General features: G+C 43.6%; 2 protein-coding genes and 1 pseudogene across 2 annotated transcripts; all 3 read right to left on the reverse strand.

Moving 5' to 3' along the window:
- Positions 1-34663: 34663 nt before the first annotated feature.
- Positions 34664-39303, reverse strand: LOC147434133 (uncharacterized). The gene is made up of 2 exons (XM_086490725.1): positions 36347-39303; positions 34664-36157 (listed from the first exon to the last, which is right to left on the reverse strand). Exons 1-2 carry the CDS (start codon positions 36550-36552, stop codon positions 36037-36039), a joined length of 327 nt encoding a protein of 108 aa, XP_086346851.1. The 5' UTR covers positions 36553-39303; the 3' UTR covers positions 34664-36036.
- Positions 39304-39488: 185 nt separating this feature from the next.
- Positions 39489-41043, reverse strand: LOC147434134 (uncharacterized; annotated as a pseudogene).
- A 212-nt stretch (positions 41044-41255) lies between these two features.
- On the reverse strand, positions 41256-56736 carry LOC147434135 (uncharacterized). The gene is made up of 4 exons (XM_086489578.1): positions 56723-56736; positions 55762-56029; positions 55567-55668; positions 41256-41543 (listed from the first exon to the last, which is right to left on the reverse strand). The coding sequence occupies exons 1-4, from the start codon at positions 56734-56736 to the stop codon at positions 41256-41258; spliced, it is 672 nt and encodes a 223-aa protein (XP_086345704.1).
- Between the last annotated feature and the right edge of the window lie 15353 nt (positions 56737-72089).

Raw genomic sequence — 72089 nt, forward strand, 5'->3', positions numbered from 1 at the left:
GTACCCAGTTTGCCAAAGAGGAAGTCATCCAAAGCTAAGCGGCGAAAGGTTGCCTACCGATTTGCACGACGCATGCGAGTGCTACCAATCCACTTCGACAATCCGGAAGAAGAAGTGGTAAGAAGATTCCCATGTCCTAGAGAAGAGTGGTTCGGCTACTGCTCTCGCTGTTTTGGAAAGAGAGTGGAGGATCTTCCTCCTCTCCCTGTACAACTTATCCTGAAGAAGCTCTCTACCACGGGAGAAACCCAGTGGGCTGGGGACGAGTTGCAACTGAATGGAGTAGAATTCATGCAACACGCCGACTACGGAAATTACCTGCAATTTTTGTTAGCCAAGAGGCTGGGAGTGGTCAGACGCGTCGCCATCACCCCATACGTGCTGAGCAACGAAGGAAAGGTAGAGCCCATGAAAGGCGACGACCTCTTGTGGATGTGCCGACTCATCAACACTGGCACGATAAGAGTATAAGTAAGTATTTCATCCTCTGTGCATGATGGAAAACGGGCCAACGGCATTCCCGTTCAGATTCTTGCAGCATCTGCATGTGAATATCTATGTAGATAGGAAAGTCTTCTACCAACAGAAGATCGTACACCTATTCGGTGCGGCGGTACTAGGAGAAATCCTCAATTCCCCGAACCCTATCATTCTCCCCATATTAGATTACCATCATTCCTTTAATGTTTCTATCTTTATCTTGTTTTAACCTATCCACCCACCCCTGTAACAAGCTGCTATGAGCCGCTACTGTTAATGTAATGTTAAAAAAAAAAGAAAAAAAGAAAAAAGAGGTTTGTAATTTCCTGAGTCACTACCATGGCAAGTGTTTCTTTCCCCACGTTCAGTGGAAAGAAGGGAGAGGATCTCACCACCGACTTTTTGGATGCTTTTGACATTGCTTGTATCGTCTCCAACAAAGATGACGACGCTTCACGACTTAGAATTTTTCCTCTACTGATGAAAGTAGAGGCCAAGTCCTGGTATAATGCATTGCCCCATGCCACCAAGAATGCATGGGATGTGTTAATATCTGCTTTTGTAAAGAGGTTTGGTGGAGGCAAAACCTCGGAGAGGCTATGGCAGTTACTGACAGAATTAAAGCAGGGAGGCCTGCTAGAGTATGCCATCTACGAGTCTAAATTTGTGGACTTATGGGAGAGATGGGTTGCCTCGCTGGAGGAAGGTGAAGGAGCGCCTAGTTTCCTAAAGAAGGACCGTTTCATTGCTGGTCTATGGTCGCCGCTTAGAGAGAAGGTGAAGGGAAGGTTTCCTGCAACATATGAGTTGGCAGTCGAAGTAGCCCGCCTTAAAGACAAGAAGCTACGCATGCAAGCAAGAGTAAACGAGTCAGAGGAAACAAGCTCGGCCCAACCAACCCCAGTGACTGCAACAACCAATCATAGAGTCCAACCATAGGAGGCATCAGAAGAGCAAGACCTGCTGAGTCGCATCACCACCCAACTAGAGAGTTTATCTGTGCATCTGGTGCAGCAAGGGCATACACCTGGAAGGAACCCAGAACAAGGAAGAGGACAACGAAGGCAGAACCCAGAGTACCATTGTTACAACTACGGGGAAGATGGCCGTGGAATGTACTACTGCCCACACCCGAGGAGGCAGAATTTCAATAGAGGGGGGAGACAGAATCAGATCTCTCCACCAAGAACACCACCGCCACTCAGGCAACCAATCCCACCTATTCAAATCCCACCACCAGCGGTGCAACCACAGCTGGCCACACCAATTGGACGCCAGTCACCAATGCAACCACCACCACAATCACCACTTACGTTCATCCTACGCCCACCACCAATTGGTACCCGCACACCAAGTATCATTGGTCTTGCAGAAGAGGTCAAGATGAGTGTAACAAAAGAAGGATTAAGTAAGAAGACTATTCAAAGAACTGAAGCAGTGGAACAAGATGTTAAAGAATCAAAAGATGCTACCCAAGTGGGGGAGGTAAGTCAAGAAAATTGTGTTACAAATGTGAGTACATCTTTAACCTTGGATGAAATAGGCACCAAAGAGATCAATCGACAGCATAGGGCAGTAAGCGTAAGAAGGTGTAAAGTGTTGATTAGGCCTCGTCAGAGTAAGAGGAATGCAAAGGGCATGAAAGATACAAGAGAAGAGGAAAACCACCCTGTTAGCAAGGCTTTGCAGAAGATGGACAACATATCAAGCAAAGGGGAGGGCTTTGAAAACGGAAGCCTGTGCACCAGCATGGACCCAGGACAGTGTAGCAAGCTAAAGGAATCTTGCATCAAGGCAGTTTCACTTAAGGACCATAACGAAGAGGTAAGTATGACTGAAGTTTTGGAGTTGGCTATTGCTCCAGAGGCTTGGCAGCCGAGCAAGACTTTATTGTGTAGTGTTATAGACTTAGAGATGGGTAATTCCTCTAGTCTACTAAAGGGTGTTATAAACTTGGAGATGGGTAATGCCTCCAGTTTATGTGAGGATGTTCAGAGTAAGTTTGATGATCAATATGCTGCCAACCTTTTAAGGATGTTCCAAACTCCTCCACAACACAGCATTGTGTTTGCATGGGATGCATCAGACCTATGGCTATGGCTAGCCGCTATAACATATAGAGAGAAGATCAGCATGGAGATAAGAGCAAAGGAGCCATGGATAGACAAAAGCCTGATAGAATGCAAGAATGAAGACCTCATTCGCAATTTGGTACATTTTTTTACAAATAGTGCATCCTCTCTTTGCAGAAAGGTAAGTGGATTACGCTTGTATTTAATCCGCAAGGTAGGTGGCTTGCTATTAGCATCAGTAAAGGAAGCTGACATGTTTAAGCACACCCAAAAGAAGCATGATATGCTTGCAGTTTTTTCTAGTCATGGCAGTAAGCAGGATTCTGAAGACAACTTGAGCTCACCACACCAACAAGGCGGCCATATATGGTGGATTCTTGGTACACTCTTGGGAATCATAATTTTCAGTTCTGTCTTTGCAGGAGCCAAGATGCTCATTTCCCCTCTCGCTAATGGTGGTTACAAATTTGATCCAATTTGGCATTCAAATTTTATTGTTCGGACACTGCAAACAATGATCCTATTTTTCACTTGGGATCCAGGAGGACATTGGCACAAAGTTCTGGAAGCCATGGGCTTCCCCTTTAATCAACCGACACTATTCCAAGGAACAAGTTATCACTCAGACCTGTTACAGATTCATGAATATCACAGAAATCTCACCAATGGCCAAATGGAATGGCTAGTTCAAAAGGCAACTCGATATCGGATCCTATAGCTAAGCGGAAGAAGAAACAGAGCTAGAGACATGAATGCCTCTAGCCAAAAGGGGAGGGCTAATGATGGGGGCTTTTCACAAGCCAAGCTCCCATACCCCTCTTCTCTCGTCCCCACCCCATGGAAACCTCTTCTTAGGGAGGGAGTGATAAAAGGCATTGGAAAAGTAAGAAAAAAAATAAAGTATGATTATGTAAATATATAAGATTCAAGGTAAAATAGGCCACCTCATGCCTGCGGGGTAGCCCATCCCCACCTTGCCACCTTTTTCTTCACTGATGCCCCGCCGTGTGTCCCTTTTCCTCTCCTCCACTCAAAAGCTCAACCCCCTCTCTCTTCCCCTTGTCCTTTCTCCTTTATCTCTCCCCTCAAGCTACCCCACCTCTCACCAATAATACATTCTAACTCACCAATAATGCACCCTAACTCACATGCCACTTATCCTGTCTTCCAAAACAGTATACCCCACCCCCCTTTTCTCTCTCCTATCATATCCCATGACCCAAATATCCTCCTCTCTCTCTAAAATTGGAAATCTCTCTTGTCTTGTAGCCAAATGGCCTCCCCCACACTCACACACACTTAGTTTCACTGAAAAAGGTGCCCACAGACCCATCCCCACCCAGTGGTTACCTGATTTTTCTTGTGTTCACACACATCTACACACAGATTCACCTCTGAACACACTCCTCTCTCTCCCCTCTTGTAATTAATTTATTCTCCATATCACCTCTCACTTTTTTTCATCAACCCATCTCTCTCTTAGTCTCTCTCTCATGAGACTGCTGTTCTGGCACATATACACACAGCCAGACAAGTGGGGCCCACAATCACATGGCCTATGTAGATAATGATTTCTTCATTTCTAAATTCTAGAATTTCTCCCCCCTCCTCCCCTATATAAAGAGGGGTCACCATCACACTAAAGACACACACACAACATCACCAAAGAACACACTATGCACTGTGTGTGCCTAGTGCACACACACACACCCACACCATCACCATCACCGCAATCACCATGCTTGTCTTGAGCATGACCTCTACACCCTTGGCTATGGAAAATGAAGGGCAACTAAAGGAAGGATGATGGCCATAATCCTCGTGCGAGTCTTCTCCATCAACTCCCACCTATCCGCCATGTGCTCTACCACTCTCTCCCTTCTCATTCCCCTACCCTATGCTCCCCATTTCATCGCTTAATTCTCTAAATAAAGCTTGAGGTTTTCTGAGTATGTTTTCTTGCAATGTTTTTTCCATGTGAGGTGTGCGGAATCGCCACCTAGTCTTGTGTTTTGGAGTGAGCTTGTGTATATGTGAAGGGTGTGCGGATTCGCCATCCTTTTGTGATGCCTAAGTACTAAGCCGCTATACCCCCTCCCTCACACACTCTCTCTCTCTCTCACTTGATCTCATTCCCTTTCCTTTTCATCATTACTCCCAAGCATCCATCTCTCTTGGATGAAAACTTTGTTATGGTGGTGTGTTGTTTGCGTCCTAGCCGCTGAAGCTAGGTGGTGCCCCTTGTTTGCTTCACCATGACAGGCTCGAGGCGCGCCATTCAGACCCCGATGTTTTAGGGGCCGTCGGGGGTTCGGGGGTCGCTTTGCTCCCGTCAATGTATACTTGGGAGATGATGAAGCTTGTGAGATTGTCGGCAAAGGTACAGTTTCTGTCAAAATTGCTAACGGAAATGAATGGAAGCTTAAAGATGTTAGGCATGTTCCTTCTCTTCGCAAAAATTTGATCTCTACAGGACAATTGGACGATGAAGGTCACAACATTGCATTCGGAAACAAACGGTGGAAGATCTCAAAGGGATCTTTGGTGGTTGCCAAGGGTGAAAAAGTCGGTACACTTTACTTGTATACTGTTAGCACGCAACCTTCAGCTTGTGCAGCAACTACAGAAGTTGAGAGTGCGGTGTGGCACTACCGACTTGGGCATATGAGTGCCAAAGGAATGCAAATCCTTCAAACAAAGAAGCTTCTACCAGTTTTGAAAGAAGTGGACTTAGAGTTCTGTGAAGATTGTGTTTATGGTAAACAAAAGAGGGTAAAATTTCAAAAATCAGGAAATGAAAGAAAAAATAAAAAACTTGAGTTGGTTCATTCTGATGTTTGGGGTCCTACAAGTACACTATCACTTGGTGGCTCATTGTACCATGTAACATTCATAGACGATGCGACTAGAAAACCATGGGTTTATGTCATGAAGAATAAATCCGATGTATTTTTCATATTTCAAAGGTGGAAAGCCTTTGTGGAGAATGAAACCGGTACCAAGGTTAAATGCCTCAGATCCGACAATGGAGGCGAATATTGCAGCCAAGCTTTTGAAAGCTTTTGTGCTAGCAATGGCATTCGGAGGCAAAGGACAACCCCAAGGAAACCTCAACAAAATGGGATTTCGGAAAGGATGAACAGGACAATCATGGAACGAGCACGAAGCATGCGGCTACATGTAGGCCTACCGCTTGAGCTTTGGGCGGAAGTTGTAAGTACGTCTGTGTACTTAATCAATCTGTCACCCTCAACGGCATTGGATGGAGGAGTTCCAGAAGAGGCATGGACAGGTAAACCGGTGAATTATGCATTTCTCAAAGTGTTTGGGTGTGAGGCTTTCATGCACATAGATAGAAGCCTAAGATCAAAGCTAGATGCAAAATCCAAAAGTTTTCTTCATTGGCTATGGAGAAGGAGACTTTGGGTATCGCCTATAGAATCCTGAAGATGGTAAAATCTTAAGGAGTAGGGATTTAATTTTTAACGAACAAAATATGTACAAAGATTACTTGGAAAGAAAACAAACAAAAGAAACGGGTGATGAGTACATGGAGCTTGAGGACGGTGAAGACTCAAGGACTGCAAACGGTGACAATGTGCAACAACGTCAACCAAATGAGGAGCCTCAACCTATTCCCCGAAGATCTACAAGAGCAAGTAGACCTCCAGAAAGGTTTCTTCCTTCCTTCAACCATCTCTTGATCTCAGATTCTGGAGAGCCGGAATCATACGAAGAAGCTATGCAACATCAATCCAAAGAAGAATGGACGAAGAGCATGCAAGTAGAGATGGACTCACTACATCGCAACCAAACATGGGAGTTGGTTGAGTTGCCTAAAGGTAAGCGGGAACTTCAAAACAAATGGGTGTACAAGCTAAAAGAAGAAGAAGGTGGGAAGAAAAGGTACAGGTCTAGGCTTGTGGTAAAGGTTTTTCTCAAAAGAAAGGTATTGACTTCAATGAAATATTTTCTCCTGTTGTAAAAATGAACTCAATTAGGCTTGTCTTAAGCCTTGTGGCTGCTCATGATCTAAATCTCGAGCAAATGGATGTAAATACGGCATTCCCTCACGGTGACTTAGAGGAGTATGGAGCCTGATTTACCCTTGTAATTTTCTGTGGTAAAAGCGTACATTTGTAAGGCCCCCATTATGATGAGAAGCCATCGTGCGTGAAGGAAAATCACTCACCGGAAACCAAAATTTTGACGGACAAGAATCAGGGGCAACTTTAAAGGCCTCGGGGGCGGAGGCCCCCGAGACTTTTTTTTTCGCCGGAATATTATGGCCGGAAGGCGGAGGAAAAGTGGTCAAAAACAACCGGTCGATTGGCCGGTGGCCGGTAGTCAATGGCCGATGGCCGGTGGTCGGAAGTCAATGGTCGATGGCCGGTGGTCGGAAGTCAATGGCCGGTGGCCGGTGGCCGAATTCAAAAGCGGACTTGTCTTCTGAAGGGCGGCCACACATGGGCGGATTGGAGGGTCCGATTTGGACTTATTCGCACAAGGGCGGCTATACATGGCTGTCTCTCATAAGAGAGGGCAGCCCTTTTGGCCTATAAAAGGAGGCCATTTCTACACACATTTGATATAGTGTGAAGTTGATGCAACAAGGTGAGTGTGAGGTGGTGAGAGTGAAGCAAGGCGGGAGCTCCATTAAGGGTATAATCTCTTTGTAAACTACTTCTTGTTTTGAAGTACTAAAGCCATTGAGTGGCTGCTTTCCCGTGGACGTAGTCACATTGGGTGAACCACGTATATCGTGTGTACTCTCTCTCTCTCTCTCTCTCTCTCTCTCTCTCTCTCTACTCTATAATCTCGTGTATATAAATCTGTCTCTCTCCATTAAGTAATCTACTCAATTATCTATTTAGCTACATCTTATTTCCTAACAGAGAATGCAGTGACAAATGCCTTTTCTTGTTTTTCGCGGCCTTGTTGGGAGGGCCTGGAAAAGTTGAGAAGCGAAGGGGATTATGTTGAAGCAAGCCGGCTATGCAAGCTTTCGGCCGGGCTTTGCGGCTTGGCAGTCTGACAAAGAGGCAGTACATGGATGCATGGGGAAAGAAGGCCCAAGAGGGAGGTTCTTTTGTACCCTTTTGAGGGGTTATTTTGTAAGCTTGAGGGGCCATAAGGCCAATGACCGCCACGTGGCAGGCGAGGATTAACCCACATGCACAAGAAGACCTCCGGAGCTTGGGGTATTTGGGACAGGGCGTGAGCCCATTTGGAGGTGTGTAAAGGGAAGCGAGCTCCCCTTGGAGCTCCGTGAGCTATGGCAAATGGCGATGGTGGCCCATGGGGCGCTGTGTGGAGCAGGTGTCACGCGGCCCTGCAGGGCACAGCCAGCGGTTTTGTTGAGCACGGGCCGGCGCCAGACATTCGTGCCCGTGTGAGAAGGCAAGAGGAGGTGGTGTTGCTCTCCCGCAGAGTGCTGACGTGGCAGTCGGCCGTTAAGGGTTTGATCCCGCGCATGTTGGCGCCCAATTTTTGAAGGCAAGGGAGGAAGGCATTAGCGACGTTGCTAATGCCTCCACGATGCATGGAAAGGAGAGTTCCTGCGACAGTGCAATGAGCCAGAGAGAAGGCTCGAAGGGAGTCGGAAGATCAAGTGCTAAGGGGACAGTAAGCAAAGAGAAAGGAGGAGGGAGAGCTCGAGGGCAGCCAGGTGGACCAAGCAAAAAGCAAAAGGCCATTTCAAGGTTGGCCAAGCAAATGCAAGGGCCACTTCAAGGCCAAGGCCAAAGAGAGAAGGCCGTCCGAGCAAAGAGCAGAATCAAAATGCAAAAGTGGAAGCCAGACCCAAGGGAAGCAGGAGAGAGAAATAGAGGAAGAGGAAGCAGGTGTGAGCTGGACAGATGAGTCAAAAGGAGCAGTGTAAAAGGTAGCGCCAAAAGGGTAAAAATAAAGGAGAAAAAAATAAAAAATAAAAAAGCCTAGGGGCAATAGCGACATCGCTATTGCACCCCCCCAAGTGCAAAAGAGAGAAGGATATAGCAGATGAAGCAAGACGGTGCCCCCTTCCCAAAAATACGAAGTTAGGGTACCAGATGGACCAATGAGAGGGAAATTTCCCAAATTGAAGACACCCCCCCCCCCCCCGGCCATAAAAGTCAAAAATTAATCAAATTAGGGGCTTTTTTCTTGGCTTTTGTGCCGTTTTGAAGCATGCAAAGTGAAGCTCTCCGACAAAGGAGTGTGTCTTTCAACGCCCTTTGTATTTTCCTGTGAAAATGGCCATGGTGATGGTAGTGTGAACATGTGTACATGTTTGGTGAAGTGTAATCGAGCCACTGTTGCCTCGCCTCGTTGTTGTTTCCCCTTCTCTTTCTCCTGCTCTGGTGTTTTCCCTTGGTGTCGAGTATGTGGATGTGTGTGCCCCCCCGGACCGACGATATTTTGTGTGAGAGAGCGAGATTGAGCGGCTGTGTGCGTGTGTAAGGATGGAGACAGACCGAGGCAGCAGATGTGCGTCATGTGGTGGGTTTGTGGAGTGTGTGAGCAGTGGAAGTTGGGCAGTCGGCGGTCTGCTAGTGTGAGTTGTGTTTTTTGAAGGTGTTTTTCGAGAGGACAAGGTTGTTGTGGATACCCTGAGCTATAAAGAGGCCCTTGTGTTTGTGTCGGGCGTGTTCCCCCATTCCCCCTCTCCAACATGTCGTTTGTCGTAAGAACACGTTTGTTGATTCTTCACAAAAACTCGTCCTTTTTCTGAAGGATTTTGTTCACTTTGAAACTACCTCCTTGAGGAAAAAAGAATTTTTGAAGGAAAACTTGCCTTCCTCGAAGAAGTGAAAAGGAAGGGTGAAACTACTTTCTTCAAGTTTGAAGCTTTCTCTTTCCTAGGGTGGGTTCAACCCTCCTTCATGCAAGGGTTAAGCGGGCCTTTCTACGCGCGCAGACAACGACGCTGTGAGCAGGATGGAAACACACAGAACGCCTCTATAATGACCCGACACACACTCTTGGGATGATATACACACACACTATGGGGCACCACTCATCTTACACAACCCACCTGGCCGAGACAGGGAACACACCTATGGAGCGAGAGGAGAGAGACTACCCATTTATCCCACTCCACACAGAGAGAGACACACGCACACCCAAAAAAATGCAGCTCAAAAGAGATGAATTTTTGATACTTAGATACAATTGAGCTTGGTCCAACACCAATGGGGCAAATAGCTCACACAATATGGGTAAAATATGCCAGATACAATCACCAATTGGAGCAGAAGCTTCGCTCATACGAGAAATTTACACAGCCAAAACAGCAGAAAAACAGTGAGGAATTTGGAAAAATGGACAGCGCCATCACGTTCGGAATGGTCCAAAACCCCAGTTTACAATGTCAAAGTGCTCAAATCCGACCTCGAATGAGCAGTTTACGACCAAAACAGGCTCCAAAAATAGCAAAAACACAGTTGCAGCTGTTCCTCCTCTTCTCTCCATGTTTTTTTTGCTCTTCTCTCAGGTTTTTCAGTTCCCACACTTAGCTTTATTACTTGGACACCTTTGGCCTTTTAGTTGACCTCAAACGGACCCCGAACAGGCCAAAAAGTGGCCTCGCAGTGCATAGTTGTCACCCTGTTGCATCCGTCCGCACTCCCGGCACTCAACTTTTTTCAATAATGTATCCCTCCACCACGTGAAGTGGCCCCAAAAAATGGTCTTCATGATGACTTTTCTACATAATTATCACAAGAAAACAAGCACGTTGTGTCCGTACTTATCCACGTGCAAATATTGATCCCATTCGACCTCCTGACGCCACTAGATGCCATCTGACGCACCTGCTTACCTCATGCCGTCGGCCCGCGGGTAGCTTCCTCGAGAAGTTTTACACGCTACCAACTCCTCATTATTATAGAAAAAACACATTGGTATTGGTGATAGTGAAAATCGATGCACTATGTACACGCTATCCTACCTGTACACATGTGGGCCCCACGTAACCACCTCGCTTTGAAACATGGGCAATCCTTTATTTGATGCTCCATGCATGGGTATGTACATATGCGCAATCCCTTGCTCCAAAAAACTCCTGACATAATTTGCCCATCCCCTAGCCTGCTAGATCATTCATGATCAGCAGCAGCAAAAAGAGATATGAGACTCGCCGTGTCACAGGGTCTCCTCATCCCTCACCAATATTACTTGCTCCACAGAAAGCTCATCTTGCTCCACCATCATTAACCTGGCATGATATAATTTAAGACGCAATCCATTTACCCTTGACTTATGTAGGATTCCATCCAGGTTAGCCAGCTGATATGTACCATTTGGAAAACACTCAACCACCTTAAAAGGGCCTTCCCACTTAATTTGAAACTTCTTTTGGAAGTATTTTCCCAGCTTACTATTGTAGCGCAAAACCAAGTCATGCTTCTTGATACCCTTACTTTTGACCTTTTCATTTATCTTTGCCAAAGCCTTATCTTGCATCTGCCCATAATGTTCCAATGCACTCATCCTATCCAATTGAACCTCTTGTAATTGTAAGAGCCTCTCTTTGAATGCATCACTAGGCGGCCCAAGCAACTTCTCTAACATCTTTACTGCAGGCAACTCTACCTCCACAGGCAATAGTGCTTCCTTTCCATATACCAAATGAAATGGAGTAAACCTTGTACCTGTCTTCACCGAAGTACGGTAAGCCCATAATGCACTAGGAAATTCCAAATCCCAATTCTTTCCTTTGGTGCTCTGTCACTTTCGAAAGAATTTGTACCAACTCACCATTGAATCTTTCATTTAGTCCATTCACTGCTGATAATAAGGAGTGGTATGCTAGTGCCTGATCTTCATCTTCGCGCATAAAAATTCTAGCAGTTTAGCTCTAAAGCCTGGCCCCTTATCTGAAAGTAGCTCTAGTGGCACCCCAAACTTGCAACATATTTCATCATACACAAATTTTGCCACATCCTTTGCAATGATTTTTTTTACTGCTATAGCCTCTACCCATCTAGAGAGATAGTCCACTGCAGTCAAAATATAGCTTTTACCCCTGCTTGTGATAGGTAATGGGCCTATTGCATCAATCCCCCACTTTTCAAACACATCAAAGGCCATAATGGTTTTTCGTAGCTCTGGCTTCAACACTCTCTTCCCAAATTCTTGACACCTATTACAAGACCTACACCAATGGTGAACATCCTTGTGCAAACTAGGCCATACATACCCCTCTTGCAAGATCTTATGTAAGGTGATCTTTAGAGCAAAATGTCCGCCACATGCTCCTTCATGATTCTCTTCCAACAGTCTATAAAGCTCCTCCCGCCAAGGTACACGTCTCAACACAAGTTCAGCCCCTTTCATGTATAAGACCTCACCAATCAATTTGTACCTATATGCTCTACGCACAAAACCATACTTCTTAGACTTCTGAATGTCCTTCGGAATGATTCCTGTTAGCAAAAACTCCTCTTCTTGAGCCGAACTTTCCCGGCCATGATAAATAGGTAAATTGGTCCTCAACACAAATAGCTCCCCAATCATGCTTTGAGCTGCTTCATGTGCCTCTCCATTTAGAGCACATTCAATGTGTCTGATGCTCCATGCTTCAAACTTTTTTAACATGCCCTTAATTCTGAAACACATTTCCTTCAATGAGGTGTTCTTGCTCTTCCACACACCCAACACTTGCTTCACAACTAATAAGGCATCACCTTTTATGCTCAACCTTCTAATCCTATGCTTGAAACAAATGTGTAATCCGGCTTCCAATGTAGCATATTCAGCCTCATTGTTACTATGTGCATCCAATTTGAACCCTCTCTTGCATACTAACTTCCCCTCTGGATCGTAAAGTGCTATACCCCCTGAAGCCGCATCATGGCTCTTCCTGTATGAGCCATCAAAGAACAACACATGTGCATTGTTGATCTGTGGCACTTCTTCAACTACCTTTTTCACCGCCTCTTCCTTAACAAGAAGGAGATTCTCCTTGTAAGTCAACAAATCAGCTAGTGTAGCTCTTATACTCTCTTCCACTAGAAAAGAGAACTCAAACTCTTGCAGCTCAATTACCCATTTCTTGACCACATTTGACATGCTAGTGCCATTAATTAACTGTGGCAAAAAGGCGTAACTCATGAAGAAAACAAAAGGTCGTGGTAGCAAGTAATGACGAAATCGTCGACAAGCAAATATTACACTGGCCATCACTAGCTCTACTTCCGAGAACTTTCTCTCTACTACCAACTTCACTCGGCTTGCACAATACATTGGCCTCATATAATGGCTGCCCTTCCCTTTTTGCAATAGCATGGCTCCAATGGCATCATCCCCTACTAATGGATTTACATAAAAAACTTTCTCCCAATCAGGAGCCTGCATGGCTGACAACCCCCCTAACACCTCTTTCACCTCTTGAAACACTTCTTCACACTTGTCATCCCATTGCAATGGATCATGCTTCGCCACTTGTTGTAATGGATAAAGGAGCTATGAAGACAATGGAATAAACCGCGCCATGTACTTCACTTTGTGTATAAAGGTTGCCAATTTCTTTGTACTCGTAGGTGATGGAAGAAGAATAATAGACTTAACCTTGTCTGGATCAGCCTCAATGCCATTTTCTGATACCATATGGCCCAATAAATTCACCCTTAGCTGTGCTAGATGACATTTCTTTGGATTTAGTTGTCCTCCACATTCATCATATCGAGCCAATACCATCTGCAACTGTTCATGGTGTTCAGCCCTACTGCTGTAGACATAGAAATCATCCATAAAATCTTTAACACAACTACCAATGAATGGTTCCAATACCCAATTTGCTCTCTCTTGATAGAAATATGGTCCATTTGACAACCCAAATGGCAATATCGTATAGCAATAGCAGCCCCATGGTGTAATGAAAGTTGTCTTTGTTCGGTCTTTAAGAGCAATCTTCAATTGAAAATAGCATGAAAAACCATCACACACACTGTACCTCTCATAACTGCCACCACTAAATCCAAGATCTGATCAATGAATGGAAGAGGATAGGGTTTCTTCTTAGTGGTTGCATTTAAGGGTTTAAAATCTACACAAATGCTCCACTTTCCATCCTTCTTTGGACTGACTACTACTGGACTCACCCATTCTGTGGTTTCCACTGGAACTATGAACCCTGCCTTCAATAACTTGTCCACCTCTTCTTGCAAATCTTCCATTTTCTCTTGACCCATCCTTCTTAGCCTTTGCCGCACTGGCTTAGCACCTTCTTTCAGCTCTATATGCATCTTTCCACCCTTGAACCCTGTGATCTCTTCATATGAAGTAATGAACAAATCAGGAAAACTAGTCAGCATGTGCAACGATTGGTTTCCTTGTGTCCATATTATATAGCTTCTCGGCACCTGTCTTTCCATAGAGGATAATTGTACCACGTCTCCAATCTTGAACAGCTCCCACTACACATAACCATGGTCTGCCTAGTATAATAGAATATGCTCCCAACCCCTCTCGCATCACATGAAAATTAACCACCGCCTTTGCATCATACGCCTCCACTTCTAAGCTCTTTACAACACCCAAACATTTTAATTTTTGATGGTTTGCCAATCTAATACGGAATCCTGACACCCCAGTCACTGTGAGACCCATCTTCTCAACGGATGAGTGTGTTATGACACATATTTGGGCTCCACCATCCACATAACCTTGTCCCAGATTTTTTCTTTTATGCCACACATCTACTATTGGGCAAATGTCTGGTAGCTCATCCATTGCCAACACCTTCACTGAACCTCTCTCTGGCTTTTTCTCCATTGGGTTAACCATCCGCTTCCACTGTCGCTTTATCTTAGGCACCATCTCTATAAGCTGCCCAAAAGTAACATCTTCCTTCCTTCTTGTCAGATCCTCCTTCAAGTCATAGCTTAATTGCCCATCCCCTAGTGGAAAATCTGAAACATGAAACTTGCGACGAGCCCTCCCTTTCCTCTTGGCCTTCACATCCTCGCCTTCATGGCTCTTTCCCTTCTTCTTACTAGGACCTGGGGCACTTTTTCCTTCCTTGTCCTCTGTGGTCCTCTTCCCAATAGACATCACTAATGTATCCTTTAGCTTTGATGCCTTCTCCAAGGTGACTACACTTATCACTTTTGTCTTTCCCTTTTCCTCTTGGGTTAATCCACTAGTTCCTTCTTCTCCCTTAATTTCAATGCCATAATCTTTTGACCTAGTTAGCACACGTGTTGGCAATGGATACATGTCTCCACCCATCCTTGGTGGCTTATCACATTGCGGGCTGATGTGTCCCAACTCTCCACAATTATAACATGTGGGTGTCTAGAACCTACCATTGCTTTATCCAACACCATTCCTAGGTATTTCTTCACCTCCTGGCTGATTTGCAAACCTCCCTCGACCTCGATTATTTCCCACTTGACCAAGCATGTTTAGGCTGAGATTCTTCATTAAATCTACCACTTGCCTCATGTCTTGCCTTAGCTCATCATCTTGCACTGCTGTAGTGACCACTGCTGACATAACCTGAGGAGTAATAGAAACCACTTGTTCATGATGAACCCCTGGCATGCGACCTTGTAAAGAGTCCATAGGCTGAAATTCAGACCTCATGGGCAAAGACTCTACCCCTAGCTGGCTCATTTTTCTCAGCTTCCACTCTTTGTTCCTTGCCACCTCCAATGCATCTTCATATGTCCTATGCTTCTTTAGCTCCACTCTCCAACGTATATTCTCCCAAAGACCAACCAAGAACATGTCCTTCTTCATCATGTCAAGTGGGGGTACTTGTGGTGCTAAGGCCTTGCACATCCACTCACATGTCAATGAAAACTTACGTATGTACGCATCTACTGGCTCACCTTCCTTTTGCACCAAACCTTGTACTTCTTGCCACACTTTGTCAGGATCTTCTGTCTTCACAAACTCCACTTCTAATCCATGCCTTAGATTGTCCCAACTCAACCTTATATGTGGATCAGCCACACGCAACTCCTCTTCAAATTCTTTGGACCAAACTCGTGCATCACTCTTCAAACAAATCTGGAGAAGACGTAACATCTGCGCCGGGTCATGGAGCTGGTTACTAATGCAGGCAACCTCCATCTTTTCCAAAAAGTCTTCCACATCTTCATCACTTCTTCCATGAAATTCCGGATAAGAGAAATCCATGGCTACCCAAGTTACGATGCTTTGAGAACCCCTTCGAACACACGTGCAAGAACCCAAAAATTTTTATTGACCCAATTCCTAGAAACTTCAATGGAGCTCAACTTTAGATAAGGACAAACACATGCACATCTAATGAGTTTTCATAGTTAATCAATCGGAATTACAACAGGGAAAGGGCATTCCAGTATCTCTCTTAATCTTCTTGGCCCGAACATAAAGACTATGCGCTGCTGGAAAAAAATCTTCCTGGACACATGAACATTTATCTGGATTCTTTGAGTTAAATGAAAAGGAGTGAATTGAGGGCCATTTTGATCATCCATTGAAGTTAACCATGCAGCTCCCAAGAAAGCACACCTCTCTTATCCTGTAATTTTGCCAAAATTTCAGTAGCATAACAGCACAAATGGCTCAAAAGACCAAAAAACCAGCCATCACAACTTGGAAAAATTTTGGCAGAGTTTCCCCAGAAGTAGAGTAGTAAGAACCCAAAATATAGATTGTATTAGTATACATAAACTGCCAACAATAGAACCCGAGCATCAAGTAGGAATCACTAGTACATAGCCTATGGCGAGGTCACAAATGCTCTAGCCACCTGTATCACCGAAACAATCTCACATTTGAGAATCCCCCAGCTCAATAAAACCTCACGCTATCGACCCTCTCACAAAAGCTTATGCAAATCTCGTATAGTCAAGTCTCAGAAATGACTATCTTCCAGACCAAGTCTCAGAAATTGCTAGGACTGCCAAATAAAACCAAGTATGGCTCCACAAAGGCGTACAATGGCACTTTCCATAAGTAACGTACAATACCAGCAGACAATGCGCTCAAACAGGTGCCAAATGATGCATACCCACAGCCACTTGCCAGTGTATCGCTCTACTCCAGCTACCTATACCTGTGTGAATCACTTGTACCTGTCCCTGTACCTGTAACCTGTAACCTGTATAACCTGTAGTCTCCAATCTAAAACCTGTAATCTTGAAGCTAAAGGTACTCGAAGAAGATCCTCCGTGGGGGCGCCAAAAGAATGTGAGCGGGATGGAAACACACAGAACGTCTCTATAATGATTCGACACACACTCTTGGGATGATATACACACACACTATGGGGCACCACTCGGATTACACAACCCACCTGGCCGAGACAGGGAACACACCTATGGAGCGAGAGGAGAGAGACTACCCATTTACCCCACTCCACACAGAGAGAGACACACACACCCAAAAAACTCAGCTCAAAAGAGAAGAATTTTTTATATTTAGATACAATTGAGCTTGGGCCAACATCAATGGGGCAAATAGCTCACACAATATGGGTAAAATATGCCAGATACAATCACAAATTGGAGCAGAAGCTTCGCTCACATTGGAGAAACTTACACAGCCAAAATAGAAAAAAAAAAACAGTGAGTAATTTGGAAAAATGGACAGTGCCATCCCGTCCGAAACTGCCCAAAACCTCAATGTACAATGTCAAAGTGCTCAAATCCGACCTCGGATGAGAAGTTTACGACCAAAACAGGCTCCAAAAACAGCAAAAACACATTTGCGGCTGTTCCTCCTCTTCTCTCCACGTTTTTTCCGGTCTTCTCTAAAGTTTTTCAGTTTTCACACTTAGCTTTATTACTTGGACACCTTTGGCCTTTTAGTTGACCTCAAACGGACCCCGAACAGTCCAAAAAGTGGCCTCGCAGTGCATAGTTGTCACCCTGTTGCATCCGTCCGCACACCTGGCACTCAACTTTTTTCAATAATGCATCCCGCCACCATGTGAAGTGGCCCCAAAAAATTCTCCTCATGATGACCTTTCTACATAATTATCACAAGAAAACACGCACGTTGTGTCCGTACTTATCTACGTGCAAATATTGACCCCATTCGACCTCCTGACGCCACTAGATGCCATCTGACGCACCTGCTTACCTCATGTCATCGGCCCGCGGATAGCTTCCTCGAGAAGTTTTACGTGCTACCAACTCCTCATTATTATAGAAAAAATACACTGGTACTAGTGATAGTGAAAATCGATGCACTATGTACACGCTGTCCTACCTGTACACATGTGGGCCCCACGTAACCACCTGGCTTTGAAAAATGGACAATCCTTTATTTGATGCTCCATGCATGGGTATGTACATATGCGCAATCCCTTGCTCCAAAAAACTTGTGACAGTGCCAACGGAAGCCTTCGGAGCCTCGGTGCCGTAGAGTTTCCGGTCGAGTTTTCCTTGGTCGCCCGCCTTTGGGTCTCCCACTATGGAGGGCGTAGGTGGGGCGGTCTCGATCGATTGTCGTTGTCTGTCTGCGCACGTTGCACACAGGAACTTGTGTCTGCCTTCTTTTTGCTGCACATCGGAGACGTCGCTGTCTGCGGAACGAGGGAGAGAAGCAGCGCATCGCATGCACATGCAACTGGCTTTTCCCCTCCTCCCAAAAATAGCTTGGATACCAATGAAAGAGCGGTGGTAATGCGTGTGCTAGTCTCCACCCAACCGTGCTATCTTATAGACTCCCCCTAGCGTACACACTGCTCGGTCATGCTGGTGGCCTTGCTCGTGGGACCCATGTCCTTACACAGCTCCTCAAAGATAGGGAACATTTGAATGTTTCAAAAACATTTTCATGAGATTTTTTTAAACTCTAAGGGTGGAGGTCCATGGCGTAGTGCCATGTGGCGGAATCAATAACCCACATGCGCTACGGGGCAGGTGGGAAATGGGGGGTACTTATATAGAAGGGGAGCCACTCTAAGGGTATCCAAGAGAGGGTGAGAGCTCTTCAAGCTCCTAGACATGGCGTATGTTGGTTGGCTCTGCTTGCGGGGGCGCTCTAGCGCACGTGGTGGTTTGGAAGTGCTTTGTCGGTCGGATGGTGGTAGCTCGTTGGTGATGTTGACACAATTTTCTCAATGGGGTGCGCTCACATAGGGGGGCCCTCAAGGCCCTCCCTTTTTTTTGAGGACATGAAACCCTGTTGGGGGGGGGGAGGGGGGCACTGACGTCATCGGATGCTCTCTTAGCTTATGCTCTAGTAATTTTTCTTAGGCCTTTGTAAGGATCTTAAACTCCTTTATCCTCATTTGATTCAAATAACGGTACCGTTAACGGCCCATTTTTGGCAACCAAGCTTTGAATCTCGTATATGCTATCAATTTTAAGTGTTTAATGCTTTGTTTACATTGTCAAAGTGGTTTAGCCTATTGTGCAGTGTTGTGGTTCTTCTCCCTTTCTCTTTTCCCACAGCAAGCAGCCCGGTGTTGTCTTGTCTCCCTTCACGAACCCCACATCCCCCGACATCGGCTTATAGTTCAACTTATAAACCCACTTTATACCAATGGCATTTTTCTAGGATGCAAATCACATAAAGTCCATGTGTCATTTCTATAAGTACATCATATTCTAATTGCATGGAAGCCATCCAATTTTCAAAATAATGTGCTTCATCAAAAGACAAGGCTTCTTTACATCACATAAGCTAGAAGCAGCCAAAGCATAAAAAGCTAATGTATAAGATGCATGGCAAGAACCTGAATGATTATGACTAGACAAAGGTGTATCCAATTTGTTATCGCACAAAGTATGCACCAGCCATTTTGGCATACCTCTAGCCTGCTCATTCTCAACCCTTTCCATATCATGTACGTTTGAATCAGTAATAGACTGATCCATAGCATTTTTTGAAACCCCCATAGGCTGTACATTTGTCTCATTGGAAATTACATTCAAGTTTCCACCACTAAAAAGGAGGCAACAATTGTCATAAATGTCCTGTGAGCTTACATTATTATCTCTAGTACATGGCAATAAGGGTTGAGCAAAATCTTTCCCAAACACAATATCCTATGACACCAAGATACATTTCGTTTGCAAATGGTATAGCCTGTAAACTTTGATCTCTGTATTGTAACCAACAAAAATGGTTTTAACAGCCTTATCATCCAATTTTCTACGTTGCATTTGTGGCACCAAAGCATAAGCCAAACAACCAAGCACACACAATTGATCAATATATGGCTTTTTATCATGCCATGCTTCATAAGGAGTCACAGACTCCAAAGCTTTCATAGAACACCTTTTAATAAGTACATAAGTGGCACATATCAGATTTTTGTAAACGCAACAAACTGGTAAAAAAATTCAAATTCCCAAAACCTGCATGCCAAAGTTTTGCATGTGAAATAGCCTAAGTGCATATGCAAAATTCTTCCCACACTTGTCATACAAAGTGAGCTTACACAATTCATGGCATAAAATATCAGATGCAACAATTTCATCACCAAAACTAAGATCATGAACTGTACAGAAATTTCACAACAAGACCAAGTCGAGCTAGTGTAGATATAGACAAAAGTTTCCTTTTTATCCTAGGTACATAAAGTGAATCAACAAGTGCGAAAGAAATTCCATTTGTAGCAATCAACACGATCTTTTCAAATCCCTTGACCAGATAAGAGGCATTATTGGCACAAGAGACTGTATTCCCATGAGATACAGCCTTGAGAGAGGTAAACAAGTCACGATATGATGTAATGTGCTTTGTAGCACCACTATCAAAGTACCACACATGAGAATCTGCAGCAATTGACATACATGCATCATGGAAAGAAGGATTATAAGTGCACTCCGAACGAAAGGCCCACTTTGCATCTACATCAACATCACAATCTCCTTTCATAGAAGATTCTACAATAGTTACACTTGTAGTGGAGCCACACTCTTTCTTCTTGGCCTCTTTTGCCTTCAATTTAGGGCATTGTTTAATCAAGTGATCATTGGCCTTGCAATAATGGCAACGCATCTTGCTTTTTTCCTTTTCACCAAAATTCCAAAACGAAGTGCTGCCAGAAGAAGCATTAGGAACATGCAATTTTTCACTCGCGAAACAACCATGAGAAGTGACAGCATTGCTATTTCCAGTTTTTCTTTGAGTAGCAACAACAAAAGCCTATTCAATTACATGTTCTTTAGCCCTTTTCTTTCTTGAAAGTTACTCTTGCAACAACAACAACATGCATAATGCATCAAACTTGACAACATCAGGATTTCCTTGGGTCATAAGTCTCCAAATACTAGCAAAAGTAAGAATCTAGCAATGCATCAAGAAGAGTCTAAGTAATACACACTGTAATTGTGCATGAGTATTGTATTACAGCCTCCATGTGGCAACCAACCTTTGGTACACACAAGCTAGTGCATATGCATGTGTTTATCCAAAGTCACAAGAATCTAGGTAAAAAAATATGTTTCGCACAATTTCATTAATTATAAGTTAGTGAAACGACTCAATTTTTCTCGGACCCCTAGTTCGCATCGCTACAAGGTAAGTATGACTAACGGCCATGATGCTGAGGTGTGGGATACACAAGTAAAGGATATACTATTGAAGATTCAAGAGTATCATATGTCCTTCAATTTCCAATTCATGAATATGGATTGGACCGATGTGCTACTAAGTTGGGAGTGGTTATACAAGTTAAGGTTCGCATTAAAGCGTAATAGTTTGATGTTTGAATCCAATGGTGTGCACATGATGATGTTGAGAGAAAAGGATGTTCCTTCCTTGCCACTTATATATATATTTGAGCTTATGAATCTCTCTTTTCAAGATAAAATAGAAGAACTCTTTTTGTGATACTCGTCGTATCATTTTTTTTCTAATGTTGATGGTGGTTTAATAAATGACAATTTCTCAAAGCTACATTCTTCTCTATCTTCTCTTCCACCTCTGCCTACTTCTCTACCACTGGAAAAAGCAAATGCTGCTATTAAGTTAAAAGAACTATTAATGGAATACAAGGATATGTTTCTAGACAATTTACCACCAGTAGCGCCAATATGTTCTATGCAACATGGCATAGACGTGGTTGTTGTTAGTAAGCTTGCTAGTCAACCACTCTATAGAATGAGTCAATTTGTTGAAAATTTGTATAGACTATACGAATTTCCCAACAATATTATGAGTGATTGTGATCCCAAGTTTAACATTCATTTTTGGAGAAATGTGTTTAAATGATTAGGTATGCAACTTTATATCATTACTACAAAGCATCCAGAAATGGATGGTCAGACTAAACATGTTAATCAGATGCTAGAGGATATGCTAAGAGAATATGTTAGCAGATGATAGAGAATATGTTAAGAGAATATGTTAGCAAAAAGAATTCTCAAACATGTTAATCAGATGCTAGAGGATATGCTAAGAGAATATGTTAGCAAAAAGACATCTGATTAGGAAGATTATCTCTCTATTCTCTCTATTCTAGAGTTTGCTTATAATAGTGCAATGCATGTCAGTCCTTTCATGCTTATGTATAGTTTTCAACCTAAATCACCAATTACAGTGAGGTTGGCAATTGAAAAAATTCAACAAGTCAAGGGTTTTCTTCAAGATCATATGGATATGTTGAAATTTACTCTTCAAAGTGTTCGACAAGTACATGTGTAGACGGCTGGCGCGTCACCATGTGGGAACGTGTTCTTAGAATATGGGCAGTGAATCACTTAGTAATTACTAAAGTAATTACTATGGTAAACCCGAAGCATATAAATAGGGCCCATTACTTTGATATCGGGTTGGCAATTGTTATCACTTGTATTAGCGCTTTGAGCTATAATTGCATTTGAGCATCAGTGGCAGTATTATCGGCTACATTTTCCCTCTCTGTAATCATATTCACTGTAATCTCAATCATGATATATATATATTCCAGTGATATTGACTTCTCAAAAGTCTTCTGAATCTGAATCTGAACTTTACTCCAATCTTTAAGTCTGATTCTCATTTCAGTATTCATATTTCAATCTAGTCACTGATTTCTGTCCAGTCTGTTGTCTGAACTCTTCCTACTCTAAGTAGCTGAAATCCTTCAACACTGTAATTAGCTGTCTTAAGAAATCAGCTCTAATTCCATTTTGGCGATCACGGTGGCTTGAGCTGAATCTCGTTGACTGAAAGACTCTTCTCCCAGTTGAAGTTTTCAGCAATGGCACCAAAATCTAATCGTGTCCGGAAAGCTACCAATCGTGTGGACCCCATTCGTGAGGAGTCAGGAAGAGAGTCTGATCCCAAGCCAGAGAAATTGACTGACACTGAGGCTCAGGAGGAGCATAGTCAGGCTGATGAGGCGCGGGACTCACAGCATTCCAGTCATTCTCGACGCAGACGGGCAGAACGGGTAGCACGAAAGGCAGAGTTCCAAGAGTTCTCAGTCTCGCCAGAACGATGAGCATATCAAAGGCAGAAAGGGAAGTCACCGAACTTTTAGCATACAAAACAGAGAGGATACTGAGACTGAGACACAAACAGAGGTTGATTGGGATGCTGACACTGACAACTGCAAGAAGGCTCCCAAGCGTCAGTCTGAAGCCAACAAGCGAACTGATGGAATTAGCAGCAATCGACATGATTACTCCGCTTCCCTGAAGATTTCCTTTCCCATGTTCAAAGGAGGGAAAAAGGATGATCCTGATGTTCACATACAAGCTTTTGAGCAGTATGGTGAACTAAAAAACATTGATGAAGATGATTGGGGGGAATACTTTCCACAAACCTTGAAGGAAGCAGCAAGGAAATGGTATTACCATTACCCTGCATGCCAACTAAGATCATATAATAAATTACTTAAGGCCTTCAGGTTGGAATATTCCGACAATCGAGGAGATGAGGATATTCTCTGTGAATTGGATCAGATCAAACAGCGGAATTTGTCAATCCGCAGCTATGTAGAAAAGATCAAAGAACTGACCAGACAACTGCAAGAACCACCGTCTGAGAAAAGATTAAGGGCATGGTTTCTGAATGGGTTCAGAAGCAAGAAGCTGAGAGAACAAGAAGTACCAGCTCCTACAAAGAAATTCAATGACCTGGTCCAGCGAGCGTTAAAACTGGAACAGTAGGCTAAGAAAGAAAAAAGCCACAAGAAGCGAAGGACCAGTAGCAGTAGTTCGGCTACTGAAGCTTCTGATTCCAGTGCAACGTCCAGCAGTTCCGAGAGCAGTTCCAATGAACGGACAAATCAAAGAAAGGATCATGGACCAAGAAAATTGAAGAAATGGCTAGGCAGATTGCGGAGATTAGCCACACAAGACAGCTGGTCTGGAAGATGGAGACTTGGTGTTCAAGATGTAAATCCAAGGACAACATCTCCACGGAATGCCCACAATGTACCTACTGCAAGGCCTTCGGTCACCTATGGAATAATTGTGGCATCCGAATTCACCATTTTAAGAAAGGAAAGGATCTATCAGTGGTTGCCTACACTGAACTTGTGAAGACAGAGCCAATCAAAGTAGCCCAAGATGAAGGACCAGGTACCAGTGGTACTGGTCAAGGACGCGGAAGATACCAACTAGGAATGGGCAGAGGAAGAGGAAGAGGCAACTTCCAGACCAGAAGCATGAATTGCTATACCTATGGAAAGTATGGTCATTTTGCAGCCCAATGTCCAGATGCACCGGTAACAACTGCTACTGAGGCTAAGGCACCAGAGCCAGTCCCAGTCAGAGTAGTTACCAGGAGCAAAGGAGTGATCATTGAAGAGATTCTAGACATTTCAGAAGTACCATCTAACTCTAACAGCAACAAGTGGGCCCAACAAAGGGAAGTTTGGAAGGCCAAGGGTAAGGAAAAGGTGGTAGATGAGTGGTAAGAGCAGCGGGAACTAGCAGCTAAAATCACACAGGATTTAGCTAAGAAGCTGCCAGAGCAGCCAGAAAGTTTCGAGGCTAGAGTCATTCAGAAGATACCATCCCGATCCACTGATAAAGATCAGTCAGTACCGGCCATGACAGAGACCTTGCTGGCTGTGGTACATAGACTAGCTGGTGAGATGGAAGAGGAAGGAAAGAATAGTACTGCTAAAGAAGAATGGCAGTCTGAGAACACTAGCTCTTCAAGCTCTGACAATCAGTCTGACCAAGAGCAAGAGGAAATTCATGTGAAAATTTGTGATAGAATCCAGAAGCTGACTGTAGAGCTGGAGGATATAAGAAAGACCTTACCTGAGGTGGCCAACTTTATCAGGCAGCGTAGGAAGACTAAGGCAGATGCCAAAACAGTAGACCTGACGGCTGTCCGGGATGATGAAGTTCCACTTATTCAGGTAGATTACAAGGTCAGGAAGCAATGGGAACCTCTCTCAAGTGTCATACTGGATGGAGGAGCAGGAGTCAATATAATGGGAACCCATCTTCAGCAAAGAATGGGTATCACCAACATGAAACCAACACCATTCAAAGTAAGGATGGCAGATCATCGAGTCGTACAAGCGACGGGCATGATTGAAAACATGCAGATAAGAGTGGGGAGGGAAAAATTCAAAACTAGTTTCCTAGTTTTGGATGTGCAAGGCGCATATGGAATGCTATTAGGCCGCCCATGGTTAAGAACAGCACATGCTGTTCATGACTACGCAAACCAGACTTTAACCATAGAAGGGGCCAGTGGCAGAATTAAAATCCAGACCAACAATACCAGGAGCTGGAAAAAGGAACTGAGGCCGAAGGAGTTGTGTCAGAAATACCGAGCTAAGAAAATTGAGCGAATGCTAGCAGCAATGAACATCTTTCCTTTGGCAGAAATTGATTTGAATGCAGTCCTACTAAACAAAGAGCAAGCTGACAAGCAGAAGAAAAAATTCCCTGACCAATTCACGGAAGTCAATACAGGAGAAAGAACTGTTCAGCTAACTGGAAGAATAGAGGAACCAGCTGATACTGATATAATGGAAGAATCAGCATGTTCAGAAGAATATCCACCTAATCAGAATAATGATTCAGAAATGAATGGACCTTCTTGGAACTACGCTGAAGAGTCGACCAAACGAAAAGGAGGAGGACCCAACTGGTTGCTTCCAGATGATCAGGAAGTAGAGGAATGGAACCTGGGATCACAGAAAAATCCCAGAATGATCAAAGTCAACAAGCACTTGAAACCGGCAATGAAGGAAAAAGCACGGATAATGTTCCAGAACTATAGAGATGTATTTGCCTGGGAACATACAGATTTGAATGGAGTAGATCCTGAAGTCTGTCAGCACCGAATCCCACTAAAATCAGACGCTAGGCCAGTCAGATTACAAAGATACCGGATGAACCCTAACTATGCAAAGAAGGTCAAGGAGGAGATTGATAATCTTCTCAAGGCTGGGTTCATTACGGAAGTAGCAAGCAATGATTGGTTATTTCCAATAGTTTTCGTTCCTAAGAAGAATGGGAAATTAAGAGTTTGTGGCAACTATAGGAAACTAAATGCCTAGACCATTAAGGATCCATTTCCCTTACCTTTTACAGATATGTTGCTTGATGAGATTGCACGATACGAGATGTATAGCTTCATGGATGGTTATAGCGGCTATAACCAGTTACAGATTGCTCCAGAAGATAGGACCAAGACCACTTTCATCACTGAGTGGGGAGCATTCATGTATCTGGTGATGCCTTTTGGCCTGTGCAATGCACCAGCTACTTTTCAGCGGTGTATGATGGAGATGTTTAATGAATTTCTTTATCGGTTCCTCGCCATTTTCATGGATGACTTTACTGTCTATTCAGCTGAGGAACAGCGTCTTCTATTCCTAGAGATGGTTTTTAAATGTTGTCAGGAGAAAAGGATTTGCTTGAATCCATTTAAATCAGTATTTCTGGTTTGGAAGGGACAGCTACTGGGACATGTGGTTTCCCACAATGGAATAGAAATGGCCAATGACAAAATACAGTGTGTCCAGCAAGCTAAGGCACCCAGAACTGCTTCTGAGCTGAGTTATTTTTTGGGATATGTAGATTTTTATAGAAGATTTGTACACAAATTTGCTTCTCAAGCAGTGCCAATATATGAGCTTACAAAGAAGACCAGTAAGTTCAATTGGACTGCTGAGTGTGAGGAGAGTTTCAAGAATTTGAAAAAAACCATTACCAGTAAACCAGTCCTCAGGCAGCCGAACTGGGATATCATTTTTCATGTACACGTCGATGCTTCAGGATTGGCAATGGGGGCAATATTAGCTCAGCCAGATGGCAGAACACACTATCCGGTCTATTTTGCTAGTCGGAGATTCAGTCAGGCTGAACAAGGCCCGACTACTGAAAGAGAAGCCCTCGGAATGGTTTTTAGCGCTACAAAGTTCAGGCATTACCTATTGGGGAAGTTATTCCATTTTTATGTGGATCATCAAGCTCTTCTGTTTCTGATTAACAAAGTCATTATTCAAGGAAGGCTAATAAGATGGATGATGTTCCTTATGGAATTTGAGTTCAGAATTTTCCATAAGCCTGGCCGAAACCACTGTGGAGCTGACTTTCTTTCCAGAAGTACGTAAGGATTTTCAAAATCACCTCTGAGAGATGAACCAGTGGATGCTGATTTATTTCAGCTAGAAGCAAAAGAATTAGTGGATCCTGAATGGTATGACATTTATCAGTTCCTTTCCCAAGGTGCCTTTCCAGAAGATTGGAAACAGAATCAGAAGAAGGCTCTGATCATAAAAAGCCTGAAATTTACCATCATTGGGGGAGTACTTTATCGATTTGGTGTGGATGGTATACTTCGGAGATGTGTTTCAATGGAGGGAAGAATGTAAGTTATCTCAGAGGCACATAATGGAGAGTCTGGTGGACACTTTTCCAACGAAGTAACCTATAAGAAGATTCTGCAAGCAGGTCTGTGGTGGCAAACAATGATTGCTGATGTCAGAAGCTTTTGTAAAATTTGTGATATATGCCAGAGAATGGGCCGACCAACAGCTGCAGACATGACTCCCTTAATGCCAATACAACCATTGGGAGTATTCATGAAATGGGGATTGGATTTTATGGGACCTTTTAAGAAGGTGACTCCCAGGAAGAACAAGTACATCGTGATGGCTTCTTGTTATGTTACCAAGTGGGTTGAAGCTAAAGCTCTTCCTGACAACACAGCCAAGTCAACTGCACGGTTTCTGTTTGAGAATATTGTCTGCCGATATGGATGTCCAGTGGAAATTGTGACCGATCAAGGGACACACTTTATCAACGATACTATGGAAATCCTATTAGATATGATTTCAGTCAAGCATCGGAAATCTACTCCTTACTATCCCAAATGCAATGGACAGGCTGAAAGTAGCAATAAGACAATTAAGACTATTCTCACTAAGGTGGTGCAAAAGAAACCAGCAATGGGATTTGAAGCTTCAGACTGCTCTATGGGCTTATAGAACAGCTTATAAGGTAACTACTGGAATGACACCATTCAGAATGGTGTATGGTACTGAAGCAGTGGTTCCTATGGAGTTTGTAATCCCCAGTCTGAGAATGGCTGTAAAGTATGGATTAGACTTCAACCATAACCTTAAGAAAAGACTGGATGAACTGATGCAGTTAGATGAACTCAGGCAAAGGGCTATATTAGAAGAGGAAATTGTTCAACAAAGAAGGAAGCACTAGCATGATCGCCGAATTAAAGTCCGAGAATTCCAGAAAGGAGACTTAGTGCTTCTATATCAGTCAAGAATGGGTCCAAAGAAGCCGAATTTGAAGATTGCCTGGGCAGGACCTTTTGAAGTTGATTGGGTCTTTTCCAATGGCACAGTCAGATTAAAAGACTTATCTAGACTAATGTTGCCAGGAGTATATAATGGAGCAAAGATCAAACTTTATTACTCAGAGACCAGAGAAACTGGATTAGAAGAAGTCACTAAGGAACTGGAGGTTGTTAATCAAGAGATACCAGAATCAGATATTTTTGGTCTTTTCCATGTGCAACCAGTTCCAGCTTCAGAACCAGTACCTGAAGAATCAGATCAGAACCAGTACCAGTATGATCCAGCCAGCGTGGGAATCAGTTCAGAACCAGTATGAACACACTTCCCAAATTTTAAGTGGCCAACGGTCAAATGGTATGACAGTGATAATTATTACAAGGATGGGTTGCAGTCCTGTCCAATGCATGTTTGCCACGTCAGCGACGACGCACACAAGTCTAGGAGCGGCGAGTAGTGGAGCTTTTATGGCGCGAACACGTATAACAGTCAGGAGAGTTAACATTTTTCCTCATAAATCTCCTGCGCGACGCTTTCCTCCTGTCAACCATTCGCCATCGCCGAGCTCCGAGGTCTCTTCACTACAACCGCAAACTTCGACCTCCAACGAGACAGTTGACTGTCATATAACCTTACCAGCAACACCAGGCAACGGCTTTAACACAAGTAAGTCCTCTTCGCCTTCGCCTGTTTCATCGTCGTCGACCTCACAGTGTATGGGTAGAAGGAAACGATCAGAGAAGATGGAGGAAACTCTTGCAGAAACCCAGGCTATAATTACTGAGGCAAAGGAAAGCCTTCCTGTTCTTCCATACAGTAAAATCCAACGATATGTCTTTACTGATCATGCAATGACTCTGCTACAACTCTAGGATTTGGGAGTTGTATTGCAGGCGACAAGGATTGCTTTTGATGCAAGGATCATCAAGCAAGTTCTTGATTCCTTTGATGCAGAAAACAGCACTACTATGATAAATAATAGGAGGGTGTCAATGACACCAGAAGCCATTGCATTTGCATTTCGGATGCCTAATGAGCCTAAACCATCGGTGGCAAATGCGCAACAAATAAGTATTGCCCTTAAGGAGGATGAAGCAGCTCGAAAGAAGCGCAAGGCAAGTGCTCAAGGAGTTCCAGTAGCAGGACTGGAAGCCTCTGCTGCTTACAGGTTTGTAGCCGAATTAGTCAGTCTTAAAAATAACCCAACTTATGTGTCAGAACTTCAACAGACTGCCAAGTTGAGATCTCAAACTGTTTTCAAGGCTTGGTATGTCTGGCAATTTCTGTATTGGGCTACTGTTGCAGACATTAATGAGCAGGTGAAGCTGGCATGGAATGAGCAGCCTATTTCTGAACCGAAGAAAATTGAACTGTCCTCAGACGACGAGGAAACAGACAGTCAAACAACTTCCAAGGACCTGAAAAGGAAAGCTACTGCAGAGGAAGCTAGTAGTTCAAAGAAACCAAGAATTACAATGACCAAAAGTAGTGAATTCTTGAAGCACATCGAAAGCCAGGTAAAGGCAGCGAGCACTGAGACAACTGTACCTAATCAGATAGTTGTTACTGGATCTGGGAAGGATCAGGTGAAGCCAGTCACTGAGGCGAAGGTACCAGACCAGTCAGGAGACAAAGGCAGGAATCAACTGGATAAAGGGAAAGGTCCATTATCCTCAACTATGACTGAAACAGTTCCTATCATTTCTCAAAACCCTCTACAACTGGTTAAAAAGGATAAGCTACAGCAAATGCAAACTCAGAAATTGAGAGGGCATCTCTCACTCACCAAAACTGATTATGCATCTCTACCTTATGTGGCTCCTGTGGCAATATATGAACCAGTTGATTCTGATCCAACAACGGTCAAAGACAGATGTTCAGTACTGATACAGACCTCTTGGAATACCATTGTCAGCTGTATGGGACAATTGGTGGAAGTTGCTGGATCAGAAGATGAAGTTAAAAAGCTTAAAGCTGAATTGGCAGAAGCACAGCATCAGATTGCCACACTCCAGAAAGCCCAGGAAGCACAGAACATACAACACAGGGTATTGCAAGCTCTGTCAGAGAGAGCTCAGGAGTTGTTGAACAAAAAGTTAGCTAAAGCTGAGTCTGAAATTATGATCATAAAGAGTCAAAGGAATGAAGCATCGAGAGCTACAGAGCGAGTTGAAATGGGGCTCAGAACGAAGTAGACAGAATTTAGGAATTTGCTATTACACCATACAGCTCTGAAGCGTTCGCAGACGGACAGATACATCTACAACAGCTTGTCTGAAATTTTGAACCCCGCAGGCAATGCTGTTTTTTATTTAGAAAATTTAAAATCCTTGATGGAAAGTCTGCAAAGTGATTTGCAGGACAAGGTGAGTGAATTCAACAATGCTCTGATGAACCAAGCCATCATGGATTATATTGAGCAGTAGACATCCCCAGAGGAGGATGAAGAAGAAGAAGAAGATGAAGCTGATAAGGAGGAGGATGATCAAGAAGCCGGGCATACACAGGATGATGATGATTCCCCACCACCATCTCCACCTCCAGGACCAGGCAATGATGGGAAAAGACCAGATGAAGGATGCCAGTCACAGCAAGACAAACCTGACCAGGCTGAGGAACAGTAGGAAAGACAGGAAACAGAACAACAGTCGGGTCATCCGCAGACTGAAGAACGGCAAACCAGCAACACTGGAAATGAGCCACCTGATCAGTCCCATCACAGCAGAGAGGCTAAAGGAAAAATGAAGGCTCAGGATGAAGGACCAGTGAAGGATCATCAGCATTCACTGCAACTCATTACCCTAAATAAGCAGCTAAGACATCAACAGGCCTCCATCACCAGACAGTATCTGGAGGATGATACTCTGTGGACTGATTTAGAAAGGTTCCAAAGGCTATATGTAGGAGCCAGAGAAATGGTAGAACATTGGAAATCTGCTGCTTTTCATGATAAGGAAGCTTGTAGACTACCGGCGCATCCCAGTACAGTTCAGCTGTTGGAACGAGTTCCAGAATGGATACTCAATGCTGATGAGAAAGTGGTAAACCCGCACTGGCAAAGACAGTCCACTGCAGATTGTCAGTCTTTGGCTTTAGAACTGGAACTTCTGCTGGGTAACAAACCAACTTACCACTGTATGAAGGACGTTAGGGTCCAACTTAAGGATGTTCTAGTTCAACTGCAAATTGCCTGAGGTGTTTTGGACCAGAGAATGAAAGCCATCCTGGAAGACCAGACAGCCACTAGCAGAGGACCTCAAACTCGCATGTCAGTTGGAGCACATGCAACTGCTCTCCGTACCCTATTCCAGCTAGTCAGAATTACTAGGAAGATGATGCAACAAGAGAACCAGGCGGTTCTGAATTTCCTGGAATTTGTGCATGATTCTCCAGTTCTCTTGTATGTTGTTCCAGCAAGAGAAACTGAGTTGCCAAGATTCTTTCCAGCACTGTATCCTCAATATCAAGAGCCAGTTGATCGACTCACATATTTCAAAATAATTGATGAGCTTCAGGATTGGTATGAGCGATCAACTATAGAATGGAAGACTTGATAGACATTGTTCAATGATGTTCTTCAAATCAATGATATCCAGGCAATAAAGGAAGATCTACAGAGAATTCAGCTGTGTATGGGTTAGTGGAAGATTCAGGTCAGAGGATTGACTAGGATTACTAATCAGTTACTGCAGCTTACAGTCGAATCTTCCAAACTGCCTGAGAAAGACATTGCAGCAAAGCCGGGTCTAGCACCGCAGTACAAGGAGATGGCTGAGATTCTGTTCAAAGCGCGCGTCAAAACAAATCAACCTCTTCCACAAGGATGGATCCATACTACTTCGCATTGTCATAAACTGGCCAGAACAAGACTGACCAAGGGCAGGCGTACACTCTATGATCCTGACACCAAAACCTATCATTCTCTCACACCTTATGAGGTAGAGATGACCACAGAACGGCGGGATCAGCTGGAGCAGGAGGCCATTTACCGACTGATTCAGAAGGAGAATGCTGATGCTGAAACTTCTCAGGCACCAACACGGTCAAAGAGCAAGGGCAAAAGGAAGACGGTCCAATGGAAGGATACTGGGTAGTGCTATCTCAGAATTCGGGGGCGACTTTTCTTTTCAGCAGGCAGAGAGAGATAACCTTGGCCTTTTCAGCTGCCTCTCGCAATCTGTGAGCTTTCTAGAGCTCTGCATCCTTCACCATCTTCTGGTGGATTGTCAGAGTCTGACATTGAGAAGATGGATTGTCAACATCAGAACCAGACGATGGATTTTTCAGTTCAACATCAGAACCAGACAATGGATTTTTCAGAAATTTTGGAATCTTGCCAAAATTCAAGAAAGAAGGAAAGGATGTAGACGGCTGGCGCGTCACCATGTGGGAACGTGTTCTTAGAAGATGGATAGTGAATCACTTAGTAATTACTAAAGTAATTACTACGGTAAACCCGAAGCATATAAATAGGGCCCATTACTTTGATATCGGGTTGGCAATTGTTATCACTTGTATTAACGCTTTGAGCTATAATTGCATTTGAGCATCAGTGGCAGTATTATCGGCTACATTTTCCCTCTCTGTAATCATATTCACTGTAATCTCAATCATGATATATATATATTTCAGTGATACTGACTTCTCAACAGTCTTCTGAATCTGAATCTGAACTTTACTCCAGTCTTTAAATCTGATTCTCATTTCAGTATTCATATTTCAGTCTAGTCACTGATTTCTGTCTAGTCTGCTGTCTGAACTCTTCCTACTCTAAGTAGCTGAAATCCTTCAACACTGGAATTAGCTGTTTTAAGAGATCATCTCCAATTCCAACATGATAGCTACAAAAAGTACATTGATGAGAAACGTCGACAAATAAACTTCATGAAAGGGGAAGAGGTATTTTTACATGTGCTAGAATATTCAGAAAGTCTGAAAACTGGGACAACACCTAGATTATGTTTGACATATTGTGGGCGTTTTAAGATACTCAAGCCATGTGGAGATATGACTTATAAACGCTCTTACATGTGCACTCTCGTATTCATTCGGTTTTTCATGTAAGTCATTTATGTAAACGCTTACATAGGGATGACAATGTCATTGACCAATAGATTTTTGTTGATTGCATTCAATATCCAACCCAACCACATGAATGCGAGCGTATTCTGCACTATCATGATTTACATATTCATCATCATGTGCATCGTCAAGCATTAATCAAGTGGAAAGACCGACATGAAGAAGGTGTCACTTAGGAAAACATTAATGTTCTTAAGAAGAAATTTTTCACTTTTGTTTTCAAGGAAGCAAACACTTCTCTAAGGGGGGGATAATGTAAGGCCAAAGGTCAAGTCTGAAACCAAGCTCGAGGGTTGTCTATAGAAGAGGCAAGAGGTTAGGAGGAGAGTAGTTTTTCAGAGCCCAAGGCCTCACAATGATGAACGCCTCGTTAGTCTATCCACCATAGGCATTACAATCTCTTCAAGCCAACCCTCCGTAGTTTTCTTAAGATTAAGACCTTCCCCTACAGATTACAAGCTTGTTGGGGAAGCAATTTCTTCTCTTGCAAAGTGTATACCACATTTTATGTATTTATATCACATAATATTACAATGATTAACTTAATTTTTTGAACTTAAAGTCAATAATCGAGGAGCATAAAAAAACAAAACAAAACAAAACCATTTCATCTTTATTTATATGTATGAAATATACAAGGCTCATCCTTGGGAACCGGCACTTTTTATCATATTTGGTAGTAAAGATTGTTTGTGCATATAAAACATGGGTGAAGTATGAGTTAATATAATTTCTCTCCACTCACAATTGTGAGTATGACAAAAAAAAAATTGCAGATACACAAATGTAGATTAGGAAGGATACTCCTACAACAAGAGATAGATGAATAGCTATGTTTTTAGTCTTAGTAGTGGAGCTAATGAGGGAGAGTACGAAGAAACAACCAAAACAAGCATTGTCTAGGATGAAACACAATATACAAAATTGCCACAAATATTGTGAGTTAAGGTACATTCTATTAAAACCTAACATTAATTGTGGCAACACTGACTATGTGTTAAGGTGACTTCAATATGGTCACTTTGGCAACTTTAGGCAGGAGTTAGCGTTCTTCTCGTTCCGGAACGCCTGTTACAAATGCCGCAAGATTGGTCATTATGCTAAAGATTGCCATAAGATTGATGGTGCCCGGAATCAGCAAGTCAAGACAACGTGGAGATGCGTTACTAGAGATGTCAAGCCTAATAATAATATCCCTAGGTCCGAAGATAAGGCCGAAGAACACGAACTATCGGGCATGAAGACAACGGAAGAGAAAGATTGTCTGCAAGTGGAGATGCAAGATGGAACAGTGACGCCTAGCAACCCGCTTACTATTGAGGCCAATACCGAGACAAGGTATGTGATGGCAGAGTCACAGGATAAGCCAGAACCGCTTGCCAGTCCAATGGGAGTGACGATGGATTCCAATCAACTTAGCTCTAATATTGAAAGTGATAAGAATCAGAAACTTGATCTTGTGAGCCATGTTGTTAATGTTTCACGCTCTATGAATAACATTGTAAGCTTGCTTAAACAAAAGAGAAAGAAAAAATGAAATTGAGCGTAATGACAGTTTTCTTCTACTCGGCATTATATCTCTTGGACATTGACTTGGTGATCAAGGGGAGTGTTGTGGCAAGGCTAACTCTTTGATGGCAACCCCGAGTCAACCTAGGCTCCTTTTGGTAGTTGGTCACATCCGCCACACCATTGGACCGTGCATGCATTACTTCTTTTTTTTCCTGAAATCTAGCTCATATCTTCAACGTGGAGCAAGAACGCACACTAGGATTTTTGCGAAGCCTGATTTTTCCATTGCAAAGTAGATCCTGCAGGCGAAATTGGAAGCTGGCAATCTATTATGTCGTCATAGTATTGGCCTTCTTATCTTAGCTCACTTGGTAGAGCAAGAGTCCCTTGTGTCTAAGGTCTTGGGTTCAAACCCCCTTGGCAGTTCGTGTGACATACAGCCCTAAGGGGGTGCTCCCCTAGTCCATATGATGAACATTCTCCAATCGGGAAGACTCACCTTAAGAGTCGGGCTGCCTCCACCTATGCGGTTGGTGTGTGTATTGTAGTTGTAGGTAATTCTCCAAAAAAAAAAAAAAAGGAGAGAGTTTGAAGAGGAGAACTTTTAACATCGGAGGAAGCGAAATAAAAGGGACAGTGGACTAAGTCACAAGTTCGAATCCATGAATCCACGATCATCATCCCATACAACGCAATCCTGACCACTCGGAACTCGCATGAAGCACCTTCTAAAAGTTGAAGTAGCGCTGCAGAGCATTAGAGCAGAGAGAACTCCTCGCACACATGGCCGCTACATTAACATAATTCATTTTTACGCTAACCTGGCAAAAGCCATAGCTTCTCACAGCATCAACGAGTCTCTGCATATCAAAATCTCTGACCTTTCCCATGTGTCATCAACCTTCACAGGCCCATTAGACGAGACAAAAACGCATGACACATTCCTACATTCAGAGATCAAGCCTTGTGGAACCCCACCGAAAGGCCCGTTTTCATGCCAGCCTTACCGAAATTTAGACAATCTGCACTCACTTCAATAAGAGAAGCCCCAAATGCCATGGTAACCTCCACCTGTCGATCCTTGTCCAGCTCCATCCCTTCTGAAATGTCGACAACAAAGCTTCCTTCCTTGATCACTTCCCCATCTCTCGTGTATTTGGGATGCTTACTTGTGGAACTCCACAACTCAATCTCCATTACGTGTTGGCCATGTACTATAGGGAAATATATTCTTTTGACTCATAAATCAAGCTGCACCCGCTCTCCTGTCGTCACGAAAACATCGATGCAACTTTTGTAGTACCAATCCCCATCATCACCAACATAATAAAGATCAAAAGGATCATTCACTCTCAAGCCCCTGCAATACAAAATACCATACGTCCTCTTAGCAATCCTTGAAAGAATAATGTCCTTCTTCACATGCAACTGAATAGCCCCATGACATATGGCACTGCCTGGATCTTCGGATATTATCATCTCTTCTACCCTATCAACCCCATCACCAACAAATCTCATCAAATCATGAGATGTGTGAAAAGATGGATACCTTCCAGTGCTAGGATCCGGTGGATAGAAGCTCCCCTCTGTCCATATATCAATGTGTTTCTTTCCCTCGTTGCGAAGTTGTTGTGCTTCATTTGCAGTTATAACTGGTATTTGATAGACACTCCGCGTAGTAGCATATTCCTGGCTTATTAGCTTAATGTTCAAGTGAAACTTGCGGTTATCACTACTGGAAGATGTATTAGTCATTGTAAGTAATGAAGGAGCAAAAAGTATAATGGAAATAAGGTAGCAGCAGAACAAGGTGCATCAGAGAAGAAGAGAAAGCTCACGAAAGATGAGAGAAAAAAGAGAGATTCAAAAGTGGAAACAACTATTTGTCGCCAAGTGAAGTAAATGAAAACAAATTTCGAGGTGAGCCACAAAGGAATGTGAAGAAAACGATATCTTTTTGGAATATTTAGAGATATGTATCTAAATACGCTTTAGATTGCGTAAATATGCTTTAAATGACCAAAACGGACAAATTTGAAGCCATTACCATAAACGGCTCTGCTAATTAGTAATTTAACCAATTCCTTACACAACCCTTTTTGAGTCGTTTTTGACCCTAATGGGGACGACAATGTCATCGAACAATAGATTTTCATTGATTGCATTTAATATCCAACCCAGTCGCATGAATGCGAGAGCGTTCTACACTATCATGATTTACATATTCATCATCATGTGCGTCGTCAAGCATTAATTAAGTGGAAAGACTGACATGAAGAAGATGTCACTTAGGAAAACATTAATGTTCTTAAGAAGAAATTTTTCACTTTTGTTTTCAAAGACGAAAACGCTTCTCTAAGGGGAGGAGAATGTAAGACCAAAGGTCAAGTCTGAAACCAAACTCAAAGGTTGTCTATAAAAGAGACAAGAGGTTAGGAGGAGAGTAGTTTTTCAAAGCCCAAGGCCTCACAATGATGAACGCCTCTTTAGTTTATCCACCATAGGCATTACAATCTCTTCAAGCCAACCCTCCGTAGTTTTCTTAAGATTGAGACCTTCCCCTACAGCTTACAAGCTTGTTGGGGAAGCCATTTCTTCTATTACAAAGTGTATACCACATTTTGTGTATTTATATCACATAATATTACAATGATTGACTTAATCCTTTTGAACTCAAAGTCAATAATCGAGCAACATTATAAAAAGAAACAAAACAGAATAAAACCATTTCATCTTTATTTATATGTATGAAATATACAAGGCTCATGCTTGGGAACCGGCACTTTCTATCATATTTGGTAGTAAAGATTGTTTGTGCATATAAAACATGGGTGAAGTACGAGTTAATATAATTTCTCTCCACTCACAATTGTGAGATAGATGAATAGCTATGTTTTCAGTCTTAGTAGTGGAGCTAATGAGGGAGAGTACGAAGAAACAACCAAAACAAGCATTGTCTAGGATGAGAAGCACAATATACAAAATTGCCACAAATATTGTGAGTTAAGGTACATTCTATTAAAACCTAACATTAATTGTGGCAACACTGACAATGTGTTAAGGTGACTTCAGTATGGTCACTTTGGCAACTTTAGACAGGAGTTAGCGTTCTTGTCGTTCCCGAACGCCTGTTACAAATGCCGCAAGATTGGTCATTATACTAAAGATTGCCATGAGATTGACGGTGCCCGAAATCAGCAAGTCAAGACAACGTGGAGACGCGTTACTGGAGACGTCAAGCCTAATGGTAGTATCCCTAGGTCCGAAGATAAGGCCGAAGCACACGATCTATCGGCCGTGAAGACAACGGAAGAGAAAGATTGTCCGCAAGCGGAGATGCAAGATGGAATAGTGACGCCTAGCAACCCGCTTACTATTGAGGCCAATACCGAGACAGGGTATGTGATGGCAGAGTCACAGGATAAACTACAGCCACTTGCTTGTCCAATGGGAGTGACGATGGATTCCAATCAACTTAGCTCTAATATTGAAAGTGATACGAATCAGAAACTTGATCTTGTCAGCCATGTTGTTCATGTTTCAAGCTCTATGAATAACACTGTAAGCTTGCTTAAACAAAAGAGAAAGAAAAAATGAAATTGAGCGTAATGGCAGTTTTCTTCTACTCAGCATTATATCTCTTGGACATTGACTTGGCGATCAAGGGGGGTGTTGTGGCAAGGCTAACTCTTTGATGGCAACCCCGAGTCAACCTAGGTTCCTTTATGGTAGTTGGTCTATAAGGTAGCACCCTTCATCAACCGATGTATCTCGTATATTTGATCAGATGTGGTGGATATGGTGGTTGATGCCATGGCGGCTCGGATTGAGCATGGCTTGCTATGTAACTTTTTTTGTTTCTTAATACATTTATCACTCACAATTCGTGAGTCTGGGAGAAAAAAAAAAGATGAAAACCTAAACAACAAATACTTGTCAAATAATAAATTATCCCAATCAAGGATTAAACGCAATAAGGCTTGTTAAACTGCTAAGGTAAGGGGGCCAATATAGTGACGGCCCCTAACTCTATGTAGTTTACGGGCTAATAATATAACGCTTTCTCTTTTCCAAAAGCGTGACACAATAGCCCGATTGGTTGTGTGGCACCGCTTAAAGCTCCATGTCTCGGGTTCACATCCGCCACACCATTGGACCGTGCATGCATTACTTCTTTTTTTGTTTGAAATCTAGCTCATATCTTCACTGTGGAGCACGAACGCACACTAGGATTTTTGCGAAGCCTGATTTTTCCATTGCAAAGTGGATCCTGCAGGCGAAATTGGAAGCTGGCAATCTATTATGTCGTCATAGTATTGGCCTTCTTACCTTCGCTCACTTGGTAGAGCAAGAGCCCCTTGTGTCTAAGGTCTTGGGTTCAACCCCCCTTGGCAGTTCGTGAGACATATAGCCCTTAGGGGATGTTCCCTTAGTCCATATGATGACCTTCTCCAATCGGGAAGACTCACCTTAAGAGTAGGGCTGCCTCCACCTATGGGGTTGGTGTGTGTATTGTAGCTGCAGGTAAAAAAAGCACAAGTTCGAATACATGAATCCACGAGCATCATCCCATACAAAACGCAATCCTGACCATGGTCAATAATACTCGGAACTCGCATGAAGCACCTTCTAAAAGTTGAATAGCGCTGCAGAGCATTAGAGCAGAGAGAACTACTCACAGACATGGCTGCTACATTAACATAATTCATTTTTACGCTAACCTGGCAAAAGCCCAAAATGTTGGGATGTAAGTTCTTAGCCATAGCTTCTCACAGCCTCAACGAGTCTCTGCATATCAACGAGACAAAAACGCATGACACATTCCTACATTCAGAGATCGTCCCTCTGGTGGCATTCCATCAAGCCTTGTGGAACCCCACTGAAAGGCCCCTTTTCATGCCAGCCTTACCGAAATTTAGACAATCTGCACTCACTTCAATAAGAGAAGCCCCAAATGCCATGGTAACCTCCACCTGTCGATCCTTGTCCAGCTCCATCCCTTCTGAAATGTCGACGACAAAGCTTCCTTCCTTGATCACATCCACATCTCTCGCGTATTTGGGATGCTTACTTGTGGAACTCCACAACTCAATCTCCATTACTTGTTGGCCATGTACTGTAGGGATATATATTCTTTTGACTGATAAATCAAGCTGCACCCGCTCTCCTGTTGTAACGAAAACATCGATGCAATCTTGGCAGTAAAAATCTCCATCATCATCAACATAACGCAGATCAAAAGGATCATCCACTCTCAAGCCCCTGCAGTACAAAATACCATACGTCCTCTTAGCAATCCTTGATAGAATGATGTCCTTCTTCACGTGCAACTGAACAGCCCCATGACATATGGCACTGCCTGGATCTTCGGGTATTATCACCTCTTCTACCCTACCATCGAAGGCCCTTTGAACACACTTCCTCAAATAAGGAGACGCAGAAAATCCACCCACAACCATCAGAACACGAACCCCTTCTATTCGCTTGTCTATTAAGCTTAGCACTTTCTCAACCTCAGGGTGAAAGATGCCCATTATTTCCCAATCTTCCAGTCTCAATTCATCATAATAGTCTTCATCCTTAAAATCAATTCCGAGGCTACGGTCGTACTTCTCCCAAGCTTCACTCAGCTTTCTCGGAAGTAACAGTTGGGCGGAGAATCCCTCACCATCAAACCCTGCTTTAATTCCCTGCCACCACTCAGATATTTTGAGGACTACAGATGTATTTGAGCGGCAAAATTCCTTAAAACAGCCTATTTTCTGACAGGGATGCCGCTGTCTAGGGCAGGTAAATGTGAATGCTGAGGAGGAATAGATGTGGAAGTCGAAGGGGCGCCTCCTGGTTTAGCTGCAGAGCGGGCGGCCTGTGTGTAAGAGAGGAGGCCAGACCAACCCCAGTCCAGGAGCTGGAAGGGGAGGCCAGGCGCACTAGGGGGGGCGTAGAAGAGGCTGGTCTGCGTTTTGCAGTAGGGTTTGGCGCCGGCCCTGCTGGCACCAGGCCATTCGTACAACTTAAAGACGTCGTCTGGCTGGGAGGGCTTGGCATAAGCAAAACCGGAGAATGTGGTTCCGAAGTCTACAGCGACCACAACCCTGGCAGAAGAGCCTGCTGCGCTTGCACCGGGCATGGCGTTACACAACGTCGAGTACTTGGCTGGCAATGCAAACAGAAATTACTGATGCGGAACAGCTTCAACTCTCTCAAGCTTGCTCACCTACACTAGGCCTGCCTATAGGCAAGACCCACTCACAACAGTCGACAGTAAAAGTTCAACCAAATAATGCTTCGTACATAAAGTAGGAAGCAGTGTAAACTTGTGCAACTAAAAGAAGCCTTTTTTTTTTCCATAAAGGGCGAGAAAGATTTTTTATAATTACTTTGAACCGATGTATTCTCTGATGGTTTACATTGAGTGTATCCGAGCTACATTGATTTTTACAAAATCGTTCATAACATTACATAGGGCAATTGTAGAGGACAGGGCTACATAATTCATCAAGTGCTTCAGGATTGCCACCCACACTTCGACTCCCCGGGATTATCCCATTTTCGAACTGTCTCTTCAGCTTCTCTCCATCAACTTTGAATTCATCAATCATTCTCTGTAGATGCGAATAAGAGCCATCCAGTAGAACCTCCTGTTGTATATTTATATTGTCGCTATTGTAGTAGCTCCTGCAGTTCATTAGCAACTTATAATTTGCTTGGTAAATTTTGCATTGTTCCAATTTGAGTTGGTTGACCTGCACAAAAAAATGAGAAAATAGTACTCTCAAACTTTTAGTATGGTAAGCCTCATTAAAAAAAACAATTGTTCCGTTCTTTCCAGATGATCCAGAAAAATTCTCCCCTGATCCTATTCCATACTACTGAGAAGAGAGTAACCAAGTCTCCAATTAGCAGTTGTTTCCAGCTGGGGGTGAACCTTAAACACTAATCAGAGGGGCCAAAATCTCTTTGTTAGTCGGACAATTAATGAAAAGGTGAGGTATATCTTCTTCACTTTGGTTACATCGCTAACAATTCCTTGCTCCCATGCTTGCAGCCCTCATTCTATGTCCTATCCAAACAACTTTATGCATGATCAACCATAACAGAACAAAGTGTTTGGCAGGGGTGTCAGAGTGCCACAGAGTTTGGAGCTCAAAGTTCCACTGCCGTCTGTCCATAGATACGCGCCACTTTTTGTTGAGAGCCACATGTAACTATTCTTGCAAAGTTGGGGGCCAATTTGGGGGGTTAGAAAGAGCACCACCTCCTGACTAGTATAGTGCCTTAGGTGACGGGTCTGACTGTTTAGAGAGTGTCCACTCCATCCCTTCTAGGAAAATGGTTGTTCTTGAGTTGATAAGGGTAAGCTCCCAGGGTTGAAGCTGGAATTTGCAGAGTAGCTCCATGCTGGTCTTCCACCTGTGTTTTGTTACGTGCCACACATCCCTCCAGGTGATGATGCCCTTCCTATGTAACCTTTTAGCTGTCCTTATTTGTCTCTGATTGAGAGGGGAAATTGGGGGGAAAGACCACCACATTGACTCAGCTACTCTGATCTGCAAGCTATGTTTTGACTCCCAATTTATTCTTAGCAAGTTTTTGTACCTATTCCAGGCACTCCAAAGTGATTTGAGTAGGTCTGAGCCCTTTGCTACCACTTCAAAGGGTCCAAAGAAGACAGTGAACCAGGGTAAGTTTCTGATTCCCTGCATTCCTCGGATTTGAAACCTGTGTAGGTCTCGAAATAGACGTGAGACCCACTCTTCCTCTGGTTGTTCAAGGGATCTGAGAATGAGCTTTACAGCCAGCTTGTCAGCCCATAAATTTATGTTGGTGAGGCTCAGGCCCCCTTGCTCTTTTTAGGAAGACAAAAAACTTCCCATTTAACTTTAGCCAATCCTTTCTTAAGAGGGTCTCCTGACCATAGAAAGTTCCTGCAGATTCTAGTTATATCTTTAGCTGGACATACGGGGGCCTCCAGCAGGAGAGAAAGAAAAGTACATAGCATGAAATGTAGTGTTTGATGACTACAATCCTACCTACCAAGTTAGCTTGAAACCCAAGCCATCTGTTCAGTTTAGAGTAGAATTTTCCCATAACCCATTGCCACCTTTGTCCCATAGATACCCTGAAGCCAAAAGGAATTCCTAATCATCTGAATATAGTGCCCTCCTTGATAATGGAGCACCCCTGCTCATCCACCCAACTTGGCATAGGGGAACGAGATGCTCTGATGCCTGTTTTGGAGTGGTTGATCCTGGAGTCAGATATTGTACAGAACACATTTAGGCACTCCCAAAAAGCTTTTAGGGAACTGTCATTGGAATTGGAGCTGATCTCTTCAGACAGCTGATTCCATTTTAGAATTTAAAGCTAATGGTTATGTCGTCAATTCAGTTAGTGAGACTGGAACAGAGAACTGACTGGACTGAAATAGATAACTAAACTAGAATGTTATACTGAAACGAGAGACATACTGAAAGACTGGAAAGAGTATTTGCAGATTTAGATTAATAGCTGAAGGACAACCAGTACAGTGTATAATGGGTTTAAGCCGAAACGATTACAGAAGCAATGATTACGGGGTGAAGCTAGAGGCAAAGAACTCGTAAACTTGAGAATGCTTAGAGAGCGAGGAAGCTCAAAACTATTAAGAAGCTAAGAAGCCCAATCACAATGTAACAGGTCCTATTTATAGCTTCCAGGAGATACTACAGTAATTGCTTGCAGTAATTACTGCTGGTGTGACTGATCTGTTGTTCGGCCTTCTAAGGGACAGCTCCAGCCTGCTGGGATTTTCCTCGCCTTCTACATCCTTCCCTCCTTTCTTGAACTTTGGTAAAATTCCAAAACTTTTTTTAAAAAAATGCACCGCCTGATTCTGATTTGGTGTTGAGCAAACCATCTGGCCTTTTGGTTGGCCTAAACTCTAAACTCTAAACCCTTCTGGCTGCTAATTTGGCCGATGTTCCTCATGGTAATACTCTTTCGATGTTGCTAGTTTTATACCATACTTCATTCTTGTTGAGTGCTTGACACCCCTATAGTTTTAATTCCAAGGATGCCCAGCCAAAGAAAGTCCAGTGCCTCACTGGGAAAATCCACCATCTGATTTTGAGATGGAACTACCCAGTACCCTTCCATTGAGCCCGCTTCCTCTTTCCCTTCTTCTATGCTAGTGCCTCAGAAGTCCCAGTGCGAGCATTGTCCTTTTGGATAAGTCTGTAAATGGCCTCCTACTCAAGCTGATCCCGCCTTTCAGTGGACATCTCAAACTCATAAGGTGTGAGAGGATTGTAGATTTTGGTATCGGGATCATACAGAGTGCGTTTTCCCTTTGTCAAACGGGTTCTGACCAAGTATGACAATGCGATGCTATGTGGATCCATCCTTGCAGAAGAGGCAGATTTATTTTCATTCTTGATTCAAAGAAAATCTCATCCTTCTCTATGTACCGTGGTCCCAGTCCTGGTTTAGCAGTAATATTCTTTTCAGGGATCTTGGAAGACTCCACAGTCAGTTGAAGCAACTGATTTGTGATTTTCATTAAACGACGGAGCTAGATATTCCATTGTCCAATACAGAGTTTGACCCTCTGCATTTCTCCTTGCAGTTCCATGACATCATCCAGTTTGACAGCGTCATTGATAAGTGATTGCGAGGTTTTCCATTCCACAGTGGCTCGCTCATACCAGTCCTGAAGTTCATCAGTGATATTCAAGTAGGTGAGCCGATCCACTGGTTCTGGATGCTAAGGATACAAAACTGGAAAAAAACCTGTGCAGTTCAGCTTCCTTAGCAGGCAATGCATACAGGAGAACTGGAGAATCGAGCACCAACTCCAGAAAATTGAGAACAACCTGGTTCTCATGCTCCATCATCTTCCTAGTAACTCGGACTAGCTGAAAGAGTCTTCGGAGAGCGGTTGCATGTTCTCCTACTATCATTTGAGCCCGAGGTCCCTTAGTGCCGGAAGTTTGATCTTCAAGTGTGGCTAAAGTCTAGCCTGCTAAAAGTCTACTAGGAGGCAAAGACTTAACCTGACTTGCCAGTGTTGAAATTAGGATTGCAAAGAAACGCACACAGCTTGGAGAAGACGAAGGAAGCTCAAGGCACACAATAGATTGTTTGTTACTTAGTGTGCAATGGAAAGATGAATAGCCCTAGAGTGATGGGCGTATATACAATGCACAGGGGGAAAAACCTCCTAAAGAGGGACAAAAATGCCTCGGTGGTCCTAGTGTGTTCACACACATCACTACCACATGTATATGGTAACAAATCCCCCTGGAGTGATGCGGTGAACAAGAGCTGGCACATGAGTAAAGGGAAGTTCCATGCCCTGAGGACATGATTAGTCCACAAAGGGAGTAAGCCCAAAGCTTTGCGGAAAGCTTCCAGCTTCTCACGAGACAATGCCTTTGTGAAAAGATCTGCAAGATTGTCCTGTGTTGGCACATAAGCCAAGCTGATCTCTCCTACTGACAGCCTCTCCCTGACATAGATAGTGGTAATGCACCTTAATGTGCTTTTTTAAAACATGAGAAACTGGGTTCCTCGCAACTACCAATGCGCTCTAAGTGTCAGTGGAGATAGTGTTGGCAGTGTCCTGTCCAACACCCAAATCATCCATAAGGCGTCTGATCCATACACACTCAACCGTAGCTGTGAAGACTGCCCTGTACTCAGCCTCACAACTTGAAGTGGCCATAGTAGGCTTCTTCTTGCTCAACCATGATATACATGAACTTCCAAGCATGAAACAAAAACCACTTGTGGACACTCGCGTGTCAAAACAACCAGCCCAATTTGAGTCTGAAACAACATGTAAGTCTAGTAGCAATGATCCCCCCTTGGGATAAAACAAGCCAAGATGTAAAGTGCCACTAAGGTAGCGGAAAATCCTCTTGACAGCCTGCCACCAATGCTTAGACCCTGGGCTATGCATAAATCTGCTAACCTGTGAGACTGCAAACTAAATATTTGGCCTCGTGTTGCATACATAAATGAGACAGCCAACAGCAGTTTGGTAAAGAGTGACATTAGCAGGATCGCCAGCATCATGTAGACTCAAACCCGTTTCCATGGGAGTGGCAATAGGTTTGCAATCCTCAAGTCCAAATTTACATAGCAATGTCTCTATGTAACTTTTCTGACACAAAGCAATACCACCATTACATTGCTTAAACTGTATACCCAAGTAATGATGCAACAACCCCAAATCTTTCATCTTGAAAGTAGAATTCAAATCAACCTTAAATTCAGCAATATGTCTCTCATTTGGTCTAGTGATCAGCAAATCATCTACATAAAGAACCACAATGTGAAGTACATCACCCTCACTCTTTACATACAATGTGCTTTCTGTTGGACTATTGCAAAAGCCTTGTTTGACCAAATGAGTGTTAGCTTTCTCATACCTGCACGAGGAGATTGCTTCAAACCATACAAAGCCTTGTTACATTTGCACACTTTGTCCTCTTGTCCTTTCTTGAAAAAAACGCAAGGCTGCGTTACATAAACTTCCTCAAATATGTCACCATTCAAGAAAGCAGTAACAATGTCTGATTGATGTACATCCCAACCAAATGAGCTGCCAATGCACATAGAAAATGCATAGTAGTCATACGACAAGTGGGAGCAAAAGTCTCTTCATAATCTATGCCTTTTTACTGTGCATAACCCTTTGCAACAAATCGAGCCTTATGGCGATCGATCTCACCATCCGGCTTGCGTTTCAACTTGTAAACCCACTTCGTACTAGTGGCCTTTTTTCCAGGAGTCAAATCACATAAAGTCCATGTGTCATTTTCTATAAGTGCATCGTATTCTGATTGCATGGCAACCATCCAATTTTCTAAATTCTGTGCTTCATCAAAAGATAGAGGCTCCTCAACATCATGTAAGCTAGACACAGCCAAAGCATAACAATCTGATGCATAAGATGCATGGTGAGAGCCTAAACGAGTACGACTAGACAAAGGTGCATCCAATTTACTGTCACGCAATGTATACACTAGCCATTTTGGCATACCTCTAGCCTACTCATTTAAAGCCCTTTCCTCATCAAGTACATCATGTACATCTGCATCAGTAATAGGCTGATCTGTAACATTTTTGGAAACCCCCATAGGCTGTACATTTGCCTCATTGGAATTTACATTCGTATTTCCACCACTGAAAAGAGGCAACAAAGTGTCATAAATGACCTGTGAGCTTACATTATTGTCTCTAGTACATGACAGTAAGGGATGAACAGAATCTTCCACAAACACTACATCATGTGAAACCAGAATACGCTTTGTTTGTGGATGATACAACCTGTAACCTTTGCTTTCAGCACTATAACCAACAAAAATACATTTGATAGCTGTATCATCCAATTTTCTTCGCTGTGTTTGTGGCACCAAAGGATATGCCAAACAGTCAAAAACATGCATGTGCTCAATAGAAGGCTTTCTATCATGCCATGTTTCATATGGAGTAATAGACTGCAAAGCTTTCATAGGACACCTGTTTAGTACATAAGTGGCACACATGATAGCCTCAAGCCAAAATGAATGCGGCAAATCTTGACTTTTGACCATTCATCGTGCCATTTTGGTAAGTGACTTGTTTTTCCTCTAAGCAACACCATTTTGTTGAGGTGTATAAGGCACTGTACATTGGTGTTTTATCCTACGACTAGCCAAAAATGCATTAAATTCATGAGACATATACTCCCCCCCTCGATCGGAACAAATGGTGCCCATAGTACATTTCCATACATTTTCAGCCATAGCCAGAAATTGTTTGAAGCACATAAAAACTTTGGACTTCCCTTTAAGCGGAAATACCCATGCATGCCTGGAGTAATCATCAATGAAAGTCACGAAGTACAGGTAATTGCCCAAGGATGGAGTTTGCATGGGCCCACAAACATCACTATGCACAAGTTGCAACCTGCACGTGGCCCTAGCTGAACCATCCTTTGGAAACTTTGAATAGTGCATCTTACCCAAAATACAGCCTTCACAAACATGTTTGACAAGTGCTTCAAGAGGCGGCAAAGAAGCAACCATATCAGATTTTTGCAAACGCAGCAAACTGGCAAAATTCAGATCACCAAAACGTGCATGCCAAAATTGTTACCATATACATGTGGTAATGATGTGTGTGAACACACTAGGACCTCCGGGGCATTTTTCCCCTCTTTAGGAGGTTTTTTCCCTTGTGCATTGTATATATGCCCATCACTCTAGGGATATCCATCTTTCCATTGCACACTAAGTAACACACTCTCTATTGTGTGACTTGAGCTTCCTTCGTCTTCTCCAAGCTATGTGCGTTTCTCTGCAACCCTGATTCCAACAATTGGTATCAGAGCATGTCACGTCCTCCCGGGCTTAGTCACCAGCTGTTCCAGCACACGCCTGCACACATTCTCCGATTACAGTGAGGTTTGGCGAGCGTTCGCAAGTCTGCTCAGATTTTTGATTCGGGCTCATTTCGGCCTCCGTTTCCACTACAAGCAGTACTGCACAGGCTATTTCGTCATTTTGTGCAGATTTTTTGTCAGTGAAGATTTCTGCATAACATGTGCCTTATAGTCTTCTACGGTTTGTGCTATATAGCACGTGTTGTTCCCGCTCCGTTTCTCCTATTTTCGGGCAGTTTTCACATCAGGTGCAACATTTACCATGGCTGACAACAACAACACAGATGTGTTCAAGATGTTTGCTACTGAGGACAGGTTGGATGGGGACAATTACCCTATGTGGGCTTATATGATGTAACATGTTCTTGTGTCAAAGGGCGTCTGGAATATTGTGCAGGGCATTGATGTACGTCCTCGTTCTAAGGATGTAGGCGATGTTGAGGATGTTGCAGGTCTTGCTGCAAGGATTGCTGATGTTAGAGTTGTTTTGCCTACGGCAGAACAAGCTTGTTGGGATGTTAAGGATGCGCAGGCTCGTGCATTGATTGCGTTGTCTATGAAGCGCACCATTGTTCCTCACATCCGTTCAACAAAATCTGCAAAACAAGCTTGGGATATTTTGGCTGGTCTTTATGCAAGTCGCAATGAGGCTAAAATTGGTTTGCTGCGTAAAGAGCTGGAGTCAAAGATTATGCATGAGGAAGATGATATGGACACTTTCCTTGCTAGTGTCAAGGATATCAATGACCAACTTATTTCTGCAGGTGAAGTCATTTCAGTTAGTTCCCTTGTGTAGACTGTTCTTGATGCCTTACCAGATTCCTACCAGACTTTTGCTAGTACTTGGAGATTGATGACCCAAGGAAATCCAGAAGTTGTCAAGTTTGATGCATTATGCACATTGCTGTTGCAAGAGTCACTTTCCAGAAAAAACAGGACTAGACAGCGTGCAATTGAACATGCTTTTATTGATTCTCAAAGAAAAGGTGGTAACAACAATGCATCCACTTCTTATGGTTTTGCTACGAGTGGCAAAACTTCTGTTCCTAATGCTTCTGCTGGCAAAAAGAAGATGCGTTGCCATTATTGTAAAGCTAATGATCACTTGATCAAGTTGTGTCCTAAGTTGAAGGGCAAAGAGGCTAAGAAGAAAGAGGGGGGTTCCACTGCAAATGCTGGTTCCACTACAAATGCAGCCATTGTTGAGTCTTCTGTGAAAGGAGACTGTGATGCTGATGTTGATGCAGAATGGGATTTTAGTGCAGAATGCACTTACAATCCTGTTGTCCATGATGCATGCTTGTCAGTTGCTGCAGATTCACATGTGTGGTATTTCGACAGTGGTGCTACAAAGCACATTACCTCACATCGTGAATTGTTTACCTCTCTCGAGTCTGTCCCTCATGGGAATTCAGTTACTTGTGCCAACAATGCCTCTTACCTAGTTCAGGGAGTTGGAAAGATTGTGCTTACTGCTACTAATGGTAGTTCTTTCACACTTGTTGATGCACTTTATGTACCTGCGATCAAGAAGAATCACTTGTCTGTATCCGCACTTGCTAGACTTGGACTTGTAGTCAAATTTGTGGATGACAGATGTACAGTGCATGATCTCAGTTTTGGTGATGAAATTGTTGCATCTGGCCTTTTGTGCCGTGGGCTGTATAAGCTCACTTTGTATGACAAGTGTGGACAAAATTTTGCAAATTCTGTTGCAGATTCAAGGGCTATTTCAGATGCAAAACTCTGGCATGCACGTTTTGGTCATCTGAATTTTGCCAGTTTGCTACGTTTGCAGAAATCTGATATGGTTGCTTCTTTGCCGCCTCTTGAAGCACCTGTCAAACATGTTTGTGAAGGCTGTATTTTGGGTAAGTTGCAACGTTCTAAGTTTCCAAAGGATGGTTCAGTTCGGGCCACATGCAGGTTGCAACTTGTGCATAGTGATGTTTGTGGGGCCCATGCAAACTCTGTCCTTGGGCAATTACCTGTACTTCGTGACTTTCATTGATGATTACTCCAGGCATGCGTGGGTATTCCCGCTTAAAGCAAAGTCCAAAGTTTTTATGTGCTTTAAACAATTTCTGGCTATGGTTGAAAATGTCTCGAAATGTACTATGGGCACCCTCCGTTCTGATCGAGGGGGGGAGTATATGTCTCATGAATTTAATGCATTTCTGGCTAGTCGTGGGATAAAACACCAATGTACAGTGCCTTATACACCTCAACAAAATGGTGTTGCTGAGAGGAAAAACAGGTCACTTACGGAAATGGCACGATGAATGGTCAAAAGTCAAGCTTTGCCGCATTCTTTTTGGCTTGAGGCCATCATGTGTACCACTTATGTACTTAATAGGTGTCCTACGAAAGCTTTGCAGTCTATTACTCCATATGAAGCATGGCATGATAGAAAGCCTTCTATTGAGCACATGCGTGTTTTTGGCTGTTTGGCATATGCTTTGGTGCCACAAGTGCAGCGCAGAAAATTGGATGATAAGGCTGTCAAATTTATTTTTGTTGGTTATAGTGCTGAAAGCAAAGGTTACAGGTTGTATCATCCGCAAACAAAACGTATTCTGGTTTCTCGGGATGTAGTGTTTGTGGAAGATTCTGTTCAGCCCTTGCTGTCATGTACTAGAGACAGTAATGTAAGCTCGCAGGACATTTATGACACTTTGTTACCTCTTTTCAGTGGTGGAAATACGAATGTAAGTTCCAATGAGGCAAATATACAGCCTATGGGGGTGTTTGAAAACGTTACAGATCAGCCTATTACTGATGCAGATGTACATAATGTACTTGATGAGGAAAGGGCTGAAAATGAGGAGGCTAGAGGTATGCCAAAATGGCTGGTGCACACTTTGCGTGACACTAAATTGGATGCACCTTTGTCTAGTCGTACTCGTTCAGGCTCTCGCCATGCATCTTATGCATCAGATTGTTATGCTTTGGCTGTGTCTAGCTTACATGATGTTAAGGAGCCTCTGTCTTTTGATGAAGCACATAATTCAGAAAATTGGATGGCTACCATGCAATCAGAATATGATGCACTTATAGAAAATGACATATGGACTTTATGTGATTTGCCTCCTGGCAAAAAGGCCATTGGTACAAAGTGGGTTTACAAGTGTTAACCATGATGGCTCACGGACACCCTATCACCTATGACGGACGTTGTATTATTCTCTTGGTAGAGTCAGGTACCGGGCTTGTCGGTCCAATAGGAAAAGGGTAAGAGTGATCTAACTGGAACATTCAAGGGATTAGTTGGCTAAGCATGGGCGCCCAAGTGTGAATGGGGCGAGCTCATATAAAAGTCAACTAAACCTAAAATTCAGTCATTCTCTCATTTGTGCAATTGAAGAGTGTTGTTGCTCCCTCTCCATCTTCTTCTTCATCATCTTTGTGTGTGTGTGTGTGTGTATGCGTGAGAGAGAGAGAGAGAGAGAGAGAGAGAGAGCGATCGAGCATTGCGGTGGCACGACGGCGGTGAAGTGGTTGAGCGCAGCGTAGCGGCGTCTCCTTCTTCTTCGCGGCGAGGAATCCTCCACGATAGGAAGCGTAGAGCGGTGAGTGACACACCAACGCTATCGTTGAACTTACTAGTTTAGGCTTGTGTGTGCTTGGAGCCATTTGTGGCTCACACACGGTGTATCGGCAAGTTCCTTGTATTGACACGTGTGACATACACACACATTTTTGGCGCCGTTGCCTGGGAATGCCATACACTAAGCTTGAATGGCACTCTGTGCTTCTTTTGTGGTGCAATTTCAATTGTAGGAAAGGTAAGGAAGGAGGGTATGTGTGTTGAGAAGAAGTATTTTGTGTTATACTGTGTATTTTTTTTGTTAATGGAGTTTTCAAAGGTACTGTGTTTATTCTCTGTGTATTAAGGTTGTTAGTTTTCTTTGTTAATGGAGTTTTCAAAGGTACTGTGTTTATTCTTTGTGTATTAAGGTTGTTAGTTTTCTGTGTAATGTAATGTACAGTAAGTAGGAAGTAGATCTGTGAGAGCTAATAGAGTGTGTTAGTGTGTAACAGTGGGTGTATTAGTTAGAAGTAGGTAGATAGAGTGTGTGTGTGCTCTCGCACAGGCCGCAGCGACCTTATCCTTTAATTTTTTTTTAATAAAAAAATTCACTTTTTTTTTAAAAAAAAAGGTAGGACCTGGATCGGGAATATCTCCCAGACCCAAGCCCAAGCTCACACTCAAGCTTAGGCATCTATCGCCCTTTAAAATTACGAATTTTAGCTTCACACGTAGCTAAAAATCGACTTTTTGAGGACCAACGGAGCTTCAGGTGATCGAACATTGTGCTGTAAAGCACACCACGACACTCTGAGTGATACACTCATTTTGAGCTATCACACACTTTAATAAAAAAAATCGATCATTAAATTTTTTTTTTAAAAAAAACATAAAAAACGTAAAAAACACGAGTGAAAACGGACGCTTAAAAAAGGTAAGCGGTTAACCTTTGGGATTATTTGTCGATGCTTATAGGGTGCCAAAGGCACATGCATCTGCGCTCTGGTCGTGTGCTAGAGACGGAGCAACTAGAGAGAATTTCGACTTATGCGAGTTCTCAATATCCACCTACTATAGGTTCCGGGCCCTCGGCGGGGACCCAAGGTAGTACAAACGAAGACCCGAACATAGCGGCTAGTGACCCTTCCTCTGACTACAACGTCATGGAGGGTTTCCCAATGCCTAATCCCGATAGCTCAAGCCAAGACATGTATGCCATGGGCCCGCGGTCCGGGCCGAGCGTGCTTAGCCACCTGAAGGAAACCTTTAGTAGAGCCACTCGCTTTGAACATGGAGCTAATGATGTAAATGAGGGGGGTGGGGAAGTAAATTCTCCATTCATGACCAACATAGAGCCTATGGCCTTAGAGAATGTGCACGTGAATACTTCATTCAATGCACCTCCTGACTCTTCAGAGTTATTTCCCTCCGAGGTCATATTACCCAATGGTAGAAGCCTTGCCGAAGTGCAAGAGATTGAGCGATATATCCTTGCAGCGAGGGAAAAGAAAATTGAGATCTTACGGAAGACAGAGCAACAAAGAGGGTTAAAATCGAAAGGGCGTATGTCAATATCTTTGCTAGGAGAGCAATCGAGTGCTCCTGACTTAGCAACCGCTAAGGGCCAACCCCTAGAAAGCAACATTGCATCTAGCTCAAAGGACACCCCTAGCACCTCAATCCTAGATGGATTGTTCTTAAATGAGCACTGGGAGTACGAACTACAAACAGAAAACTCTGACCGACCTATACACATGTCACACATATCACGTGGATTGGTTAGATGTCCTACAATCCACAATGGGTGCTACTAGTGTGGAGGATCAACACCAAAGAGTTTGTGAGGTCATCCATAGGGTCATTGAGTTAGAGAGACAGAACAAGTGGATCAACATGCCTTCAACGGGTCTCATGAGATTCTTGGATACAGGAAGGCTAAACAACCGACCTTATCGCAAATGGAGACTCCCTCTGTAAGTCCGATGGATCCTCCATATGTTGTTTCTCCAGGGGTCTCAGTGCAATCTGAGCCCACAAGTAATAGCTTCACCTTTCCAAGTCTAGGTCATCTTTCCCTTGATGACACCACGGCTACCATGCCTACCCCAATGATGGGCATGCCGAGAAACACGCCATGGACCTCATTTGTTAGTAAAGCACCGCTACATGGTAGCTCAATGCTTGCAACATTACCTACAAGTGTGTACCAACCGTATACACCCATGGGTCCTCGTACTCATGAAATCCCTACCCCTCCCATTGTTTCAAATACCTATGCTCCACAACCACAACACCCAAGTTCTTATTTCCATGGGACTATACCGGCTAGCATTAGCATGTCACATCCGACGTCTGCTATGCCTAGGGCCACACATATGAACTTTGGACCACCACATGGCACAACATCGTACCCAACGTGGAACCCAATGGCTTCCTATGCGCCAAGCCCGATGCCAATACCTACTCCACATGTAGTCTCTAGAGCACCTCCACAAACGATGCCTGCTCACTTAGGTGACTTGGCAACATTTGCTCAAGCTATCGGTCGATCTATTGCTGAGAATATGCGTAACGCGCCTGATAGAGAGCATAGAAATAAGGCAGTACAAATAGCCAAGCTCACACAAAAATTTAGTGGAGACGGGGATGTGAGAAAGCATATCGAAGTGTTTGAACAAATATGTGATTCTCTAGGAGAACACAATGACCTACATAAGAGCAATGCTTTAAGCCTAACCTTAAGTGGAAAGGTTGGGGATTGGTATAGAACCCTAAGGGTGGAAGAAAAAATGATTTACCCTACTCTTAGGAGACTGTTCTTAAAAGAATATATACGAGAGGGAGTGCTTTGGGGTGTAGCCTCTCAGCTCCAGAAAGCCCAACGAGAGGAAGGAGAGTCGGTGAGAGACTTTATTAGTAGCTTGAAGCATTTGAATTCTCGTTGTAATCCAAATGAGCGCTTCAATAATAACCAATTGCTTGATAGATTCGTTAGGGGGTGACGACATGAGGATATCTACAATGTCTTAAGTCATTAGAGGCATCACCACTTGGGAAGCAATCACCACCAATGCGATCCAATTGGAGGATAATTTAATGATTCAAGGAGAAAGAGTGTCTGTTGAGTCTAAATCTATTAGCTCGCAAGCATCGGGGCATCAACCAATGACCCTAAAACCTATTGCTAAGGAGCCAAAGTTATCTGAGTTGACTTTAGAAGATCTCACCAAGGCTATTCAAGAGGGCTTAGAGACAATCGTGCTCCGCAAAACAATCATATGTATCCAAGAAGGGAGCAACAATGGTGCTCAGTATGCTATGGACCGCATAGTACCAGTGAATGCCCTACTTTTAGAGTAAAATTCAATGGGAATTGCAATGCCTGTGGGAGGTATGGTCATCAAGCTAAGTATTGCATAGTATTTAAGCGCGCGATGGCCAATAGACCAACCTTAGCATGGACAGACACACCTCAAGTGCCTGTATTGATGCCGGCCCCACCTCTTGAACAAACATCACAACACATGGTCCCTAGGGCCCAAAATGTTGTTCAAACAACACCCTTACCACCTCCAGTGCTAGGACCGCAACCACCACATCCGAGAATCTTTCACAAGTTTCCTCCTTACCCCTTAGGAGACGGGGCTTGACTATTGATTGGATAATTATTAAATTGAACTAAATTTTCAAGCGACGTATCTATCAGATTCTATAAAAAAAAAACAATAAGAATTTTTGTAAGTATAAACATATGATTTACAAAAAAATCTATTTTCTTAGCTTATCATTAAAATACAACAAATGTAAAAGAGTAAAGTGAAATGCTAACCATGCCGCCGTGAGAACTCATAATGTCCATCAGGGAGTTTAAGCCATTTTTGCCTGCATACTCGTGCTCGTACGGTGTGGGGTCACGTCCTGTCTTTGACCACTGTTCAAAACATACAAAGAATCCATTATGTTAAAATTAAAAAGTACAAATAGACATAACTACCCACATAAAGAGCAATGCAAAAACACTTACAAAATCGGCCTCAAATGATGCCCATCCACTGCTCCCCAAGTGGTGCGAGCTCCCTGTCTCTACTCGTGCTTTGGCTGCCTCTTTTTGTTGCTTCCACTTGTCAGGATTCTTGCGCACTGCTCCCTTCGCATTCTTCCAATCTTCTTTGGCCAGCCAATCTAGTCTGTTCCACCCATGCTTTATTGATTTTTGTACTTTAGAATGCCTGTGCTTGCAGTATTCGCGCATTCGAACCTTCATCAGGTCTTCATTGAAGCGCTCATCCCGACTTGACACGGGAAACTCGTCATGCAGCATGCTCATGACTTTGTCTTTTAATTCACTTGGTACTTCACTCCAAGTTTTTAATATGAAGTGTCTAAACACCTAAGAGCAAAGACTGTCCATGCGCAAGATCACCTTCTTGCCTTCATCATCCAAGATGATGACACCGCTGATGTCGACCAAGTACGGCAAGCCCTCTCACCTATGAAGCATGAACTTGGGTGTCTCGGCAGGGGTATCTAGTGGCATCTCAATGGGGGTACGGACATTAGGTGTCTCCACTGGAGTCTGGGGCCCGAAGCTAGGAGGGTCGACTAGGGTGACTCCCGGAGAAGTAGCTAGTGGTGTGTAGCCAGGATAGGCCGATAGCCGCACAAAACTTGGCATAGATGGAGATGTCGTGGCTGGTGTGGGGGCGGGCAAAGCAGGGGAAGGTAAGGAGCCTTGTCGAACATGAGGCGGCCTCAAGGCATCATCGGCGGCATCCCCACAACAACCCCCGCCGCCACCACAAGAGCGTCGGTGCTTAGACAAGTGTGCAGGTCATCTCGTCGACACCGAAGCTTTAGAGTGCACTAAATTCTCCAAAAGAGAGGGAGACATTGAAGGAGTAGAACGACATGATGGTGCTCCATAGCAATGATGCTCCTTGTAGCACCTCTGCTGCTGCTGCTGGGGTGACAAAGAAGAAAGAAACCCATCATCATCCATACCTGCATTAAACACATGAACACTTAATCTTAATATTGAATGAATGGAGAAGAAAACATGGACAAGTAGAGAGAGAGAGAGAGAGAGAGAGAGGACTCATAAAGGGGGAGGGATTCCTTCCATAGAGCATCCATAGGCTAAAAATAAATAAAAGGATGAGAGAGATAGTGCCACTCGAACTTGGGGGTGTACCCACTTTTGCTAAAAAATGAGCTTTCTAGAAATTTTGTTGGTGTTGCAAAGCATTGCCGCTATTAAATGGGTACTCTTTTATTCCAAGAGATTTATACTCTCACCTCAGCCGACAAGGCTCCTTTAAACTGGTCCATTTTTGGCCTCATCTGGGTAGGAAATGGGGCATCTAATGACTTTTGGGCCAAGGGATGGGCTGGGAGCTAGTCTTCAGTTGACCAAAATGGGATAGGTGCATGGGAAATTTGTGTGTAGCCAAAAATGCACCATTCTCTCCCCCATGAAGCCCACAAGCCCCCATAGCCAAGGCTTGAGAGAGCTCCTCTCTCCTTTGATACACCCCTAATGGGCAGCCCATCCTTCCCTTATACCCCCCATTTTCCTCCTTCCCATGTGGGATAATCCCAATGCCACATGGCATCCTCCTCTTACACTTTTCCAACTCCTTCCTGCCCCCACAAAAACTTGCATATGAACCTCCCTTCAGGATCAAGTTCCCAAGAGCGTGGTGCACCACTCCGGCCACCAAATACGACGTCGTAAAGCTTGTTACCATATACATGTGGTAGTGATGTGTGTGAACACACTAGGACCACCGGGGCATTTTTTCCCTCTTTAGGAGGGCTTTTCCCCCGTGCATTGTATATACGCCCATCACTCTAGGGCTATCTATCTTTCCATTGCACACTAAGTTACACACTCTCTATTGTGTGCCTTGAGCTTCCTTCGTCTTCTCCAAGCTGTGTGTGTTTCTCTGCAACCCTAATTCCAAAAATTGGTATCAGAGCAGGTCACGTCCTCCCGGGCTTAGTTGCCAGCTGCTCCAGTACACGCCTGCTCACTTTCTCCGATTTCAGTGAGCTTTGGCAAGCGTTCTCGCAGGTTGCCAAATATTTTGGGAGATCTCGAAGAGCTTGGTCTACTCAGAATTTTGATTTGGGCTCATTTCGGCCTCCGTTTCCACTACAGGCAGTACTGCACAGGCTATTTCGTCATTTTGTGCAGAATTTTCGTCGGTGCCGTTTTCTGCATAACAGGTGCCTTATAGTCTTCTACGGTTTGTGCTATATAGCACAGGTTGTTCCCGCTCCGTTTCTCCTATTTTCGGGCAGTTTTCACATCAGGTGCAGCATTTACCATGGCTGACAACAACAACACAGATGTGTTCAAGATGTTTGTTGTTGAGGACAGGTTGGATGGGGACAACTACCCTATGTGGGCTTATATGATGCAACATGTTCTTGTGTCAAAGGGTGTCTGGAACATTGTGCAGGGCATTGATGTACGTCCTGGTTCTGAGGATGTAGGCGATGTTGAGGATGTTGCAGGTCTTGCTGCAAGGATTGTAGCTGTTAGAGTTGTTTTGCCTACAACAGAACAAGCTCGTTGGGATGTTAAGGATGCGCAGGCTCATGCATTGATTGCGTTGTCTGTGAAGTGCACCATTGTTCCTCACATCCATTCAGCAAAATTTGCAAAACAGGCTTGGGATATTTTAGCAGGTCTTTATGCAAGCCGCAATGAGGCTAAAATTGCTTTGCTGCGTAAAGAGCTGGAGTCCAAGATTATGCATGAGGAAGATGATATGGACACTTTCCTTGCTAGTGTCAAGGATATCAATGAGCAGCTTATTTCTGCAGGTGAAGTCATTTCAGACAGTTCCCTTGTGCAGCCTGTTCTTGATGCCTTACCAGATTCCTACCAGACTTTTGCTAGTACTTGGAGATTGATGACCCAAGGAAATCTTGAAGTTGTCAAGTTTGATGCACTATGCACATTGCTGTTGAAAGAGTCACTTTCCAGAAAAAACAGGACTAGACAGCGTGCAGTTGAACAGGCTTTTATTGCTTCTCAAAGAAAGGGTGGTAACAGCAATGCAGCCACTTCTTATGGTTCTGCTGCGAGTGGCAAAACTTATGTTCCTAATGCTTCTGCTGGCAGCACTTCGTCTGGAAATTCTGGTGATAAGGGCAAAAAGAAGATGCGTTGCCATTATTGTAAAGCCAATGATCACTTGATCAAGTCGTGTCCTCAGTTGAAGGCCAAAGAGGCTAAGAAGAAAGAGGGTGGTTCCACTGCAAATGCTGGTTCCACTACAAATGCAGCCGTTGTTGAGTCTTCTGTGGAAGGAGACTGTGTTGCTGATGTTGATGCAGAATGGGCTTTTAGCGCAGAGTGCACTTACAATCCTGCTGTCCATGATGCATGCTTGTCTGCTGCAGATTCACATGTGTGGTATTTCGACAGTGGTGCTACAAAGCACATTACCTCACATCGTGAATTGTTTACCTCTCTCGAGTCAGTCCCTCATGGGAATTCAATCACTTGTGCCAACAACGCCTCTTATCCAGTTCATGGAGTTGGAAAGATTGTGCTCACTGCTGCTAATGGAAGTTCCTTCACACTTGTTGATGCACTTTATGTACCTAGGATCAAGAAAAATCTCTTGTCTGTATCCGCACCTGCTAGACTTGGACTTGTAGTCAAATTTGTGGATGACAGATGTACAGTTCATGATCTCAGTTTTGGCGATGAAATTGTTCCATCTGCCTTTTGTGCCGTGGGCTGTATAAGCTCACTTTGTATGACAAGTATGGACAAAATTTTGCAAATGCTGTTGCAGATTCAAGGGCTACTTCAGATGCAAAACTTTGGCATGCACGTTTTGGTCATCTGAATGTTGCCAGTTTGCTGCGTTTGTAGAAATCTGACATGGTTGCTTCTTTGCCACCTCTTGAAGCACCTGTCAAACATGTTTGTGAAGGCTGTATTTTGGGTAAGATGCAGCGTTCTAAGTTTCCAAAGGATGGTTCAGTTCGGGCCACATGCAGGTTGCAGCTTGTGCATAGTGATGTTTGTGGGCCCATGCAAACTCCGTCCTTGGGCAATTACCTGTACTTCGTGACTTTCATTGATGATTACTCCAGGCATGCATGGGTATTTCCGCTTAAAGTGAAGTCCGAAGTTTTTATGTGCTTCAAACAATTTCTGGCTATGGCTGAAAATGTCTCGAAATGTACTATGGGCACCCTCCGTTCCGATCGAGGGGGGGAGTATATGTCTCATGAATTTAATGCATTTCTGGCTAGTCGTGGGATAAAACACCAATGTACAGTGCCTTATACGCCTCAGCAAAATGGTGTTGCTGAGAGGAAAAACAGGTCACTGACGGAAGTGGCACGATGTATGGTCAAAAGTCAAGCTTTACCGCATTCTTTTTGGCTTGAGGCTATCATGTGTGCCACTTATGTACTTAACAGGTGTCCTACGAAAGCTTTGCAGTCTATTACTCCATATGAAGCATGGCATGATAGTAAGCCTTCTATTGAGCACATGCGTGTTTTTGGCTGTTTGGCATATGCTTTGGTGCCACAAGTGCAGCGCAGAAAATTGGATGATAAGGCTGTCAAATGTATTTTTGTTGGTTATAGTGCTGAAAGCAAAGGTTACAGGTTGTATCATCCGCAAACAAAACGTATTCTGGTTTCTCGGGATGTAGTGTTTGTGGAAGATTCTGTTCAGACCTTGCTGTCATGTACTAGAGACAGTAATGTAAGCTCACATGACATTTATGACACTTTGTTGCCTCTTTTCAGTGGTGGAAATGCAAATGTAAGTTCCAATGAGGAAAATGTACAGCCTATGGGGGTTTTTGAAAATGTTTTAGATCAGCCTATTACTGATGCTGATGTACATGATGTACTTGATGAGGAATGGGCTGAAAATAAGAAGGCTAGAGGTATGCCAAAATGACTGGTGCACACTTTGTGTGACAGTAAATTGGATGCACCTTTGTCTAGTCGTACTCGTTCAGGCTCTCGCCATGCATCTTATGCATCAGATTGTTATGCTTTGGCTGTGTCTAGCTTACATGATGTTGAGGAGCCTCTGTCTTTTGATGAAGCACATAATTCAGAAAATTGGATGGCTGCCATGCAATCAGAATATGATGCACTCATAGAAAATGACACATGGACTTTATGTGATTTGCCTCCTGGCAAAAAGGCCATTGGTACGAAGTGGGTTTACAAGTTGAAACGCAAGCCGGATGGTGAGATTGATCGCCATAAAGATCGACTTGTTGCAAAGGGTTATGCACAACAAAAAGGCATAGATTATGAAGAGACTTTTGCTCCAACTTGTCATATGACTACTTCGCGTTTTCTATGTGCATTGGCAGCTCATTTTGGTTGGGATGTACATCAATCAGACATTGTTACTACTTTCTTGAATGGAGACATATTTGAGGAAGTTTATGTAACGCAGCCTCACGGTTTTGTCATAAAAGGACAAGAGGACAAAGTGTGCAGATGTAAGAAGGCTCTGTATGGGTTGAAGCAATCTCCTCATGCTTGGTATGAGAAAGCTGACACTCATTTGGTCAAACAAGGCTTTCGTAACAGTCCAACAGAAAGCACATTGTATGTAAAGTGTGAGGGTGATGTACTTCTCATTGTGGTTCTTTATGATGATGATTTGCTGATCACTCGACCAAATGAGAGACATATTGCTGAATTTAAGGCTGATTTGAATGCTAGTTTCAAGATGAAAGATTTGGGGCTATTGCATCATTACTTGGGTATACAGTTTAAGCAGTGTGATGGTGGTATTGCCTTGTGTCAGAAAAGTTACATAGAGACATTGCTATGTAAGTTTGGACTTGAGGAATGCAAACCTATTGCCACTCCCATGGAAACAGGTTTGAAGTTGAGTCTACATGATGCTGGCGATCCTGCTGATGTCACTCTTTACCAAACTGCTCTTGGCTGCCTCATTTATGTATGCAACACGAGGCCGGATATTCAGTTTGCAGTCTCACAGGTCAGCAGATTTATGCATAACCCAGGGTCTAAGCATTGGCAGGCTGTCAAGAGGATTTTTCGCTACCTTAGTGGCACTTTACATCTTGGCTTGTTTTATCCCAAGGGGGGATCATTGCCGCCAGACTTACATGCTTTTTCGGACTTAGATTGGGCTGGTTGTTTTGACACGCGAGTGTCCACAAGTGGTTTTTGTTTGATGCTTGGCAGTTCATGTATATCATGGTTGAGCAAGAAGCAACCTACTGTGGCCACTTCGAGTTGTGAGGCTGAGTACAGGGCAGTCTTCACAGCTACGATTGAGTGTGTATGGCTCAGACGCCTTATGGCTGATTTGGGTGTTGGACAGGACACTACCAACACTATCTACACTGACAGTCAGAGCGCATTGGCAGTTGGGAGGAACCCAGTTTTTCATGCTCGCACAAAGCACATTGAGGTGCATTACCACTATGTCAGGGAGAGGCTCTCAGTAGGAGAGATCAAGTTGGCTTATGTGCCAACAGAGGACAACCTTGCAGATCTTTTCTTAAAGGCATTTTCTCGTGAGAAGCTTGAAGCTTTCCATAAAGCTTTGGGCTTACTCCCCTTTGTGGACTGATTCTATCCTCAGGGCATGGCACTTCCCTTTACTCATGTGCAGCTCTCGTTCACCACATCACTCCAGGGGGGATTTGTTACCATATACATGTGGTAGTGATGTGTGTGAACACACTAGGACCGCCGGGGCATTTTTTCCCTCTTTAGGAGGTTTTTTCCCCCGTGCATTGTATACACGCCCATCACTCTAGGGCTATCTATCTTTCCATTGCACACTAAGTTACACACTCTCTATTGTGTGCCTTGAGCTTCCTTCGTCTTCTCCAAGCTGTGTGTGTTTCTCTGCAACCCTAATTCCAACAAAGCTTGGCTCGGAGCCCATCACTTCGGCTATTTGTAGAAATTAAAAATCTCAGCATTTCTTATTCAAATTATCAAGTTGGCCTAGTTGCCTTTGCTACATGCATCTACAACCACTTCCTATGTCGAGACTGTCCATTTTGAACACATATAACTCATGATGTACAAGTCCGAGGCACAATCTATAAAGCACGGTTGAAAACATTTATTGAAAAACATGTTTTTGGGACTCGAATAACCCAAAACTCTAGTACACAAGCCCAAAAAAACAAACATTTGTACATGATTTTTTACATGGTCACTCCCAAAACTCAAAGCACTATGTACACATATATACATGAGGCTTGTTAGCAATCTTTTTGGCATGATCTACAGGCTTTATGCTCATCCAAGAAATGCGTGACATAGCTTGCCAACGGCCCCTGGCGTGCTTGATCATTCATGACAAACAGAGGTTTCTAGGGTGAACATTTGTTGTAGCTCATTCCTAGAAACCTCATTCACTTTTTTAGATGTCTTCACACTATCTTCCTCCATTGGTAGCATGTCATCTATCACAATTGCCATCAAACGTACTAGAAATTTCTTTAGTATATAGCCATTAACATAGTATTTATGTTGTGCACCACCCAAATTTGCCAACTGATATGTGCCATTGTCAAACTTGTGCACAACATTAAAAGAACCTTCCCAATTGATTTGAAACTTTTTTTGAAAAGTATTGTCCCCAACTCACTATTGTATCACAACACAATATCGCCCTTTTCAATTCCCTTATCCTTCACATGTTCATTAAACTTTATAAGAGCTTTCTTTGACACATCCTCATAGTATCTTAAAGCCAAAACCCTGTCCAATTGTGAACATTGTAAATCCAACTACCTTTTCTACCAAGTATCTCTGTGATCTTCATCTCCCAATGACAAAAATTTAAGTGCATGAATATCCACTTCAATTTTCAATAATGTTTCCTTGCCATAGACCAAGTGCTAAGGAGAAAACCCTGTGCTTGTCTTGATAGCAATTCTATAGGCGCATAATGCACAAGGAAACTCTGAATCCCAAGTATTTCCATGTGTCTGGGTCATCTTTGTCAAGATTTTCATCAACTCTCAATTGAAACTTTCATAAGGAGAATTGTACATGTGCTGTATATTGAGCTTTTTGCACGGGAAATCAAACAACTCTCCTCTATTAGAAAGTAGTTCTAATGGCACACCAAATTTGCAGCACATATGTTCATATACAAATTTTTCCATTTCCTTACTGGTAATCTGTTTGGCAGCTCTATCTTTTGCCTTGTAAGCATTCCTTTTACTAGTCATGGGTAAGGATCCAATAGCATCAAGACCCCATTTTCCAAACACATCAAAAGTTAGAATTGTTTTCCATAATTCAAGATTTAAAACTCTCTCCCCCATTTTTTGACAAGATAAAGAAGATTCGCACCAATGGTTAACATCCCGTTGAACCACACATAGCCTTCTTGAAAAATATTTATGCAACATGGCCTCCACAAGATCCCTCATCATTTTCTTCCAAAATCTTGTAGATTTCTTCTTTCTAGGGCACACGTCGCAATACTAAATCACTTCCTTTCATGTAAAGAACAAGTTTCAACCCCTATTTCCTTACATGTTTTCCTCTGCATCATAAAGGACAATTCCTCCCAAAGAAGCATCATGACTTCTTCAATAAGAGCCATCAAAATATAATAGTGAAGCATTGGATATGGCAAGAGTTGAAACCTTCTTTCTTTGGACCACCTCCTCTTTAGTTAAAACGAGAGTCTCTCTATAAGTGAGTAAGCCTGCCAGGGTAGCCCGAGTAATCTCTTCCACCAAAAAGCTGAACTAAAATTCTTGCAGTTCAATAATCCATTTCATCACTGTCTTTGATATATTTGAATTATTAAATAGATGAGGAGTCAATGAATAACTGGTGAGAAAAGTGAACGACTTTTGCCGTAGGTAATGTTTGAATTTCTTGCAAGCATAAACCATACTTGTCATCACAATCAAATTTTTGAGTAATCTCTTTCATGAGGAGTCTTCACTTTGCTAGCATAATGAACATGTTTCATGTACTGAGATTCCTCTCCTCTTTGCAACAACATAGCCCCAATGGCACCATCTCCCACTAATGGGTTAACATAGAATTCCTTTTCCCAATCAGGAGCTTGCATAATAGGTAGTTTACTCAAAACTTATTTGACTCTTTCAAAAACATCTTCAGAGTCATGTGTCCACTCCAATGGATCATTTTTAACCACTTGCTGCAATCGAATACAATAATTGTGATGCCAAAGGTATAAATCGAGATAGATATTTAACCTTCTGTATGAGAGTGGCCAATTGTCTTATATCCTTTGGAGATGACAACAATAACAAGGCTTCTACTTTGTCTCCATCATTAGGAAGAGGATGGGGTCTAAGATGGCCTCTTTATTTTCCATGAGATTATGGAGGTGATTAACATTTTGACAAATAGGTGTACGCCATGTGTGCAAGAATGATGGATTTGTAAGGGATGTGTAAGAGTGGTCACAGAATGCACTTTCCCCCAAAAAAGAAGATGGATATTTTTATGATTTTTGGCCTTCCATAACTCCCATATATGATCTCCAATTTGAGCGGAGATCGTAGATCCACAAATCTATGCATCAAGCTCTTTCCATGGATATGCTACATGATATGGTTTACTTGCTAGATTTTGAATTTCATTTTGGGAGGAAAATTTGAATTCAAATAAACTAGCCATTTTGCCTATTTGAATGAAAAAGTTTTCCTTTGATTACTTTCTTAAAACTAAAGGTTTGACTTCCTTAAACTGTCAAATAAGTGGCCCTCCTAGACCCCAGTCTCTTACTAGTTCTACTTTAAGCCCATTTTCTAAAATCACATGTACAAGAAGCTTTACTATGAGGATCTTTCTTGGTCATTGCATTAAATGGCTTATAACATCACAAACTCTCCAACTCCCATCTTTCTTTGGAGTGTCTACTAGATGGCTCACCCGTTCAACATTATCAACTAGCACAATGAACCCTGCATCCAAAAGTTTATCCACTTCTTCCTTTGAAGCATTTATTTTCCATCCTTCTTAATTTTTGTGCTTAATGGCTTTGCCCCTTCAATTAGTCCAATCTTCATAGGATCTCGAACAAAACCCCTTATTTATTGATGTGAAGTGATGAAAAGATTTGGAAACCTGTCCGACATTGTTAAGTACGCCCTTGTTTCTCCTTGTGTCAAGGCATATTTTGAATCAACCCCTTCTTCAGTGGCAATTCTTGTTTAGGCTGCATCAACTCCTCAAGTTGTTCTAAATGGCTCAAAGCATTTATATCCCTTAATACTTACAATGGTTCACTAATTTCTCTCTTCTCCTCATCCAACAACAAGAATGACACTTCACCCTCATCATCATTGGAACTAGAAGTAGTACTGCTTTTTGAATCTTTAGAATTGTCTTCACTGGTAACATCGGATTCATCATTTTCACTCACATCTTCTAGTGCCAAAGGTTACTTGGTAGTCATATCAAACACCCTCTTTTCACCTTTCTTGCCATACACACAGATTGTGCCCTTGCCGCAATCTTGCACAACACCAATAACTCTCAACCAAGGTCATCCCAAAATGAGAGGAAAAGCTCCCAGGCCATCTAGCATAACATGAAAGTTTACTATAACCTTCAAGTTAAAGACTTCAACTTCCAAATTCTTGATCAGCCCCAAACACTTCACTTTGGCATGGTTTGCTAGTCGAATCCTAAACCTAGAGTTTTCGCATGTAATGAGACCCAGTCTCTTGACACATGACTGTGTGATCACACAAACTTGAGCACCTCCATCAATGTAGGCCTCTCCCATTCCCACACCTTTGTGACAAGCATTCACCACAGGACAAATGTTGGGTAACTCTCCCACAAACAACACTCTGACTTGTCCATGTTTTGGCTCTTTCTTTAGATTCACTAATGACTTCCACTGCCTCTTAATTTAGGGCACCATATTCATCAACTATCCAAAAGTACAATCTACTTTCCTCCCAATCAAATCTTCCTTTAAACTGTAAGTTGTTTGGCCTTCTCCCAAAGGTAGATCTGCTACTTCAAACCGTCTACAAGTTCTTCTCTTCCTCTTAACTTTTGCATCCTCACCCTCTTTGTATTTCCCTTTCTTCTTACTGGACCAAGAGCAACATACCCTTCCCACTCTCTTTTTGCCTACAAGCATCATATCTGCTTCTTTCTTTTCAAACCGCACAATACACACATGACCACCAGAGATTGAGGCCTGATTTTTTGTTCTATACCTTGATCTCCGTATACCAATGCATAATCATTAGCCCTATTAGGATTCTGCTAAGGAAGTGGAAACATATCACCTCCCATCCTTGTTGGCCTTGGACAGTGAGTGTTGATATGACCAAGTTTACCACATATATAATAGGTAGGGACGATCCTCCTTTGTGGATCAAAGACACCTTGTCCATGACCCACACTAGCATTAGGTTGAGATTCATATGGCTTGGCTGCCCTCTCTTATGAGAGACAACCATGTATAGCCGCCCTTGTGCGAATAAGTCCAAATCGGACCCTCCAATCCGCCCATGTGTGGTCGCCCTTCAGAAGACAAGTCCGCTTTTGAATTCGGCCACCGGCCATTGACTTCCGACCACCGGCCACCGACCATTGACTTCCGACCACCGGCCATCGGCCATTGACTACCGGCCACCGGCCAACCGACCGGTTGTTTTCCGACCACTTTCCGGCCGCCGTCCGGCCATAATATTCCGGCGAAAAAAAAGTCTCAGGGGCCTCCGCCCCCGAGGCCTTTAAAGTTGCCCCTGATTCTTGTCCGTGAAAATTTTGGTTTCCGGTGAGTGATTTTCCTTCACGCACGATGGCTTCTCCTCATAATGGGGGCCTTACAAATGTGCGCTTTTACCACAGAAAATTACAAGGGTAAATCAGGCTCCATACTTAACATTCTCGAGCAATGGGCCTCACATTTGAACCACCGTATCTTGTTGACCGAGTGTCCGATTGACGCACTGTCAATTTGTGCTAGCTGCGCATGATGCATACTATCACGGAGAACCTTGGCAAGGATAAAACGATGCTAGATGGCGCATCCTCCAATGCATTCAAGCAGGCTCAGACCCGGTCCTAGAGAAATCTTATGATGGCCATAACTTGCTAACCCGAGCTCCAATCTGCAATCTGAGAAGGTCGGCATGCTTCACAACTCAAGCATTACACATGTATCCACTGACACCTACCTGGGCCACCTGTCCTCAGCTGCCCTATCCGTCGGGGATCTGCTACACACTTTATCTTTGAACTGCAATATCTTGAGCATTGGGGCTCCGTTTCACAAGCCGTCTAGATTGGCTTCTAGAGCACACTAAACACTACATTCCAGAGCCTTGACTTGGCATTTTGGGCACCTCGATTTTCCATCCCATCTGGAACATCCCGCAGCTCTTTTGGCCTAAAAAACCGCATGGAGCATACACTTTTGCTCTCCTTCGGCTGCCCTGGATCTTGGCACCTGCCCTAGCCTTCTGCACTGCACTTGCCTGCTATCTCTGCCTAGCATAGACCATGTTATAGCTTAGATTGACTTTGGCTGAACCATCATTGCCCACCTTCTCGTTGAACATATATGTTCAACCACACATAGGCTTACTGCACTAAAACGCTACACACCAAAAACAAACTGTCTGTACACCATAAAACCCCTACCATATGTACAAAAACTGGCACCTGTAACCCGCTTTCTTTGTTCATGCGGGTTGCCCAACCCCTTGCTTTACATGTCATCAACCGCCAGGGTCAAACACCTTGCATTGGTCTCTTTTGTCCACCTGTAACACCCTTGAATAGTGCCACACCAAGGCACATATCCAACTGCATAGCCAAACTGCCATCAGCATGCTTCCACCACTCCAAGCACTTATCGGAGAACTACTCATTCGCAACCAAACACCGTCAAGAACACCAAATAGAGCACCTTCGTGCTCACCTTGCTGCTCAATCAACACTCCTGACATACCTGATTCACCCTCCCATCCATGTAAAGCTAGATCCTCATCTAGCAGATCCTGTACCTGCTCAATAGCACATTGCACAACTTCTTTGATTAGCATCCCCTTCAACCACCACTCACAGACCTCCTAATAAATCTTGGACGCCGCCTTGGAATCCGCATCACCTGCCATTGAGGGCACCGACTACATAGAAAGCACCTCTAACTTTGACTTTGCGCTGCTCTTCTCACCTGTCATGCACTCAATTCCAGCATCATTGAGCTCCTCTTCGTCAACTGGCCCTTCAAGGTCAATAAGAACCGCTTTCTTGTCGGTTGCAACTACTTGATCTTCTACCGCTGCATCATCAAGCTCTGCTAAGGAAGAGAGAAACTTGTTTTCTATTGCCTCACCCTCGTCCTCCTCCATCGGCACGACTGCCCTATCCCTCTTAGTAAAATTCTGCACCTGATGCACCACTATGTCACATTCCACTGCTGCCTTCAATAACATGGCCATTAGCATGGTACCACACACCAGCTTTACCTGCTCTTCACCACATGTAGGCCTAGACCGCTCCACTTGGTCTTCACTAAGCACCTCAGCTTGCACTTCATGCTGCTCCTCGCACATATTCACTAACTCTCCACTCACATGTAAGAGATCGAACTCATCATACCTGGATTGAGACGACTCGATCTCCCAACTCGTATCTGCGTCCATAGAGCTACTGTCATTCGACTCAGTCTCTTCTTCTTTTTCAATCTTAGGAATCTCCTCTAGCTTCACTGCTTTGACCTCGTCTGCAAACCGCACTCTTTGCTCTTTACCGCACTTCAATGGAGCTTCAACAGCTACACTCGAACTCAACATCACATCCTTTGTCCACTCTGGAATCACCTGCACATCCTCCACAGTTGGAACCGCTCTAGCCGGCATCTTCAGTATAGGAACTACCCTATCTCTCTGTAGCCAAAGAACCCTTGGTTCTTATTGCACTTGCACTTCTCTTTGCATCACCTGTGGCTCGGCTACCATCGCATTACATTGCCTTGGCATCACTGCATCTTGCAAGCCCTGCCTAGCCTCGCGCTTCTTCAAAATCTTCTTGGTCCGCCCTCTCGCTAGAGCTACTGCCTCTTCATATGACATCGGACCATCTATCTCCACCTTATCTCGCACTTCCTCATGCAGACAATCCATGAATTTACTCAATTTCAAAAAACTGGCATTTTTTGCAGCAGTTATCTTGATCAATTTTCCCCATAGGGCTTCGAACTCCCACTCGAACGCTTGAAAATCACCCTCCAAGGTTTGATTTAATCCGTCCAGTTTTTGCTTTACTTCATCTAGCTGCGCATCTGCTTCAAAAAGCCGCCTCCAGGGCTTCGCAATCTGCTTTTTCTTATTCACCAAGGCTATCGAACCATAGCCTCGCTTTACCATGACCTAGGAGCGGGAACACCTGTACCACACCTCTTCTCTCAATAAACCGCTTTCTAACACGAACAATCCATAATCTTGAAGCCAAGTCTCCACATCTTCAACCCCAGTGAAAATGGGAAATCCCACCCCTGCTCAATCTCGCTCTCTCACACAAAACACTGTCAGTCCGGTGGGGCACACACATCCACACAGCCGGCACCGAGGGAAAACACCAGAGCAGGAGAAAGAGAAGGGGGGAAGGGGAAACAACAATGAGCAAGAGGCAACAGTGGCTTGATTACACTTCACCAAACATGTACACAGGTTCACATTGCCATCACCATGGCCATTTTCAAAGGAAAATACAAAGGGCTTTGACAGGCACACTCCACAGTCCGAGAGCTTCACTTTGCAGGTTTCAAAACAACACAAAAATGAGGAAAAAAGCCCCTAATTTGATTAATTTTTGACTTTTATGGGGGGGGGGGGGGGGGTCTTCAATTTGGGAAATTTCCCTCTCATTGGTCCATCTGGTACCCTAATTTGGTATTTTTGGGAAGGCCTTGCTTCATCTGCTCTATCCTTTTCTCTTTTGCACTTGGGGGGGGGGGGGGGGGGGGGGGGGGGGGGGGGGGGGGGGTGCAATAGCGATGTCGCTATTGCCCCTAGGCTTTTTTATTTTTTATTTTTTTCTCCTTCATTTTTACCCCTTTGGGGCTACCTTTTGCAGTGCTCCTTTTGACTCATCTGTCCGCCTCACACCTACTTCCTCTCTTCCTCTATTTCTCTCTCCTCCTTCCCTTGGGTATGGCTTCCACTTTTGCATTTTGCTTCTGCTCTTTGCTTGGACGGCCTTCTCTCTTTGTCCTTGGCCTTGATGTGGCCCTTGCTTTTGCTTGGCCAACCTTGAAATGGCCTTTTGCTCTCCCTCCTCCTTTCTCTTGCTTACTATCCCCTTGGCACTTGATCTTCCGACTCCCTTCAGGCCTTCTCTCTGGCTCATTCCACTGCCGTGGGAACTCTCCTTTCCATGCATCAAGGAGGCATTAGCGATGTCACTAATGCCTTCCTCCCTTGCCTAAAAAATTGGGCTCCAACATGTGCGGGATCGAACCCTTAACGGCCAACTGCCACATCAGCACTCTACAAGACGGCAGCACCACCTCCTCCTGCCTCCTCACACGGGTGCAAATGCTTGGCACCGCCCCGTGCTCAACAAAACTGCCGGTTGTGCCTTGCAGGGTTGTCCGACACCCGCCTGCCACAACGCCCCATGGGCCGCCATCGCCATTCATTATAGCTCACGGAGCTCCAAGGGGAGCTCGCCTCCCTTTACACACCTCCAAATGGGCTCACACCCTGTCCCAAATACCCCAATCTCCGGAGGTCTTCTTGGGCATGTGGGTTAATCCCCGCCTGCCACATGGCGGTCATTGGACTTATGGCCCCTCAAGCTTACAAAAAAACGCCTCAAAAGGGTAGAAAAAAACCTCCCTCTTGGGCCTTCTTTCCCCATGCATCCATGTACTGCCTCTTTGTCAGACTGCCAAGCCGCAAAGCTCGGCCGAAAGCTTACATAGCCGGCTTTCTTAACATAGTCCCCTTTGCTTCTCGAATTTTCCAGGCCCTCCCAACAAGGCCGCGAAAAACAAGAAAAGGCATCTGTCACTGCATCTGTCAAGCAATGGCCCTCACATTTGAACCACCATATCTTGCTGACCCAGTGCCCGATGGACGTGCCGTCGATTTGTGCTATCTCCGCATGATGCATACTATCACCGAGAACCTTAAAGAGGCCGAAACGATCCCAGATGGCGCATCCTACAATGCGGTCAAGTAGGCTCAGACCCGGTCCCCCGAGAAATCTTCTGATGTCCATAACTTGCTAACCTGAGCTCCAATCAACAATCTGAGAAGACTGGCATGCTTCACAACTCGAGCATTACACATGTATCCACTGACACCTGCCTAGGCCACC

Source organism: Adiantum capillus-veneris, chromosome 19 (assembly GCF_014529385.1).
Source record: "Adiantum capillus-veneris isolate H3 chromosome 19, ASM1452938v2, whole genome shotgun sequence".
In the NCBI taxonomy this organism is placed as follows: domain Eukaryota; kingdom Viridiplantae; phylum Streptophyta; class Polypodiopsida; order Polypodiales; family Pteridaceae; genus Adiantum; species Adiantum capillus-veneris.

Excerpts from the sequence above, each read along its gene's own strand:
- LOC147434133 (XM_086490725.1), bottom strand. The coding sequence starts at position 36,552 with ATGACTAATACATCTTCCAGTAGTGATAACCGCAAGTTTCACTTGAAC. Across the intron at positions 36,158-36,346 it reads CCGGATCCTAGCACTGGAAG|GGGCTTGAGAGTGAATGATC; the intron begins GTATCCATCTTT and ends TTTGTATTGCAG.
- LOC147434135 (XM_086489578.1), bottom strand. Across the intron at positions 55,669-55,761 it reads CATCATTTGAGGCCGATTTT|TGGTCAAAGACAGGACGTGA; the intron begins GTAAGTGTTTTT and ends TGTTTTGAACAG. Across the intron at positions 41,544-55,566 it reads TGAGTTCTCACGGCGGCATG|GTCAACCAACTCAAATTGGA; the intron begins GTTAGCATTTCA and ends TTTTTTGTGCAG.